General features: G+C 41.1%; 1 protein-coding gene across 1 annotated transcript; it reads right to left on the reverse strand.

The window, feature by feature from the left end:
- Positions 1-17,331: 17,331 nt before the first annotated feature.
- On the reverse strand, positions 17,332-49,280 carry LOC117346221 (vomeronasal type-2 receptor 26-like). The gene is made up of 8 exons (XM_033915624.1): positions 49,202-49,280; positions 40,179-40,348; positions 39,509-39,724; positions 34,571-34,704; positions 32,108-32,399; positions 20,394-20,621; positions 19,612-19,738; positions 17,332-18,242 (listed from the first exon to the last, which is right to left on the reverse strand). Exons 1-8 carry the CDS (start codon positions 49,278-49,280, stop codon positions 17,332-17,334), a joined length of 2,157 nt encoding a protein of 718 aa, XP_033771515.1.
- Between the last annotated feature and the right edge of the window lie 22,809 nt (positions 49,281-72,089).

Genomic DNA, 72,089 nt, shown 5'->3' on the forward strand with positions numbered 1-72,089 from the left:
CTGACCTTTTCAATGAGTCTCTAGAGTTGGGAATGGTACCAGAAGACGAGAAGTGTGGCTCTGGTCCCTCTCTACAAACGTAGAAGTAAGGAAGAAGTAGGTAATTACAGGCTGGTAAGTCGTACCAAACCTCAACCTTGGCTCACTCCCAATGTCCGTTACTTATGTTCCTGTACCCACTGTGCTGAGCACCTATGGCTCAAATCTCACACACATGCTGACTTTCTTCACTTTAAATTTATGCTGACCTCCTTTAATTCTGCACTTACATGGGTCAAGCAAGACTACTACATCCAACTAACTCCCTTTCTTCCAACCTCTATTGTCTCTTTATTTTTTAATTTATATACCATTTTATTCCAAAAGCGGTTTACAAATGGTTACATATATAAAATATTAAACAATTCAAAACCAAGTTAAAACAAGGCAAACAGATTTGTTCCTTACATAGGATCAATTTCTCAGAAAAATGTGTCTACATATAAATGTGTTTTCAGCATTTTCCTAAACGAGCTCCTACCTCTACATTTTCAGATTTGACCAAACAGGCAATTCTACAACATAACCCCTGCGCATATAAAAGCCATGGCCTCTGTCTCTACATACTTTGGATTAGCCTTCGTTTTCAGCAATGATGAACTTTCAGAGTGCAAAGATCTAGACGGCTGGTACTCTGACATTAAGTCCTTAAAAAATGCAGGAATCGTTTCATATAAAAATTGGTGGCATATAATTGTTTAACTCCCTCCTCAAAGAACCCCCACTTCTGAGCCCTCCTTTTCTCTCTCCCCAGACTATGGCTGATTACTTCCATGACAAGGTCCGCAAGATTGCCCTTGAATTCACTACAAAATCACATCCTTCTCCCCTCCCACCATCCACTCTCCTAACATAGTAACATAGTAGATGACAGCAGATAAAGACCCATATGGTCCATCTAGTCTGCCCAACCTAATTCAATCTAAAAATTTGTTGTTGGTTTTTTCTTCTTCTTTTTAGCTATTTCAGGGAAAGAATCCAACAATCTGCCTGGTTCTGTTCTTAGGTTCCAACTACTGAAGTCTCCATCAAAACTCAGCTACAGTCCATCTACACCCTTCCAGCCATTGAAGCCATCCCCAGCCCATCCTCCATCAAATGCCCATATACAGACCCAGACCATGCAAGTTTATCCAGTACTGGCCTTAGTTCTTCAATATTCTTTTCTGATTCTAGATCCTCTCTATTTATCCCACAATTTTTTTTAGCTCTGTCACCATTTTCATCTCCACCACCTCTCTCGGGAGCGCATTCCATCCACTACCTCTCTTGGGAGCACATTCAAGGCATCCACCACCCTCTCCATAGAGAATAATTTCCTTACATTGCTCTTGCGTCTACCACCTCACAACCTCAAATTATGTCCTCTGGTTTTACCATTTTCCTTTCTGTTGCAAATCTTGGTGTCAAAACCTTTCCTTCTAACCCTTTAGCAATGTCACTCACAAACATATTGAACAGAATCAGCCCCAGCACTGAACCCTAAGGGAATCCACTACTCATCTTTCCTTCCTCCGAGCGACTTTCATTAACTACCACCCTCTGGCATCTGTCCATCAACCAGTTTCTAATACAGTTCTCCACTTTGGGTCCTAACTTCAGCCCTTCAAGTTTGTTCAAGAGCCTCCTATAAGGAACCATTTCAAAAGTTTTGCTGAAATCTAAGTAAATTACATCTAGCATATGTCCTCAATCCAGCTCTCTGGTCACCCAATCAAAAAATTTAATCAGGTTCGTTTGGCTCGATTTACCTTTGGTAAAGCCATGTTGCCTCAGATCATGTAACCCATTAGATTCTAGGAAGTTCACTATCCTTTCAGCAACACTTCCATTATTTTTCCAACTGAAGTGAGACTTACAGGCCTGTAGTTTCCCACTTCATCCCTGTGACCACTTTTGTGAATAGGGACCACATCCGCTTTCCTCCAATCCCCAGGAACCACTCCTGTCTTCAAAGATTTGTTGATAAAGTCTTTAATAGGACCCACCAGAACCTCTCTGAGCTCCCTCAGTATCCTGGGATTGATCCCGTCCTGTCCCATCACGTTGTCCACCTTCAGTTTTTCAAGTTGTTCATAAACACTTTCCTCCGTAAACGGCACAAAATCTACTTCATTTTCTGTGTAACTTTGCCAATCTCAGACCTTTTCCAGGATTTTCTTTCGGGAACACAGAACAGAAGTATTTGTTTAGAATGTGTGCTTTTCCCTCATTACTCTCCACATATTGGTTCCTAGCATATTTTAGTTTAGCAATTCCATTTTCATCTTTCTCCTTTCACTGATATATCTGGAAAAAAAATTTGTCTCCTTTTTTTTACATTTTTAGCCATTGGCTCTTCTGCCTGTGCTTTTGCCAGACGTAGCTTCCTCTTGGCTTCTTTCAGTTTCTGCATCAGGTTACTATTACAGGGGAAAAAGCCTAATTGGAGGAAAAGATCTCAGATACACCTTTTATGGGGATCATATAGAGTTCACCCCAAAGTGTGAAGGTAGTGTAGTAAATATCCATCATAGATTTAAAAAAAACCCAACCTAACCAATTTTAATTAACTTAATTGTAATTTACTTTTCGTTTTGTATTTTTTTATAATTTTTAAGATATTTTAAAATTCATCTCAACGTGCAGGTTGGATGAATCAAATAACTTAAGCAATCCAGTGCAATCAACTATGTAAGCTGAATTATTCAGCAAGAACTTTCATACAAATCTTAGCAGAATCAAGTGCAGGAAAAAACGAACACTTATCTCAAATCAGTAGTCCGTCATGGTGTTCTACTGCACAGAAGATGTAGACAATGCTTCCTAATATCAAGCTGAAATCACTGCTTGATACGGTTAAGCTCGATAGTACTAGATGGGTCCCATTTTGACCTAGTAACCGGGCTTTGTCAAAGAACGAGTTATTTGATGTGGTAGATCAATCGAAATCATGATCTACCACATCAGATTATTAAAGTCCATATGTTTGAAATATAGGACTTTTAGTATCATGTGGCCGCCCTCAACTTTAGCTGTTATATCAAACCAAACCATTTGATGATCGCTACTTCCCAGGTGAGCACCCACTCATACATTAGATATACTCTCTCCATTTGTGAGGACCAGATCCAATATCGCTTTTTCCCTCATGATTTCCATAACCATTTGTCTGAGTAGAGCTTCTTGAAAGGCATCTACAATCTCCCTACTTCTTTCTGATTTTGCAGACAGAACTTTCCAGTCCGCATCCAGCAGGTTGAAATCTCCCAACAGCAGCACCTCCTCTTTCTTTCCAAACTTTTGGATATCCCTAATCAGATCTTTATCAATTTACTATGATTGAGTTGGAGGTCTGTAGACTACACCCACATAGATAGAAGTTCCTTCTCTTTTCAGAGCGATCTATATTGCTTCTTCCTCTCCCCAGGTCCCTTGCATTTCAGTCACTTGAATATCGATCTTTACATAGAGAGCTACTTCTCCACCTTTTTGACCATCTCTGTCCTTTATAAAATGATTACAACCCGATATGTTTGCATCCCATCCATGGGAACCATGGGAACCATGTCTCTGTGATAGCAACAATATCCAGGTCTCCCTCTAACATCAGGGCTTGCAGATCATGAACTTTGTTAGAATTGAAGGGCCACCAGTTCTACTATATTGCAACAGGTGGGAACTGGAAGTTTTGTTCCTCACATTTCTCCCCCAGGTAAGTTTCACTCCTACAATGTTTGCTCGAGAATGCTTTGTCCCTCTATATATCTCCCCCAGGGTATTTTGCCCCTTCACATTTTGGTTCTGGGTACTTTTCATTGCCCTCACACCTTTCATCCCTCCACATTTTGCCCCTGGATGCTTTAATTTTTCCCCCTCCAAATTTTACCCCTGTGTATTTTTGTCCTGTCCACCAGAATTTTCTCCACAATACATTTTGAACTTTCAGTCCCTCATTCTTAACTTTTTGAAAAACTGAGATAGATGGAAGAAGCCACCTGTCTTCTCGACGTTGGGGAATTTCTTATCAAATACCTGAATTGTGGCTTGTTCAGAACCCATTATTAGGTTTTGTGGCTGGAGTCCAGGCTACATGTTCTTCAGCTCTTGTAACATCCTCTTTTATGTTGCATGGGCCTTTTTCAGCAACAAAGCATACACCACAGGAACAAGACCGCAACATATATTACCCATGGATGAAATACGTAGGGATGAAACGTTCTGGTAGCAAAACATACTGGAGCAAAAATTATAGGGGCAATATGTTGGGGGGAGGGCAAAAAAAATCTATACTATAACTGCTATAGGGAGGAGTAGCTTAGTGGTTAGAGCTACACCTTCAGTACCCTGAGATTGTGGGTTGAAGCACAGCATTGTTCTTAGTGACTCTGGGCAAGTCACTTAATCTTCCATTGCCCCAGGCATGTACAGTAGATTGTGAGCCCACCAGGACAGTGAAGGAAAATGCTTGAGCACCTGTATAAAATATAACTCTACCTATTTGGGTAGCATGGCAATTAGAGTGTTCTGTCTTTGCTGAGTGGTGACATTATTATTTCAGTGCACTTTAGTGAACATATCCCATGGTATTTGTGAAATAATCAGATGGTAATTTTCTTTCTCATATATGGACACCTATAAAATATTCCCAGAGAATCAATGATCCAATCAGAAAAGAGATGCTTGTATCCCAAAAGTGAAAATATTCTTGTCTTATGAAGAACCTCTAGGGATAGTTTTGAATTCAAATCAGCCTTTTTTTTCTTTCTGGTCACTCCTGTCATCCTGGAAATCATTTATTACCAAGACACTCCTATAGAGATAACCAACAACTGAGGCCTCAATTACATTTTCCTCATTTCCCTCATGCTCTGCTTCCTCTGCTCATTGTTATTCATTGGACATCCTGAGGATATTACCTGTATTCTCAGGTAGATTATAATTTGGGATTACTTTTCCCATCATTCTGTCCTCCATATTAGCAAACATCGCTGTGGTCATGGTTTTTTATGCCACCATGCTTGGAAACAAGCTCCGGAAATGGATGGGTTCCAATGTTCTTAACTCTATAATCCTTTCCTGTTCCTTTGCTCAAACAGTTTTTTTGTCTTTTCTGGTTGTTCACTGCTCCTCCATTTGCATATCTTAACATATGATCAGAAATTGGAACAATACTAATTGAATGTAATGAAGGGTCAGTAACTGCATTTTACTGTGTTCTGGATTATCTGGGATTTCTGGCTGGTGTCAGCTTCATCATAGCTTTCCTAGTAAGAAATCTACCTTACAGTTTCAATGAGGCCAAGTACATTACCTTTAGCATGCTGGTCTTCTGTAGCATCTGGATCTCCTACATCCCAACATACATGGTGGCAGTGGAGATATTTGCTATTTTACCCTCCAGCACTGGACTTTTGGGTTGTATCTTTTTCTCTAAATACTATATTAGTCTACTGAAGCCTGAAAGGAACAAAGAGAATTACCTAATAAAAAAAGATAATGAATTAAAGGCCAAAAAATTATAGTAGTAACATTTTCTTTTGAAGGAAGAACAATAAATCTTATAATAAAGAAAATAATTGGAAAATTGTATTACTTTTATATGTGTTTGCATACAAAACAGAAATATGTTTGAACATGTATGTATGTAAAAATTCATATGATTCAATGATTACTTTTCATTAATTAAAGGAAGAGGTGGAATATAAGAACAATTTGGCATTTTTTTTCTGCCTAACAGACCTATGAAGCTTTGATACATAAACACAGAAACAGAGAAAATGATGGTAGATCAAGACCATTTTGCCTATCCAGTATTCCCAAGTTGATGAAATTAAGGGGTAAGAGCCCCCACACTGACTGTCCTAAGTGACAGTGCACCTTAAGTAAGCTATTTGTCGAGCATAGACCACACCCAGTCTCCTCCCATAAGTCACCCTGTTCCAATCTCCTAACTTACTTGCTTTACTTGGCTTTAATTTGCAAGGTAAATTATCCCGTCATTTAAAAATTATTTTTAAAAAAAGTAGGCACTGAGAGGAGTCTACAGTGCAGATGCCAGTAATGCATCTACAGCAGAACTTAGGTAATTTAGGTCAGGCATCTTAAGTATTGTATATTCTTAGAAGTTGTCTATTTATTTATTTATTTAAATGGTCCACATGTCATTTTCTAATCCCATGCATTCCAAGAAGCCCAAAATGGCATACATGGTAAAATACATAACAGTTAGCAACAAGACATATAACAATTAACAACAAGGCACAGAAGATTAAGGCAATATGGGTACAGTGAGATGCATCTAATTCAATTATTCTGGACTAACAAACACTTAAAGCCTCAATCATCCATAGGGAGATGCATGAAGCCTGAAGCATGCACAGGGAAAGAGTCAGCTGAACATCTATTAAGAGTACAATGGTTTGGGAGTATCAGTCTGAATGCTGCTTATCCTGAGGAGTCAGGTAAAAAGGTAGGTTTTTATTATTTTTCAAAAGCTCAAAGTCCATCAAGGGATTTCATGATAGGAAGAATTTGATTCTACTAGTTTGGTAAAAAGTGAGAGTGTGACCTTCATCTGGCTCCAACCAGGGGGTAATTGAAGACATGTTTCTTCCTCAGAAGTCTGTTAATGATGCCTAATGGTTTGATATAACGGCTAAAGTGGAGAGCGGCCGCACGATACTTAAAGTCCTAGATTTCAAATGTACGGACTTTAATGCTATGGGAGAGTACCTGAAGAAAGAGCTGTTAGGATGGGAGGACATAAGAGAAGTGGAAAGACAGTGGTCTAAGCTGAAAGGAGCGATAAAAATGGCTACGGACCTTTATGTGTAGAAAATCAATAAAAACAAGAGAAAAAGGAAGCCGATATGGTTCGCCAACCTAGTGGCTGAGAAAATAAAGGTGAAAGAGTTGGCGTTCGTGAAATATTAAAAAAAACAAGAAGAGGAGAGCAGAAAGGACTACAGGGTGAAACTGAAAGAAGCCAAGAGAAAGATACATCTGGCGAAAACACAGGCGGAAGAACAAATGGCTAAAAATGTAAAAAAGGGAGACAAAAATTTTTTCAGATATATTAGTGAAAGGAGGAAGATGAAAAATGGAATTGCTAGGCTAAAAGATGCTGGGACCAATTTGTGGAAAGTGATGAGGAGAAAGCGAATGTGCTAAACAAATACTTCTGTTCTGTGTTCACAGAAGAAAATCCTGGAGAAGGACTGAGATTGTCTAGCAAAGTTACATGAGAAAATGGAGATTCTGCGCAGTTCACGGAGGAGGGTGTTTATGAGCAACTTGAAAAAATGAAGGTAGACAAAGCGATGGGACCAGACGGGATCCATCCCAGGATACTAAGGGAGCTCAGAGAGGTTCTGGCGAGTCCTATTAAAGACTTGTTCAACAAATCTCTGGAGACGGGAGTGATTCCTGGGGATTGGAGGAGAGCGGATATGATCCCTATTCATAAAAGTGGTCACAGGGATGAAGCAGGAAACTACAGGCCGGTGAGCCTCACTTCAGTTGTTGGAAAAATAATGGAAGTGTTGCTGAAAGAAAGGATAGTGTATTTCCTTGAATCTAATGGGTTACAGGATCCGAGGCAACATGGCTTTACAAAAGGTAAATCGTGCCAAACGAACCTGATTGAATTTTTTGATTGGGTGACCAGAGAGCTGGATCGAGGACATATGCTAGATGTAATTTACTTGGATTTCAGCAAAGCCTTTGATACAGTTCCTCATAGGAGGCTGTTGAACAAACTTGAAGGGCTGAAGTTAGGACCCAAAGTGGTGAACTGGGTCATAAACTGGCTGTCGGACAGACGCCAGAGGGTGGTGGTTAATGGAAGTTGCTCGAAGGAAGGAAAGGTGACTAGTGGAGTCCCTCAGGGTTCAGTGCTGGGGCCAATCCTGTTCAATATGTATGTAAGTGACATTGCTGAAGGGTTAGAAGGAAAAGTGTGCCTTTTTGCAGATGATACCAAGATTTGTAACAGAGTAGACACCGAAGAGGGAGTGGAGAATATGAAAAAGGATCTGCAAAAGTTAGAGGAATGGTCTAATGCCTGGCAACTAAAATTCAATGCAAAGAAATGCAGAGTAATGCATTTGGGGATTAATAATAGGAAGGAACCGTATATGCTGGGAGGAGAGAAGCTGATATGCACGGACGGGGAGAGGGACCTTGGGGTGATAGTGTCCGAAGATCTAAAGGCGAAAAAACAGTGTGACAAGGCAGTGGCTGCTGCCAGAAGGATTCTGGGCTGTATAAAGAGAGGCGTAGTCAGTAGAAGGAAGAAGGTGTTGATGCCCCTGTACAGGTCATTGGTGAGGCCCCACTTGGAGTATTGTGTTCAGTTTTGGAGACCGTATCTGGCGAAAGACGTAAGAAGACTTGAAGCGGTCCAGAGGAGGGCGACAAAATTGATAGGAGGCTTGCGCCAGAAGACGTATGAGGAGAGACTGGAAGCCCTGAATATGTATACCCTAGAGGAAAGGAGAGACAGGGGAGATATGATTCAGACGTTCAAATATTTAAGGGTATTAACGTAGAACAAAATCTTTTCCAGAGAAAGGAAAATGGTAAAACCAGAGGACATAATTTGAGGTTGAGGGGTGGTAGATTAAGGCTCAATGTTAGGAAATTCTACTTTACGGAGAGGGTGGTGGATGCCTGGAATGCGCTCCCGAGAGAGGTGGTGGAGAGTAAAACTGTGATTGAGTTCAAAGAATCTTGGGATGAACACAGAAGATTTAGAATCAGAAAATAATATTAAAGATTGAACTAGGCCAGTTACTGGGCAGACTTGTACGGTCTGCGTCTATGTATGGCCGTTTGGAGGAGGATGGGCAGGGGAGGGCTTCAATGGCTGGGAGGGTGTAGATGGGCTGGAGTAAGTCTTAACAGAGATTTCGGCAGTTGGAACCCAAGCACAGTACCGGGGAAAGCTTTAGATTCTCGTCCAGAAATAGCTAAGAAGAAAAAAAAAAAAAAAAAATTTAAATTGAATCAGGTTGGGCAGACTGGATGGACCATTCGGGTCTTTATCTGCCGTCATCTACTATGTTACTATGTTACTATGTTTCTGGCAAACTGAGATAGGTGGAAGAAGCAACCTGTTTTCTCGATGGGGAATTTCTTACCAAATGCCTGAATTATGGCTTGTTTAAAACACAATATCAGGCTTTGTGGCTGGAGGTCAGGTTGCATATTCTTCAGCTCTAGTAATATCCTTTGCTATGTTGCATGGGTTTTTTTCAACAACACCACTGCCACACCTTTCATCCCTCAACATTTTACCCCTGGATGCATTTGTTTTGCCCCTCCAAATTTCACCCCTTGGTATTTTTGCCCCACCCCCAGAATTTTCTCCCAAATAAATTTTGCACTTTCAGTCACTCATTCTTAAATTTCTGGCAAACTGAGATAGGTGGAAGAAGCAACCTTTTTTCTTGATGTTGGGGAATTTCTTACCAAATGCCTGAATTATGGCTTGTTTAAAACACAGTATCAGGCTTTGTGGCTGGAGGTCAGGCTGCATATTCTTCAGCTCTAGGAACATCCTTTGCTATGTTGCATGGGTTTTTTCAATACACCGCTGGAACAACAAAGCCACAACAAAAAGTACCTATTATAAAATGTGGAGGGGTGAAACATTCTAGTGGCAAAAAATCTTTGGAGCAATAATTATGGGGGCAAAATGTGTATGTATGGGGGGGTGTCAAAACCTCTACAGTATAACTGCTATAGGGAGGAGTAGTTTAGGGTTTAGCGCTAAAGCCTCAGCACCCTGAAGATGTAGGTTCAATCCCAGCATTGATCTTTGTGACCCTGGCCAAGTCATTTAATTCTGCAATGCCTCAGGCATGTAAGATAGATTGTGAACCTACCAGGACAGAGAAGGAAAATGCTTGACTACCTGAATAAAAAAAACAATACCTATTCTGGTAGCATGAAAATTACAGTGTTCTGTCTTGTCTGAGTGGTGACAGTTACAGGGCTTATGTATTTCAGTGCACTTTATTAAACAGATCACATGGCATTTGTGAGATAATCAGACAACAATCTTCTTTCTCAGATACGGAAACCTGTACAATATGCCCAGAGGATCAATGGCCCAATCAGAAGAGAGATGCTTGTATCCTAAAAGTGAAAACATTCCTATCTTATGAAGAGCCTCTAGGGATAACTTTGACTTCATCCAGCCTTTTCTTCTTTCTGGTCACTGCTGTCATCCTTGGAATATTTATTTATTACCGAGACACTCCAATAGTTAGAGCCAACAACCAAGATCTCAGTTATATTTTCCTCATCTCCCTCAAGCTCTGCTTCCTCTGCTCATTGTTATTCATTGGGCATCCTGAGGATGTTACCTGCATTCTCAGACAGAGTACCTTTGGGATTACTTTCTCTATCACTCTGTCCTCCATACTAGCAAATACGATCACTGTGGTCATGGCCTTTCATGCCACCAAGCCTGGAAGCAAGCTCCGGAAATGGATGGGTTCCAGGGTCTCTAACTCTATTGTCCTTTCCTGTTCCCTTATTCAAACAGTTCTATGTCTTGCATGGTTGTTCACTGCTCCCCCATTTGCATATCTTAATATGAGATCTGAAATTGGAACAATACTAATTGAATGTAATGAAGGGTCAGTAATTGCATTTTACTGTGTTCTGGGTTATCTGGGATTTATGGCTGGCATCAGCTTTATTGTAGCTTTCCTAGCAAGAAATCTACCTGACAGATACAATGAGGCCAAGTACATCACCTTCAGCATGCTGGTCTTCTGCAGTGTCTGGATCTCCTTCATCCCAACATACTTGAGCACCAAGGGCAAGTACATGGTGGCAGTGGAGATATTTGCTATTCTGGCTTCCAGCACTGGACTGTTGGGTTGTATCTTTTTCCCTAAATGCTATTTTATTCTGCTGAGGTCTGAAAGGAACAGCAAGAAGTACCTAACAAAAAAAAAACATAATGACAAAAAGACCTAATGATAGTAGTAACATTTTATTTAAAGGAACACATTAAATCATATAATAAAGGGGAAAAAATAGGAGAATTGTGTTACTGTTATATGTGATTACATACAAAATAGAAATATGTTTGAACATTTATATATGTGAAAATTCACGATTAAATGATTATGTCTCATGAATCAAGGGTTGGAATATATGAACAATTTGGCATTTTTTTCTGTCTAATAGACCTATGAAGTTTTGAAACAGAAACAGAGAAAATGATGGCAGATAAAGGCCATATTGCCTATCCAGTTTGCCCAAGTTGATGAAATTAAGGGGTTACATGCCCCCATGTTAACTTTAGAGCACAAATCATATCCATTCTACTCCATCCGGTTCTAACCTCACAAGCATAGTATCATAGTCTATAAATGGCACCAAAGTTAGATAGCAGTAAACACCCTAACATTGCCTAACTTAATTATTTTAATTGGCTTTAATTAGGGTGGTAACTGACCGCGCTGTTAAAAAAAAACAAAAGTGTGCTTAAAAAGTATGCATCATAATTGCGTCTACACGAAGAAGCCTAATGGTACCTAAGTTCAACGTAGGTATAGTTAGGGGCAAAAATGACCTTATGCCTCATTAGACGTGAATTTCAGAAGAACTTAGGCATCTGCAATGTAGGCAAGTAAAACCCTATGCAGATGCCTAAGTTTTGCAGTAGGTGCCATCAGCCGTGTTTCTTTAAACAGTGCATGATTGACGCATGGTCTGTGCAATTTTTGAAGGGAACTGCCAATTTAGGCATTGTGGAATAATCAATTATAGTTCCTGGAGATTTGCTTCCCTATCCAAATTCACAGATCAGGGTCATAATGAATGGCATGTATCTATGTTCAGCCCTCGTGTTTCAAGATAGCACTCACCGTTTTTGTCGGAGACTCTCCCTCTTCACACAGAATACAGTCATAGCAACAGACAGGCTCCTCTTCCCTTATTAATTATGATGAAGACAGAATCAGTGGAGAGGCTGATTGTAGATAATATGATATGGTTGGGCAGAATGGATGGACCATTCAGGCCTTTATCTGCTGTCATTTACTATGTTACTATATGTTACTATGTTACATGCAGATTGTGAAAAAACGCAGGAAGAGCTTAGGAAATTGGAAGGCTGGGCATCCAAATGGCAGGTTAAATTTAATGTGGAGAAATGCAAAGTGATGCACATAAGGAAGAATAATCCAGAGCATAATTACCAGATGTTAGGGTTCACCAGCACCCAAGAGAAAAGATTATCCTAGACAATATGCTGAAACCTTCTGCCCGAGGTGTGGCAGTTGCCAAAATAGCAAACAGGATGCTAGGGATTATTAGGAAAGGGATGGAAAATAAGACTAAGGGCTCCTTTTATGAAGGTGCGCTAGCGTTTTTAGTGCACGCACCGGATTAGTGCGTGCTATAGCGCACGCTAGCCAAAAATCTACCGCCTGCTCAAAAGGAGGCAGTAGCGGCTAGTGCACATGGCAATTTAGCACATGCTATTCCGTGCGTTATGGCCCTAGCGCACCTTCGTTAAAGGAGTCCTAAGAATGTTATTATAGAATATTTTATATATATATATATGTGTGTGTGACTCAAAGATCTCATGTGTATGATCCAGAGAAATTTTTTTTAATCCTTTGTAATTTAATGAAGGACATTTATGATATAAAATGCAATCACACAATCAACTGGAGAAGAATAAGACATAACTGAATTATTAAAAATTACGTCACTAACCCCCCCCCCCCCCCTGTTTTTGCAAAACTGCAATAGCGGTTTTTATTGCTGGCTAGCATGCTGAATGCTCTGCACTGCCCCTGACACTCATAGGAACTCTATGAGCATAGGGAGCAGTATGGAGCTTTCAGCGCGCTAGCTGGCAATACAAACTGCTGTCATGGTTTTATGAAAAGTCCTCTAAAAAGAGCACATATCCGGGTTTTCATAGACATCTGGTAGTCCTAATAGTGCCAGCAAGACCCGTAAAACTACTACAATCATGATGCAAAGCCACGGAAGCCTAAGAGAACAATGCCTATATATGACCGCTCACTTTCTATTGTGCCGTGGCGATCTACCTGTCTGAGTCTGCCATGCCTGCTGATGTTTTGGAATCATCTCTGATACAGCTGCATCTTCCCTATGTGGCAGGTTTTGATTGCTGGATGCAAAAGCTGTATTAGATCTGTAGTCTGAGCCCTCACTGCTCTTTTAGGACATGCAATTTTTTTTTAAATGGCTGATTCTGTTATACGTAGAAATATAGAATGTTGATGGCAGGTAAAGGCCAAATAGCTCATCTAGTCTGCACATCCACAGTGACCATTATCTCTTTCTCTCTCTAAGAGATCCCACGCAAATATCCCGGGCTTTCTTGAAATCAGACAGTCTCTGTCTCTACCACTTCTACCACCCTTTCTGTAAAAAAGCATTTCCTTAGATTACTCCTGAGTCTATCACCTCTTAACTTCACCCTATGCCTTCTCATTCCAGAGCTTCATTTCAAATGAAAGAGACTTGACTCATTCACATCTACATCACATAGGTATTTAAACATCTCTCAAGAAAAAACAAAGAATAATAGAAAAAATCCCAAAATTTAACTACAAAATACTACTCACCAGCTGATACATTCCCTGAGGAACCCTTTGAGAAGCTAAACAAGGCACTTGTTGGAGGATTGGGCATGGATTCTGGATTGTACATCTGAATGCTGCCGTGGTGTTTTCATCTACACTCTGGCCAGACATTTTCTACCAGTACAGCATGGTGTTTCAGACCATGGTCCCAAGCTAAGTAAAACTTTTTTTGCTTTTCCTGTGCACAGTGATGGGTATATTACCCTTTTGATAATTACATTTCAGTGGTGGTGGAGATTTTTGTCTGTGATAGTACATAAGCAGCTTGGACTTTAAACAGTATTGAAGTTGTTTACTGCTGCACTGAAATTTTTGAGGCATTTTCTCCACTGGTTTGTGAAATGGTTATCGGGGTAGAGTAACCCATCTCTGGTGAGTAATATTTTGTAGTTAAATTTTGGGATTTAAACATCTCTATCATATCTCCCCTCTTCTGCCTTTCCTCCAAAGTATACAGATTGAGATCTTTAAGTCTGTCCCCATACACCTTAGGACAAAGACTACACACCATTTTAGTAGCCTTCCTCTGGACCAACTCCATCCTTTTTATATCTTTTTTAAGGTGCGTACTCCAGAATTGTATTGATAGTTATGCATCAAAATACCAGTAACATCATGTTTATATCAAATAAATATAAACAAGCTGATTTTAGAAAGCCAGAATTTGTATATGTAAATCTAAAATGGCAAGATGGCATGGTCTACCTGTATATCAAGATTTAAATAAACTTGAAAAGGCTGGGGCCCAAACACACCTGCATCCATTTTTCAATTGGGGAATTCATATCTGTGACCCCCAATATCAACATTAGGGTTTATACCTGTTCCCAGGGATGTCTAGGTTTCATATAATTGTGCTTGTTTTAGTCAAAGTTCTACAGGAAGAATTAGGGGAGGCCAACTCTTGAATCCCTCAGTGTTTTCCCCTTTAATTCAATAGTGTCAAATGATTGTGGGCCATGTAAAGAGTTGTGAAAACATAAATATGTACATTTCTAAAATGGATGAGTATCCATAGTTCCACATGTAGGTTCTGAAATATTGCAACTACTTCACCAGCTCCATTGCATTATTCACCGTGTCATTACTAGGAGTCACCTTCAGGTATGAGGGAAGAAACAGAGACAATAATTTTCCTTCTGCCAGGAAATTAGGCTTTGAGGACCTGTGAGAGCCTTCTATATCGTACAGTGACATTTAAGGATCCATGGATTCAAAACAGTGAGCACCTTTAGAAAGGTTCTTGAAGTTTTGGCTTAGACAAGAAGTGCTGAGAGGATAGATGGTATCTTAGAGATTTTGTCACTGTTCTCTTGTACTTATTATGAGTTAATTTATCTGGGCTGTGAAATCTGAAAGAGTAGGTCAGATGAATAATGATTTGCTGAGGAGTCTTGAAGATTGGCTTGACCAGAATTGGAAGAAGAGGTTTATGGGATTTTTGGCCTCTCTTATGTGTGAACAAGAGAGCAGAACTAAAACAGTTTTGTTATCTCAAGCTGACAGTATATATCATAGGTTTCCAACATGGGATACACAAGACATCAACAGAGGTTACATGATACTTATTTAGTACAATGGTATAACTATGTGTGGACCTGGGTGGATACAGTCCTACCAATCCTGATGGGTCTACCAAAAACAGTTCAGTAGCAACCATCTCACTCTCCTCTCTCCCACCCTCAGATCCAGCATACCTACCTATAGCCTGGCTCCTCCCCATCCTCTTTGATCTGACTCAGCATCTTCACTGGTATAACAGTGATACATCTCTATTACCTGTGTTGACCCTGCAAGCTTCCATAAGTTGCATCTTATCCTTGATTATGTCACTTTCTGTTTTCTGAATGCAGCAAAGGGCATCCACAGGCCACAGAGGTGCATCACTCTTTCTCTAGCAAAAATGCCAGTGTAGACTAGAGAGGTGATCTGGTAGCTGGGCTAATGCTGGATCTGAGGTCAGTGAAAAGAGAGAGAACTGCAGGAACAAGAGGGGGAGTTTTGGAAAGCTCACTCATCTTTTGGGCCTGCCTAAAATGGTAAGTCTGGCTATGCCACTGGGTTGGTGACCAACTATTGCCTTGCCCTCCCTGTCATCACTTGCTCACCAGTAGACCTACCTTCCTGTGTCCATGAAATAAAACCTGTGCCCTATCCCTTCCTGCAGTCTACCCATTTGCTCACCTGCTACCCCCAAACTCTGTGGCTGCATGCTGCGAAGCAAACCAAAACCAGGCACAGAGCCATAGCCTAGTGCCTTGACAAGCTTTCCCCTATGATCTCATTTTCAGTTTTAGAGGGACATTTGGACAATGTTGTTTAATAGAGATTCAAATTTTTTTAAAAAAGTTATAACATGGGGAGGATGTAATTTTGCCTGTTCACTTTTGTAAGAACAGACTTTTTAAAATTTAAGCTGGACACTATTCACCCACATATTTGCCACTTATACCCATATGAATTTTGTGATGCTTATGCCCATTTTATGTTTGTTTGAAAGGCACCTTACACAATGTTTTTACATACATGTGCATGAAAACATGTTTGTATTGTGTATGACATGAAATGAAGGTGCAACAGAATATATTATACATGTTTAGTTTATTATAAGGTTTCTTCCTGGATTAAAAATTTGCAACTATCATTTCTAGATGAACATAAAAATTGTCATACTGAATCATATTGAAGGTCCATCTAGCACAGTATCCTACTCCCAACAATAGCCATCCTAGAACAGAAGTACCTGGTGATATTCAAAGATATCACAAATGGAAAAATTTGGAATTAATAACTTCATGTAGAGGAAGGATTAGGCTTTCTATGTTTATGGCCAAAATGTATCCCCTGCAGAGAAATTATATAGAAGGTGTCGAGAATGCACAAGTGTGGCATCTGTCCTATAAAGAAAAATAGGCATCTTCTTTTTTTTGAAGGTAAAAAGCACACCTATATTTTAGGCCCAATCATTTTCACCAGCTGTAGAGCTGGAGTAAATGTTTGTGTCTGTATCAATCCAGAAAGGGTGTATTGTAAAATGGATGCATGCCAATGGATTCTCTACTCATACTCCATCCATGTAAAAGTCCACCTGCAAAGCATGCACCATCCAAAATCAGCATATACTTATAGAATAGCACGTAGCCAGAACATGGTCATGTGTCAACATGCATGCATCTATGACTTGAATACTGTCACATATATCTAAAAAGCCCTTATAGAAGTACCTCCAAAACAGTGGGATGTAGCTCATATTCAGAGAAAATTATCTATCTATGGACACATCTACCCAATTTGATATTGAGAACATCTACAATGAATGAGATAGACAAGACTGAATAAAGATTTGCATACAGCATAAACAAATGTTTTTACTACTGTAAATGCTGCTACTAGTAATTGTTACTAATGTAGTACTAGGTATATGCAAATTTATTATGGATATCCTGAAAACCTGATTGACGAGATGTGTCCCGAAGTCTGGCTTTAGAATTGATGATCAAAAATGACTTCACAAATGATAGCCAAGATCAAGAATGGAAGTTCTCTATTTAAGCTAAAGATTTCATATTCAATGATCCTACCTAAACAAATTTCCAATGAATATAAAAAAATACAATAAAGATAAACTGATAACATATCAATTTATATTTATGCAATATCATGTCTAAATATTTCCTTCAGTTGTTTTAGTTAGATATTTCCTGCTGTTCCTATCAGGTCTCAGCAGAATAATGTAGCACTTGGGGATAAAGATACAGCCCAGCAATCCAGCACTAGAGGCCAGAATAGCAAATATCTCTACTGCCACCATGTACTTGCCTTTGGTACTCAAGTATGCTGGGATGAAGGAGATCCAGACACTGCAGAAGACCAGCATGCTGAAGGTGATGTACTTGGCCTCATTGAAACTGTCAGGTAGATTTCTGGCTAAGAAAGCTACAATGAAACTGATAGCAGCTAAAAACCCCAGGTAACCCATAACACAGTAAAATATAATTACAGATCCATCATTACATTCAATTAATATTGTTCCAGGTTCTGAATGCATGTTAAGATAGGGGAATGGGGGAGCAATGAACAACCATGCAAGACAAAGATCACTTTGAATAAAGGAACAGGAAAGGACTATAGACAGTGAGACCCTGGAACCCATCCATTTCAGGAGCTTGCTTCCAGGTTTGGTGGCATGAAAGGCCATGACTACAGTGATTGTTTTTGAAAGGATGGAGGAGAGAGAGATGGCAAAAGTAATCCCAAAGATCATGTGTCTGAGAATGCAGGTCACTTTGTTTGGATGTCCAATGAATATTAATGAGCAGAGGAAGCAGATCATGAGAGAGATGAGGAGAATATAACTGAGATCCCGGTTGTTGGCTCTCACTAAGGCAGTGTCTCTGTAATTAATAAAGATTCCCAGGATGACAGCAGTGACCAGAAAGAAGAACGAGCTGATAGAAGTGAATGCTATCCCCAGAGGTTCTTCATAGGACAGAAAGGTTATCACTTTTGGGATGCAGCTGTCTCTTCTTTGATTGGGCCATTGGTCTTCTGGACACTTCCAACAGGTGTCACCATCTGGGAATGAAGAATACTGGCTATCTCATAAATAGCATTCGTTTCAGGACAGTGAAAATATCTATTATCAATAATTTCAAATTGCTAAAGAAAATTCTATCAGAATGAGTAGCACTTCTATATTTCAAGTCCTTTGAATAATGGGGAATGTCTCAGGAGAGGATGTTCAGAAACAAAGAACCAGGCAGTGGCACATTATATCCTCTCTGACAGGTATGGCACTGATATTTATAAAAAAAAAAACAGTGAGTGTTCCTTCTCATAGTACATGCATGTGTTATAGGTTGTGCATGGATTATGGTTTGCCCATGCATGCATGGTTGGGAAATAGTAAGTGCTCTTTGCACATACACCCTAATTTTAATTATGGTGCTCAAAATCACACATACAAATTTAGGTGCATACCCAATTTGTGCATGCAAACTGATAAATGAGGCAGTTGGTGGTGAAAATTGGGCACTAGTAATCAGAACTAATTGGCATTAATTAAAATTACCACACACTTTATGTTATGTTATGTCAGATTTCTAGACCACATGACCATAAATTCTATGCAGTTTATAAAAGATTACAGTATGTGAATATAACAGTCTAGTTTGACAGAAATTTTGAAAAAAAGGAAGGCTTTCAACAGTTTTCTAAAATGTATATAAGATGCCGGCAAATGAGTGCACAGAGATAAAATGGAAGAACAGCCTTGGGAGTGGCCTGGGTAGATTTAAAAATGTTTTTATTTTGCGATGCCTTCTCATTCACTTAGAGCCATCTTCTCTAATTACCAAAAATAACCGCTTTCTTTAAAGCGCCCCCCTCCATCATGTTTTATCCTCACCCTACTATCTCCAATTTCTTCTCAAATATGTAACTTCACCCTCCCTTCCCTTTTATCCTCACTATCTAGTTCGTCTTGTGATGTTATATGTATATACACAATGCCTCTTTTTTTTTAGTTTTGTATAATTTCTCTTTCTTTTAAACATATTGTTAACCAGCCAGATATTAACTTGATGGTTGGTATATCAAAAGTAATAAAACTTGAAACTTGAAACTAGATCAGGGATGTTCCTGGAATTTGCATGAATCTAATTTAGGCGTGAGAATTTATTCCAGGTTTCAGCTGATGTAAATTCACATACCCAAAACTGAGTGCAAATCCTGGTGCCAAACACCATCCTGTAAATAGTGGCCAATTATCACGTGATAAGTTTGGCAACTAAACCTTAGTGAGGCTTTTTAATTAATTAATTATTTATTAATTTTATGAGGGGGCTATAATAGATTTTTTTCACCTTCCTAATTTCATGGAGCAGGAAATATTAGGGAGAATCTATAGCCTTGTTTTGCACACATATTCCATGACATCACCCACCGGTTTGGTTGGAGACCTCTCCCTCTGCACATGGAATACAGTCATAGCAGCATACGGGCTGTTCTTCCCTGGTTATTTTCCTATTACCAGGAGTGCAACTGGAGCTACATCTGGACTGTGGAGGTATCTGAGGATTGAGAAAATAAGTTATATAATTTTATTTGACACTGGATATCATTTTCAGGTACAATGTTCTTTTACTGATCCCTAATTCAGATATTGTCTTAATGTTTAATAAAATATTAATAGTCCACTAATTGCTAAAACAGATCAAACTGGCTTACAATTAAATCATAAAAAAATAACATTAAAATTAAAACTGGAAAATAGTGCCAGATTATTGATGGGAAAGAAAAGACCAAATCACACAAAAATGAATACAAACACATGTAGTCTAAAATAGAATTAGGCCCTCAGCTAGGATGTTGGGACTTTGCATGATTCATCAAATGCATGCACAAATTTTGATGAATGCCTATCATTTTTATTTCAACAACAATGTTGTGAATAGTGCTCATTTGCCCAGTTGAATAGTGAATACACATCCCTACTAAACCATTCCTACATTTTGCCCAGACAACACGCTGGCCCAACAGCTTAAAAATGATGGAGAATTTCAGAAGCAACGATTTATGGGGTGATCTTGGGGAGTTAATTGTACAAATCCTTTGACCTCATAGTAGGTCTGCCAATCACTGAGCAGCAATTCGGACTATTTTATAACATGACTCAGCACGTTTCTCTGCATGTTTCAACATTTTCTATTGCTACTTGATTCTCACCTCAGTGGCATCACTATCCCACACAATCGCCTTCTCATCAATAGTGAAATCATGTCCCGGAGGAGCATAAGGGTTATAACTACCAACAATGTCATTCCTCTGCTTCCCATTGGGTAGATAGACTATGTTTATGATATCATATCCAATGTTGAGGCCTCCATTCTCATCAAAAGAAAGCTCTTCACCAAGACTATTCTTAAAGTGGACACTCTTCAGAAAACGATGAAGCTAAAGAATGAAGGGTACATTTTCTGTACTACCAGATTACACAATACAATTTCAAACATAAAAGCACAAATATACTCCTTTTATAAGTCATTCTGGAGAGTAATTTTCACATTGTCTGCATAATTGCAAAGAATGGGGGTTCTTTTTCCCTATGGATATTCACTTTGAAATTAACCAAGGCAAAATATTTCACACAGTTGTTTGAATCTGATTTTGGTAGTGTCAACTCTTTAACTAAAATAACACTTTAGAAAAAGATAAAAATGTATTTTATGTTCGTCAGAGCAGTGCCAGAGCGTTTAGCGCTCAGGGCCATGATAGAAACCTCTACCACAGCTTAATAAAAGGGGAATATATGATAAAAAATATATATATATCTGTCATTTCCACATTGAGTTCAAATCCATATTTAGAATAGTTCAAGAAACTAGAAAATGTAGAAAGAAGACAAAATGGAAAATAGGTGGTTGCATGCCCGGTATAGATCAAAGTTTAGAGTGAATTTCTCTGTCCAGCTCTGTGTGCTGAACTTCAGCCAGTTGAATTCTGATAAAAAAAATCTTGGTACACAAGTTGGGCGTGGATTCCCTATTTTCTATAACACTGCACCCAATTTTTGGGAATACCCTTGACCTGCCCCTCTCATGGTCTTGCACCCTTTTAGGTTGGACACTCAACATTACAAATAGCACACACCCAAAGGCATATGCAAATCCTCATTGTGCCAATTAATCTCATTAACTGGTTGTTAGTTCCAAGTTTCCAAGTTTATTAAGTATTTGATTAATTGCTTATTCTGCATTCTAAGTGATGTACAAAACATTAAAATATTAAATTACAATAATCAATGGGAAACAGACAATGTAAATATGACTAACAATACAAAACAAATGATACAAGAATAGGAAAAGAAATACAAGTTTAAAAATAGTAAAGAAGACATATAAGGGAAAAAAACAGTAGGGAGGGGGAGAATAATAAGCAACAGAGAATTTAAAGACCAGGGCTTAGTAGAGACACCTGATCTAATCCTATTTTCAGGATTACAAACCAAATCTAGTTTTATTAGCTGTCAAATGCATCTTTAAAAAGAAAGCATTTTAGCTTGCTCTTAAATCTATCCAAACGGAATTCTTCTCGTACATGAATTGGGAGTAAATTCCACATTTGGGGGGCTGTATTGGAAAAAAAAGAGTGCCGCCGTGTATTTATAGTTTTAAGAGAAGGAACTGTCAAGAGATGTTGGTCAATAGATCTAAGTGATCTAGAGGGAGTATAGGGAATCGATACACTATAAATGAAAGAAGGTGTTTTATAGAGAAGAGATTTGAAAGTTAGTAGGCTTAGTTTGTAAGTTATTCGGTGAGCAACTGAAAGCCAATGCGCTTCCTTGAGTAACGGAGTCACATGATCAAATTTCTTTGCATTCTTTATGAGTTTAATTGAGGCATTTTGTACAATCTGCAGACGAAGAATTTCTTTTAAGGCAATTCCTTTGAACAAAGCGTTACAATAATCAATTTTTGAGATCACCAGCGAATGAATTAGTATGTTTAGAGATTTAGGGTATAGAAATTTGGAAACAGAATGATGATTGATCATTAATGGCTCATTATCCAATCAAATTGTATATGCATCTTGGATCTATGTCCAGTTTGGGTGCCCTTATCTGGACTCCATCTATAGAATCCGTGGGTTCATGTGCAGATGAACACATATACTATACATCAATATTCTAATCATTCTCAGTCCAACCAAGAAGAGAATGATGTGCAGCTATGGAACTTACAAGTTTCAGTATTTCACACTTTTCTTGACACTTTTTATTTCAATGAGGCAAATGCATCTAGTAAATGGACAAAAGTATAGTGAATCCAAGCCATTGTGACATCACTAATGAAATGAAAAGTGTCAAGAAAAGTGTAGAATAACTTGCAACTATCAAGGCTCCACATCATTCTCTTCTTGGTTGGGTTGAGAACTTTTCAGCAGCCCTTCATATATTTGAACCCCAAATGTTTGCACCTATATTATAGGCTTGAATGGAGGAGTGACCGAGTGGTTAAAGTGGCTGCCTCAGCACCCTGAGGTTGTGAGTTCAATTTCTACTATAGCTCCTTGTGACTCTGAGCAAGTCACAAGGAGCTACAGGTACGAAATCTAGAATACATAAACCACTTTGATTATAACCACACTCAGAAAGAGTGGTATACAAGTCCCATCCCCTTTACCACTTATGCTCTAAACCTACCATGCCTTTAACAATTGACATTAAACCAGATCTAATTGGTTTTGCATCAAAGGATTTCAGCTACCAATGCCCAAAATGGCTAATTGCAATCTTTTCCATGATTAGTAGTAGCCTCTAATAATCTATGTAAATGGATTACAATGAGCTCATCAATATTAAAATGAACACTTTGACCGATACCCAGTTGATGCACAAAATGAAACACCAGCCTTTAACTATCCAAAAATTGTGACAGGTCAGGAGGTTCTGATAGTACTGAAACTCATGTGTTAGATGTGTATACTAGCAGGTCTGAGCCACAGATTGCATGTGTAAGTTCAAAAAAATATTTTTTAATGGGATTGGGTACTATATAATATACATGTATATAAAGAGCATGTCTCATGAGTGTGTGTTAAAGGCACATTTCATGAGCGTATGATAAAGATATGTGTCATGTGAATCCATTAAATTCATATTCTGGCTGGTCTGAGGCTGCCGATTGCTTATGACCCACTGAAGCAGTGTAGAAAAAGGCATATACATTATACCATGCATTTTCACATTTGCATGGTTTGTTGTAAATTCTGTACCCCTCTCTTATGACATGCACCAATGATGCGCTACAAAAAGGCACACCTATCATTGATGTAGCTTTTCTGCATGTCAGTTGCATTCTTCTATGACTGATCAGATGGGATTTCGGTGGACCTCAGCAAAAATTATTTTGCAGAGTTGCTTGAACATCAATTGTCATTTTCAAATCGGTCAATTTATTGGCACCACAGCAGTTTTAGAGCATCAAAGCATCAAAGCCTTGTCTTCACAACACCCTGCTTTCTATTTCTCCTTCTCTCAAGAGGTTTTCTCTTCCAAATTAAGCTGGTATAGATTGATCAATTATCTGACCCAAGGATCTTACCTTCCAGGGCAAATAATCCAAAAATCTCTTTCCTCCACTCCATACAGTATCATTTCCAAAACCAGATGTGACCATGTCATGCAGTGCATGTGCCAAAGTATACACAGCATTGTACACACTATAGCTATTTCCCAAGTATTTGGTGTTACAGAGTGGAATAAATGGCAATTCCTCATTAGTGATGCAAGATCTTCTAATGCTCTTTTGGCACTGGTTGTCACACAGACTCATCCACCATAGCCATGTATCAGAATCACTTGGAAGTAGGGTAGAATTCATCTCACGGACAAATTTTGAAAAACTTGGAATAGTTTTCTTTGCGATTGTGAATGCCAAAGTATTGTTCTTCACAGTCCAACCCGATGAATACATGAATAAAAAGTCTCGCTCATATGTGGTGATTAAAACCTTTTTAGTTAGAACTCCACGACTTATATTCTCAACTAGATACCAGACATAATCCCTACTACAATAGAGAATGATCACAGTAGTTGATGACCCATGGATTCTTTCATCAAGTTTGGATAAATCAGTTGGCATTACATTGTCACGACTGAAGATTTCTATGAATTCAAGGCAGCCTCCATTCTGCTCAATTCCTTCCTTTAGGATCTGAACAGCCCTAAGGCTCTTGTCTTCATAACATGCAAGGATACCAACCCAACTCCAACTAAAATGTTTCAGTAACTTGACTATTCCAGTGCAGAGGTGCAGCTCACTGGGGACAGTCCGGTAAAAATAAGGAAACTTAATAGTGTCACTCATGAAAAGATTCTGAGAGGTGAAACTGATCTGTTGAGAAAAGGTTATTTAGGAATCATCATCATTGTCATTGTTCCAGAGCATTTGAAATGTGATATAACATTTTAAAAACTATTTTACTGGTCTTTATTCCATAAATAAAAATGTTAGTTGAAAAATATGAACATATAAAATATGAATTAAAAATGGGGTTTTATGGATCTATGAATGATAATTGAACTTTGGTGCTAGTAGATGAAACGTTGTTTTTGTTATCTATAGCTTGGTTCTCTGAGGTTATTTCTTCCCCTACAAAAAAATATTTTCAGTTGTTGGGTCTAACCTGAGCATTTTCACTGTTTTTGGAGTATGATTATATATTTTTTTAGAAAAGTACTTCTCCTACCAATGATTACTCATTGGAAAGCTATCTCAAAGTCTTGGAAGATCTTTTACTGCTACAAGAACACCTTATATTTGCCTTCATCCACCTCATCCTATAAAGGGAAGCAGTGTGAATCCAGGTTTGCCACAACTTGATTCATAAATAAAAAAGAAAAAATTCTCAATGAAATAGAACACTGCCAAGAAATGATGAATGAAGAACCCATTGTAGAGTAAATGTACGATCTTTACTATAGATCTTTATTAACATAGAGCAAGAAGACCCATAAGCAGCTGAATTTCCATTTCACACCTGTATCAGTATTCAAATTCTTATATCACCAGTTGGGTACCCAATTTTAGGCACCAACTTGATCAAATATAAGAACAGCAACATAAAACCATGGAAGTTGATCCACTGCCTGTTCTGTGCTACATAATCATGTAGGGGCCTCAGGATCAAGATGAAGAAAAAGATTTCTATATTAGTTTGGGGATTCCACAGATCACCAGATTGATAGTTGAGCAGGCTTTAATCATCTGTGGAGAGAAGAACGCGGTTTGAACCAAATCAATGAGCACATTACTTCTCTTTTACTAAGGCACTAGCTGATTTAACACGCGCTAGCTGACTTAGCACATGCTAATGATATTCTATGGACATGTTAGCATTTAGCGCACTCTATTCATTAGCATGCACTAAATCTTTTAGCGCACCTTAGTAAAAGAGGGGTAATGTGCTCATTGCTTTGGTTTCAAAAGCATTCTTCTCTCCACATATTCATCATCATAGAACTTTTAGGGACCCCTGAAGAAGACATCTTGTCGAAACATGGACTGTGTTGGGTCCTGCGCTACCAGTGGACTAGTTCCTTTTGATGTTTGCATGTGGATTTTTAATGTGGATTATTTTATTTTCATATGGATTGTTTTATTGTATATTTGGAACTTTGATTCTTTCATTAAAGTCCATTTCAGGATCATCGTCACTCCACAGTGTTTTTTTGGTTTCTCATTACATACCATATATTTACATGTTTTTCCTTAATTACACTGTAGGGCATGTGTGCACAACTCCATCCCTCGAGGTCCAAATCCAGTCGGGTTTTCAGGATTTCCCCAGTGAATTTGCATGAGATATATTTGCCGGCAGTGCTAGCATTGTATGCAAATTGATCTCATACATATTCATGTGGGAAATTCTGAAAACCTGGCCTGGCAAAGGCTGAAGTTGTGCACCCCTGCTGTAGGGTATGTTTACAAAAGAGCATTAAATAGTTAACTTGCAAAATCAACAAGTTAAAAGGTGATAAATTACCTGGTCCAGATGGTATACATCCTAAGGTATTTAAAGAACTCAAACATAAAATCGCTGACCTGCTGTTAGTGATCTGTAATCTTAATCTATAATTATCTGTAGTACCTGAAGATTGGAGGGTGGCCAATGTTACACCAATTTTTAAAAAGGGGCCCAGGGAAGATCTGGGAAATTACAAACTGGTAAGCCATACTTTAGTGCTGGCCAAAATAGTGAAAACAATTATATAAAATAAAATCATGGAACACATAGACAAACATGCTTCATGTTGAGCTTATGCAGAGAGAGGTCCTGGTTTGGAGTTTTCACAATGGTGTGTAGCCTATATGTAATGTACAATGAATGAGAAGAACATATGATAAAACTGAAGCTGAGAACAATCTAAAGCCACTGACGATGCCATAGGGCGAAATACAGACCTGTGTTGGGTGTAATTGCTCAGTTTATTTGAGAAGAGTGGTGCATGATACATGAAGAAGAGCTAAATCTGGAAGAACAAGATCAACAAAGTGAAAGTTAATACAGTATTGAAGATTTTTTAGTAATTTATATGGACCGTGTTGCACTTAGGGCTCCTTTTACAAAGGTGCGCTAGGGCATTAATGTGTGGAATAGCATGCGCTAAATTGCCGCATGTGCTAGCCGCTGCCACCTCCTTTTGTGCAGGCAGTAGATTTTCAGCTAGCATGCGCTAATCCGGTACGTGCAATAAAACCGCTAGCGCACCTTCGTAAAAGGAGCCCTTAGTGAAAGAACTTTTAGTGGGATTCCTTGGGTAGATTGGGAAGGTTTCAGATATATTTAAGTAGTATGATATATGTATGCATTGTCTTAATATATTTTAAAAGTATGATAGAATAAATTTGTGAGTATATTATTTGTATAAGTAGTGAATATTTATAGTATTATTCACAATAATATAGCTCTTTCTGTTTATGGAGTTATGTTTTAATTTATGAGAGCTATTGAACAGATATTATAAATCCCGTTGTTGATTATATATTACTAGTGTTTAAGCCCGTTACATTAACGGGTGCTAGAGTAGATGTCTGTCTGTCTGGTTTTTTTTCTTTATTTGTCTGTCTCTCCTTGGACACCGCCTGTCTGTCTGTCTTATTTTCCTGTCTGTGTCTCTCCTTATATCATTAGTGCCCTCAGTGCCTCCTTCCTATGTCCTTAGTACCCCTTTCTATATCCTTAGTGCCCTCAGTGCCTGCTATGTCCTTAGTGCCCTCAGTGCCCCTTTCTATGTCCTTAGTGCCCCTAGTGCCTCCTTCCCATGTCCTTAGTACCCATTTCTACGTCCTTAGTGCCCCCAGTAACTACTTCCTATGTCCTTAGTGCCCCCAGTGCCTCCTTCCCATGTCCTTAGTGACCCCAGTGCCTCTGTACTGTTTCCTTAGTACCCCAGTGCCTCTGTACTGTGTCCTTAGTGCCCCCAGTACCTCCTTCCCGTGTCCTTAGTGCCCCCAGTGCCTCTGTCCTACTTAGTGTCCCCAGTGTCTCCTTCCTATGTTCCCATCACTATCTTCCAGACTTTGTCCCACCCCACCCCCCAATTCCAGTCTACCTACCTTCATCACATCCCCCTGAGCAGCATGTTTCCATTTACCCCCCCGCGCCGACCCTACCCGGCACACCCGAAACCCCCATTGACCCTTGCAGCCGACCCTCCCACCACTAGACGGCCAACAAACCTCCCGGCTTGTCCTTCTACTGCCCTAATTTCCTCTGCCGTTTCTCTGTTGATGTCATCAGGGATGCGGCAGAGGAAATCAGTCCAGTAGAAGGACACAATGCAGGGGGTTTACTATGCCTCAGACGCTGCTGGAGCTGGGAGGTTTGTGTTCATCTTGCGGTGGGAGGTTCGGCTGAGAGGGTCAACAGGGGTTTTGGGTGTGCCGGGTAGGGTTGGCACTGGGGGGGGGGGGGAGTCACAGCATGTTACCTGCTGCCGGTCATTAAAATAGAACCCTAAGCGCGCATGCGTACTCTTATCTGCCACGGACATACAGATCAGGGATCAGGGAACACGCAGGTAAGAGTGCTCATGCAGACTATACATTTGCATGGATATCTCAAATAGAAGGTCTCTCCCATGAAAGTGACTCCTGGTTTCAAAATCAAAAACTGACACCTTCGCTTTTGTGTATCCAGAGAAACATATGGGAATATCAGGATCTTAAAACCCAAAAATTCTCTGTCTGTTTTTAAAGAATATTTTCAAAATCCAAAATGTATCCAGCAAAAATGCCACCAATACCACTAATGCTGAAGATTTGGCTGTGTCTTTATCAGAGGTCTCCAAAATCATTGAAATATCTAACTGCTGTTCATATTGATTTAAAATGTGTTGTTGTTGATCTTACAAATTGGTAGATAAACTTAGGAGATGGGAGGAATTCATTCTTCTGGAACTAAAAGTACTTCCAAAGAGTATCTTTTCAACATCTTTCTAGGAGTCAATGAGAACACCTGAGGGAAGTTTAGGAAATGTAAATTGTTATTCCAGGAACTATTTTCCAATATTTCTATCTTTCTCCTCAAGCTCATATTATCTTTAACTATAACATCCTGTATATGATGCAACTCACTTAAATCATTATCATATTTATCAAGACAAGATTTTAAAGAAATCATTTCAATTTTTAACTTTTTCAGTTCTTCTCCTTGCTTTTTAGTTCTTCCCTCTGTAACACCTCCCTCTTTGACTTCCAATTCCCACTCTCTTAACCTTTAGTCTTAGGTTACCTAATAAGATAAAGTAAGAATTATAACAAAAAGAGGGAAAAGTTAACTAAAATATAAAATTACCCTAAATAAAAAATACAAGGAATAAGAGTTTTTGTTGGTTTATTACAACTCTAACAAAACGTTTCCAGTTCGTGTTGTAATTGTCTGTGTCCCGTTAGTCCTTATCTATTTTAAAATTTCTTTTATATTGTAATTTTAATTACGTGTAAATCGCTTTGAATAATGACAAAGCGATTAATCAAATACATATTAAACTTGATATTAAACTTGATATTAAACTTGATATATATCTAAATAACTTTAGAATAAGATTCCTAATAAAGTTATCCTCAAAGAATTTAGTCCTTTCAAATAATTTTATCCTCACAGAGTTCAGATGTAAATTTTTCTCACAGGGTTCCGTTGTTTTATTTACACAGCCGTTGGGTACCAGCACTTCCTCTTTCCTCTATGGAGATTCAGCTCTAATCAATAGCGTACCTACTTTCTAACTAAAAAAAAATCAAAGGAAGCAAAGCACTATCATCCTGAAAATTACATTTATTTTTGACTAACTACCCAAAGAAAAGAATGGATAATTGAAATTCCCTAAACTTTTTCCACCCACGATGTATCTTAAACTATTCTCAAGCAATCCCAAACCAACCTGTCTTCCAGACTGATCACTACCCAACTGCCCTCTCTGGCAGTTTTAGAATCCTGACCAGCACTGCTCACTTCTACATGAGCTCATCAGACCTAATGCAGACATCAGCATTCTAGAATTCTTACTCTCAGTCAGGCAAATTCAGCATTAATTTGCTGGCTAACAACAAAAAAACTTTTCACTTTAAAATATTAGAGGGAAAAAACTTCTGTCAGGTCTTCTGCCCTGGGTAAACTATAACATATTTCAAATTTATTTTGTAACCCATGGTTAAACCTCCAGACTTTGAATTTGAAGGCACAAAGATTTTCCCAGATTAGCCACTAGGTCCCATAAAGAATCAAGAGGTCTAATCAAGGAAAACTTTTGAAATTTTATAGTTGTAGTCTGCTCACCAATCTGTAATTCCTCTTGATTGCCTCCATTAAAATCCAACTCTTTCTCAAGATTTTATAGTCTCACAGAGTTCTTAGATGGTCCATCCTCAGGTCAGGAAGACTCCAGACCCACGGCTGTTTTCAACCATGCCTCTGGGTCAGGAACTACCACCAACATTGGTGTGTCCCAAACCTACCTCGGGGAACAGGCACTCTGTGGCTGAGGAGTAAGAGCTCTACAGTTGCGGCTCAGCATGGTGTCCAGCCCAGGGAGCTCTGCTGTGATTTTATTCTATTACGTTGTCTTCAGTCTGTATTCTGCTCAAGACGTTTTCAAGTGAACTCGAGGCCACAGGCTTGGGGCACCTTGAGGCACTGGTGGCACTCCTGCCATGTCACTTTGACATAAACAAAGTTTCCCTGACACCCCAGGGAAACAACAAAAAGAAGAAAAATCAAGAGGAGAACTTCCACATGTCAGGTGAGAGCAGCCATCTTCGACAAACAGAGAATATTTAAGCTCTGGAACATATTGCCAGAGGTTGGTGTAAGAGCAGATAGTGTAGCTGGTTTTAAGAAAGGTTTGGACAATTTGCTGGATGAAAAGTCCATAGTCTTATTGAGAAAGACATGGGGGAAGCCATGGAATGTTGCTACTCTGGTTTTTTGCCAGGTACTAGTAACCTGGATTGGCCACTGTGAAGATGGTCTTCTGGGCTAGATGGACCATTGTTCTGACCCAGTAAGACTATTCTTATGTTCTAACTTGAGTTTCACCACCATGCTAACTTTTAATGCACATTAAAAAAAAATCAAATGCAGCAAATATTCTCACTAGCTGCTTAATGCTGCTTAGTGGGTGTGACAGTGCAGAGCAGAGACATAGATGTCCATGACACCTTGCAAGCAAGTCAATTTCATGTGCTATCTCCCATGACTGCACTACAACTGCCTCAAGAGGAGGTGGTAAGTACGGTGTCACCCCTAGTCATGAGCCTTTCTTCAAAATCTACCATCTCCATCCCTACCATCTGATTCCCCCTGACATCCAAATCTCAATTTGATACTCCCCTGATCCCCTCCCCTCAAACTCTTTTTGAAATTTGCAGAATGTCATATAAGCTGAACCTTAAACTCTCAGTTCAGTGCAATGCATATAAAGAGGGGACACTATCATTTTTATTAGCAGACCATACCAATCTTGATGTATTTTATAAGGTTTGTAATCTTTTCCACAAATAACTGGAACATCCCACACAAATAATATTGCAATAATCCAATTGTGATTAAAATCAATGACTGTATCACAATGTTGAAAAGCTCAAAATCAAGGCAACCTCTAATTCTGAGATGCTTGAAAACAAAAAAGTCTTCTTAATTACTGAATATACTGATACATTGAAAGATAAAGTGGTATCTGATATAACATCCTATATTTTCACACGTTTAAGGTGGAAAAACCATCTTCCTAGGAGTCAAACTGAACTACTGTATAGAAGGATCAAATTTGCAATATTACATAAGAAATTTCATTGTTTTTTCCTTATTAAACTTTAAAGAATGGGTCATAACCAGACTCTCAACTGTATCAAAACATATTCCTGTCTTTAGCAAGATTTTATTAAAAATTAGAGAAAGGGACCAACTCAATACATGTTTATAGGAGTATACTCGTATTCAGACCACAGTTGTAAGTGTTTTGTGCTGGTTTTTTGTGTTTTTTTTTTGGGGGGGTAGGAATATACTGATAACTGTGTGAAGAATTAACCCCAGATATTCAAAGCTGGGTTATATCCAGGTATTGCCACTGAATATTTTGGGCTGATTTAAGCAGGATATGTTGAAGGGGGCTAGGGCCAAAGTTAAAGAATAACCCTAATCTAGGAGAGATTTAGTTTTAATCTATTTGATCCCAACCAATAGCTGATGGTATCCAGTTAAGATGAAATATTTGGCATTGTGGCAGGAACATTCTGATCTAAGGGAAACATGAATAGGATGTTGTATAAATAAATGTTAAATGCTATAACTAAAATTTGAAAGATCAAGCAAGTTGGGTCAAAAAGATATTAAACAAAATTGGCAATGCAAAATAAAAATGGCATTTCCATTACCTGTGGGTAGTGGTAGATTCTGAACATGCTAGACATCAAAATTGATTCCTCAGCTGGAAGACCTTCAATGATTGCTACTAGTGCGCCAAATGTTTTACACCTGTAATTAGGGAGTGTATACTGTTTTCCTGAAAATATTTTCATGGCAGCATGAAGTGTTAATCTAGGGTTGGTGTAAGACTCGTGTAGATGGAACCCCAGAGTGAGGTTAGGTAAGAGCTCGGAGCTGTTGTTGATCTCTTCCACTGCATGAATAAAGGCCAAGTAATTGTAGTAATTCTGTGGCAAAAAACTGGAATGACATTAAAATTTCAGATGATAGAAAACATCTAATAATACAGGTATAGGTTATTGAGTTATTTTTCATGTCTTAAACATTTTCCTCATTAGTCAACCCACAGTGATTATTTTTTCAAAGCGCTGACCTCTAACTTCCGAAATATTCAATGTTGGCCTTATATGAATGTGCAACAACTCTTGGAAGTTAACAAAGTCCTGTCAATATTTAATGAGATATCCAGATAATTAACCGTAAATAAACAGGACTGTTAATGCATTTCATATACCTGGTTTAAGACATAGATATTGGAACTGAGTATCAGCAGTGCCCTGATAACTGCTGGGTCTTCCTCATCTCTGACCCAAAATTCTGCCCTCAGACCATGCCAGATGTAACTGGAAAGATCCACAGAAGTCTGGCTGGATTTTCTGTGGCACCATCTGGCTAAATGCACTTGAAAATCCACAGTATGACCCAGTCAGCATGAGTTAACTAGAAGAAGCCTCTCCTTCCTGGTTACAGCATTTTAAATATCAGACCCATAATTAATTTTTTTAATTGCACATTTTTAAGTCTCTTCACTAGTTTCTGCACCTTGCATGAAGAAAAGCAAACACAGTCCAGATTTCAATGTAAATCTACTGCATACAATATGCATTCAATAGAAGCTAAAGTTTCAAGTTCAAGTTTGAAGAATGTTTATCAATATTTCTAAGTGATTTACAAATAAAATGGGGGATACAGTAATGTAATTAACTAAAAACACATACACAGAATGGAACAAAGATGACTGACCAAAAACAAAAGAGGGAGGAACTACAATTCTTAATAGGACAGAAAACATATAAGGTAATAGGATGTGGGAAAAGGATGTGGGTGAAGTTAAAATCATAAAATCCTTGCCAATCAACTAACTTATTAGTCTCTGAAAATTTCTCTAAAGAGGAAACTTTTCTGTGAACTTATAAATCTTTCTAATGAGGATTCCTCTTGTAAGAAGATAGGAAGTAGGTTTCAAATTTGAGGGGCTGTAACCAAAAATATGTCAGTGCATCATGTAATAATTACCTTCAAAGAGGGGATAGATAATAGGTGTTGTTCAATCGATCTCACAGAATTCAATGAGCTGTAAGGCTAGCAGATTTGAAGCTCTGGTTTTGAATACTGTTAGGGCTATTTTTTACGTTATTCTGTGTGTGATCGGGAGCCAATCGGCATTTTTCAAAAGGGGTGTAACGTGATCAATTTTTAAAAATTTGTTATGATTTTTATTGTTGTTTTTTAGATTATTTGTAACAGTTAAAATCAGTTAAAAACATATCATCTACTGACATTTTTAGAGCTTTGGCAGTCCAGAAAATATGGATTCATCAAGAAAATGAAAGAAATTGCAGAAAGTTACCTACCAATGAAATCAGGTTATACGGCTGCTAAGATTTTCCTATATGGTTTGTTAACAATGGACTCTGGGAACAACTCTATAATTGATTTAAATTTCTAAATATTATTTTATAATATTTCCAAAATTAAAATAAAAGTTATTTATGATAAAACATTAAAATAATAGATGCCCAAAGGATACTGGTAGGGAAATATAAATCATAGGAAAGTCTCCTGCATCTAAAGATTCCTCTAAAAGGCACATATTATATCTGCTGTTCCAGTCTTTGATGAGAGCTAAATGCAGATGGCACTCACAAAATATCACTAAACACAAGAAAATGAAGCAAACTATCTGCAAATGACTAATAAATATAATAGAATCAAAGCTAATACACATTACATAGTAATTCTATATGAAAGTGAAACATATGGCACAAACCCAAAACCTCCCATCCATTGTAGAAAGTGCATTAGTGGAATCTACACCGGTACACCGGTAAAAGTGCTTCAGTGTTGACCACTATTAACAGTCCTTCAATGAAAACTGATATCTTCTATATTTTCTTGTCAAGATTGTTGTTTTGCTCTACACAAGACAATATTTTGCAGAAAGTGTCAGGAGACAAGACTTAAGGGTTGAGAGCTTTGAAGTTTTGGTCCTTATATTAATGACATCCATCAGGAAAGAAAAACCAATTTTCAGCTAGTCAGCTAATCAAAAAGGAAGATAACTATGTTTAGTAATACATTGAAGCCTTTGGATATATTAAGTTCCTACATATGTATTTGTTTTCACTTACAAAATACCTCCATAGGTAGAGGAAGTTGTGAAAGACACCTGATCAGATGTATTAAAATGTCTCACTGTTATAATTGCTCCAATGATGATGTCTCCATCCTTGTAATATCCTGATGTATCCAGATCCTCAGCAGTCTTCAACAGCACATCATAAATCATCAATACAATTAGAACTAGGTGAGCTCCCATCTTCAATTTGGTTTTGGGCTTAGCTGGGGATTGATGTATGGGTCTTGGTTGTCCCACCTACTTGTATATTTGAATTAAAGAAAGAAAAGCATAATATATTGGCCTGTCCACAAAGCGCAGTGTGGAAAGACAGGAAAAGTCTAACACAGGCACTGATGTCAGCTCTATTTCTAGCTGATCCAAAGCCTATGGAGACTCCATGTGGTGGTTCTTTGACTCTATTGCTCAAAGGTTTAGCCTTGTGGGACATTTGTTGCTGATCTGTGCATATAATATTAAATTGAGGTCATTTCTTTTATTTAAAAATAAAACCTTGCAAAGACATCCCTTCATTAACAGAGGGACAAATATCATTTTCACTGGAATACTTAGTGGAATAAATAATGATACCCAAAAATAATTGCGTGCATCTAGCTAGTAGAAATAGAAAATAGGTAGGTGTGGAAGAGAGGCTTGTGGGATCAGAATCTACCAGGTATTTGATTTCCTGCTGGAGCCACTGTTTATACAAAAGTATATACAAGACTTATCAAGTTTGTCCTCACAATGCACAAATGCCAATTCACATTGTTATACCTGCTCAGAAGCTGTTGCTAATATTTGTATATACTCTCTCTGTATACTTAACACTTTTTATAAAATACATTTGTATGTTGTAATTCTGTCCTGCACAAACTATGCCCCTGGGAACACATTCAAGTGTATCTTTGACCACTTCTTTGCAATTCTAACCCTAAGTACCTGTGGACTGAGATCTATTTGGCCTATTTTAAAGCAGGTTATAAGGCTTTTTATTTTGAGCAGATTTTGGGTGGACATGTGACTTTGCTGGATAGAGTGAATTGCTATGATTTGAAGTTTCCCAATCATAATGTATAAAGGTGTAGAATAAACCGATAAAGATTGTATTAGTTGAGTAGACATAAACACTATGGGGCTCATAATAAAAAAGTCTAAAAAGTTGCCTAAATGGGTACTTGGATGATCAAAAAGCCTGATCGTCCAAGTACCCATAACCAAAGCTGGTTTTAGACATATCTAAACCCAGCTAAGGCCTTTCCCTTGTCTCTAAACGCATAGAGAGAAAAGAGGCATTTTTAGAGGAGGGGAAAGGGTGGAAGGTAGGCGGGAGTTGGGCCAACCTAGACCTAGGCATCCAGCAGGTATAACCAAAACTTTAGGCAGGTTGCCTAGTCGGCACTTATGTATAAGAGCCAAAAAAGGGCCCGCTGAGTTGATGGTGGCTGGTGCGATCAGCTCAGCGACCTGGCAACCTACCCCCCCCACCACAGCAGGAGAGATGGCTCATCTCCCCTACCGTGATGTGATCACCCCTCTACCCAAACTGACACAACCTGTGGCAGGAGAGATACCCCATCTCTCCTGCTGTGGTTTGTGGCAGTTCGAGTAGAGGGGTGATCACATCATGGTAGGGGAGATGAGTCAGTCTCTCCTGCCATGATGTATCACCCCCCCACAATGATCCAGGCAGGAGGTAGCCCAAGCCCTCCTGCCCTGGTGAGCCGTGATCCCCGACAACATTGGGCAGAAGGGAGCCCAAGACATCCTGGCCTGGTGATCCATGACCCCCCGACAACATCGGAGCATGAGGGAGCCCAAGCCCTCCTGCCCCTTGAGCCATGAGCCCCCTACATCATCAGAGCAGGAGGGAGCCCTCTTGCCCATGTGACTCCCCTACCCCCCACCCCCACTAAGATCCAGGCAAAAGGGATCCCAGGCCCTCCTGCCCCAATGCAGCCCCCCATGACTGCCCCCCCAAACCCCCAATCAACCCACCAAACATATCCCCTACCCGCCGACCCCACGACACCCCCCATCCCGACACCCCCATACCTGTAAAAAAGGTGGCTGGATGGATAGGTCCCAAGCTCGTCCATCTGGCAAGCCTGCCATCCCCAGAATGGTGAGCCTTAGGGCCTGATTGGCCCAGGTGCCTCAAACCCCGCCCACAACATTTAGAGCCTTAGGCCAAAAGGGGACTTAGACATTTTTTTTGATTATGCCTTTCCAAGTAGACAGCCCCCTCAGTCAAAGTATTTTTATATGTATACATTCATTCCTTCTTTTACTAAGGTGTGCTATCATTTTTAGCGTGTGCTACACTGCCGCATGCACTAACCCCGTGCTATGTGCCAAAAACTAATGCCAGCTCATTGGTGGCATTAGCATCTAGAAACATAGAAACATAGAAAGATGACGGCAGAAAAGGGCTACAACCCATCAAGTCTGCCCACTCTTCTGTCCCACCCCATCAAGTCTGAGTGCTAATGACCCAGTTCCTTAGCTCGACCCCCGTAGGGATCCCACTGGATGTCTCATTTATTTTTAAAGTCGAGTACACTGGTGGCCTTGAACACTTGCACCGGAAGTTTGTTCCAGTGATCTACTACCCTTTCTGTAAAGAAATACTTCCTGGTGTCACCATTAAATTTCCCTCCTCTGAGTTTGAACAGGTGCCCCCTTGTGACCGAGGGTCCCCTGGGGAAGAATATATCGCTTTCCGCCTCGACATGACCTGTGATGTACTTAAACGTCTCAATCATGTCTCCCCTTTCTCTACGCTCCTCAAGAGTGTAGAGATGCAGTTTGTCCAGTCTTTCCTCGTATGGGAGACTCTTGAGTCCGGAGACCATTCTAGTGGCCATTCGTTGGACTGACTCAGCTCTAAGCACGTCTTTTTGGTAGTGTGGTCTCCAAAATTGCACACAGTATTCAAGGTGAGGTCTCACCAAGGTTCTGTAGAGCGGCATTATGACTTCAGGTTGACGGCTGATGAAGCCTCTATTGATACATCCCAACATTTGCCTTGCCTTGGATGAGGCATGCTAAAACTGATAGCGCAGCTTAGCATAAGGAGCCCTTAATTTTATGACTACTACTACTATTAATTATTTCTAGAGCACTGCCAGATGTACACAGCACTGTAAAGAGTCATGAAGGAGATAGTCATACGATCATAAGTCCTTGCTCGAATGAGCTTACAATCTAATCAATTAAGACAGGGAAGTTAAGAGATGATAGGCTCAGGAGTAATCTGAGGAAATACTTTTTTGCAGAAAGGGTAGTAGATGTGTGGAACAGTCTCCCGGTAGAGGTGGTGGAGACAGAGACTGTGTCTGATTTCAAGAAAGCCCGGGATAGGCACTTGGGATCTCTTAGAGAGAAGAAGAGATAATGGTTACTGTGGATGGGCAGACTGGATGGGTCATTTGCCTTTATCTGCCATCATGTTTCTATAACTATAAAGTTCTATGACATCACAATGCAGGTGTAAAGAGCCTTAGCCAATAGGAAGAGGAGATGCAAATGTTAAGAGCTTTAGCCAATAGGGAGAGGAGGAGTTAGTGGATACTGCGGATGGGCATATTGGATGGGTCATTTGGCCTTTATCTGCCATCATCTTTCTATGTAGACAAACAGGATGCTAGGGTAGTGGTTACAGCTAGTGGTACCAGAAGTGCAGGGCTAGATGCCCCAGTATTACCATGGCTGAAGTCTGGATTACTATATGTGTTTCCTCCATGGCCTCTGATAGGCTGGGTAGTCTGTTGCACAGCATCTCACCCAGTGACTCTCATGGCCATGGATTGGCCCGAGTGTCCTTGGTATGCGCATCTAGTATGCCTACAAGTGGACAAATGTCTCAAGCTCCAGGTGTATTGTGCCGCCAGTTGTTTGCGCACACATCTGGATAGCTGGATGGACACGTAGTTACTCATTCCCATGAGCTTCCGAATAATAGTCAGAATGGCCCAAGGCTTAAATTCAGCAATTTCTTTATTTCTCTTGCCACACAAAAAAAATAAACAGAACTTGACTACAAACAGTGCTGTGGGGAGTGCCCACAATCATTTGCAATTCAAAATAATCATCTTCAGCTTCAAACAGGACAAAATAACCACTTTGAAACTGAAACAGTTTGTGATTGGAAAAAAAAAAACCCTTGTCTCTAAGGCAAACTGGAACAGCTTAGCAGAGGTCTTTGTCTTCTATCTCTGCTGAAAGCAGGGCTTTACCAATCACTCTCACAGGTCACTTTCCAGGACAGGCCTTTGTGCTTATCATTCAAAACAAACAAAACCTTCACTGCCTAACTCCTTCTTAGTCCTTGTGCACATCACTAGTCCTTAATGGCTTTATCAGATAAGGATTCAGGTTAGAGGAGAGATACCAGTGTTTCTATCATATCCCTCACTATAGGTAACAGACACAATAAGTCTTCACAGTACCCAAACAGGAGCCAGTTCACTTTTAAAGTTGAAAGAAAAGCATTTACAGTTTCTGTAGTTCCCAACATTTTTGCTGGGCCAGCAACACCTCCATGGCTACTTCCTTTCCAACCCCATTCTGGGGATTACTTGCCTACTCGGGAGTAACTTCCATGGGCTGGAGCTGTTCTAATGAGGACTCCTCATTACTCTCAACAGCATCCAACATTTCTATGTCTGTCTCCTCCTGAAGGCTAGAGCTTTCCTCCAAGTCCTCCCTTTGACAGGCCTGCTGCTTGGGTTCCTCTCTCCTGTCTCTCTCTATTCTCATATCCGTATAGCTAGGCACACTCTGATAATGCTTTTTTTCCTCACAGATGCTTCCTCTGTGTATTTAGTATGGTCATTAATCTCCAGGGACCCTGGTGTTGCTCTCTTTTCCTTCCTCTGGGAAACTGCAACCCATGGTCCGCTTTGACAGGTAACCTATATCCTGTTAATGTAAGAGTTTTTATTTTTACCCACATCCCTGTCATTCTCATGGGTTTGGGATGCCCTGGCACTTTTGGGAAATGAATATAGGTCACTTTCTGGGTCTGCTTAGGGCACACGGACGTTACAGATGGTGCAGTGCTGTCCTGCCTGTGACAGTATCTAGACTTGCTCATACAAGGGTCGATTGCTCTAAAAGATTCAGGTTCCTTCAGTCTTACTGCATGGCTCTTGAGTGCATGGCACTAGCCAAGAAAGGATATTTAGAAAAAGTCATTACTATCCTACTGAAGGCCAAGAAACCATCTGCTCTTTCAGGATATGCCAAGGCATGGAATATTTTTCAGTGGTGGTGTAATAAGGGGAACCTGGAGTCCAACAACGCCATGGTATTGTCAGAATTAACCTTCCTTCAAGAGGACCTGGAGATGGGATTAGAAGTGGTATCCCCCTTAAGGTATAGATGGAAGGTCTGGCTTGTTTTGGAAGCCAAGAGATGTGAGTATCCCTGGCTGCTCACCCAGACATTATTAGATTATCCAAAGGAGTCCTGAGGCTCAGGCTGCTGATCTAAGATCCCTTCCCTTCCTGGAAGCTCAATGTCATGTTAGAGGGTCTTCAGAGGTCCTCATTTTAGCCTCTGAAGGAAGCTTCCTGCATGGATCTTATGACCAAAGTGGTGGTCCTAGTTGCAATTACCTCGGCCAGAAGCATCTCAGAATTGCAAGCTTTGCCATATAGGGAACCATTTATAAGGATTATGGAAATGGAAGTGATCTTGTGTACAGCACCTTCCTTTATTCCAAAGGTTGTTTCAGCATGTAACATCAACCAGGAAGTCAGGCTATCAGCCTTTCTACCTACAAGGTCTAAGAAAAAGACAAGGCTTTAAAGTTACTGGATGTCCGCAAGAGTTCCCTTGCATTACCTGGAAGTGACTGAGCTTTGTCTATAGTCCATTTTTTTATACTAACCAAATACTTGACCCAAGACAGACCATTCACCACTAATCATTGGCATACAACTCAACTGCATGTAATCATAGTTATGATCTCAAGCAAGCCTTAGACAGGTCTTTCCCATGTGCTAAGTCCAGTTCAAATGTGGACATTAAAATTCTTCCTTTGCCTTTGGTTCATTCATAGCCTTGTGCTAACATTACCATTAGTGTACAATCTTTTGCTAAAATTAATGCAGGAGCCCAGTATTAACCCTGTTATCCAGTGAGGGCCAGACTCTATATATGGCATCCTAATTATGTGCCATAATTAAGGCCACCTAGCATCGCCTAACTAAAATCCTCACCTAACCTAAATTACTTCAATTAGCTTAACTGTCATTGATGTTAATTGAATAATTAATTGAATAATTAATTTAAAAGTTAGACATGGAATTCTACATGGTGCCTACTGACACCTTCTGATGCCTACCTTAAAAAGTAAAAAATAGAAAAAGAGGCTAATAACTCAACCTGATTTGAAGTATTGAGTGACTAAAGAGCATGTGTCAACAGTGAGAAAAAAGTCACTCTGTATGCCCTAACAGTAGGCATGTTTAAGGGTGCAGAATAGGCATGGTTGATGTAAACATTGCTAGGCATTTGAGATAGATGCTGGTGAATTAGGCCAAGTAAAACCAAGACTAATATACTGGCACCCATGTCTAAGATATCTAGCAATGTCTAAGCACACCAAGTGTCGCTAGGCAAAATTCTATAAATGGTGCTTAATGGTTGATTGATCACTAAGAGAACATTTACAGAATTCAGCCCTTAGTGTATGCCCATGCCCCACCCTCTCCCCAAAGTATTTTAAAAAATAAATGCTGCATACTTAGCACATGCAAATAGCAAAACTAACATAGGATGCTTTTGCACTTCTTACATTAGGTTGGTTTTCATTTACATTAGGTGTGCATTTACATTAGGTGTATTTACGTTAGGTGTGTGTTAGCATTTAATGCAGCTTAATAAGAAATCCTTTATCTCTCCATTGCTCCAGGTAAAAAAAATTGTACCTGTATAAATATATCAATCACTTTGATTGTACCACAAAAAGGTAGTATATCCCTTTCACCATTCCCTTTCCCTCTTAAAAAGTCCATAATTCAAAATATTTGGTTAGTGTGATCCAATCAGTTTCAATAAATTGATGGCATTGTCAATATCCTGGGAGTCAGCAGCATAGAGGTGCTATTGAAAACAATAGGAGGAGAGGGCCCAATACAGAGCCTTGAGGTACTCCAATAAACAGAGGGATGGCAGGGGAGAAAGTACAATGGAGTGATAGGAAGAAAACCAGGAGAGCAAAGAACCCTGGAATCCCAGTGAGAACAGTGTATTGAAGAGTAGGTGATGATCAACAGTATCAAAAGAAGCAGATAGATAAAGAAGTACAAGGATAGAGTAGAGGCCATTGATCTGGCCAGGAATAGGTCATTTGAGACTTTAGCAGACAGTTTCCTTAGAATGGAGAGGGCAAAAGGACAATTGAAGTGAGTCAATAATATCTTGAGAAGAAAGGAAGTCCAGACAATGACAGTGAACCACATATTCAAGTAGCTTGGATAGGAAGGGGAGGAGGGAGATGGGATGATAGTTGGAGGGGGATTCAGGGTCTAGGGAGGGGTTTTTGAGGAGAGGTATAACTATGGCATGTTTGAAGACATCAGGAACTGTTGCAGTGGAAAGTGATAGGTTGGGGATGTGACAGATGGGAGGGATGACACTGAGAGTGATAGCTCCGAATAGGTGAGTGGATAAGTGGGAGTTGGATCAGAGGAACAGGAAGTAGGTTTGAAGGAGAAGAGAGGTGAGCAGTTTCCTCATCTGTGACCAGAAATAGAAGAAAAGGTGGCAGGGGTTGTTGAAGTGAGGTTGGAGAGTGGACAGCTAGAATGGGTTGTGGGACAGCTGACTTGGTTGAGAATTCAAAGTGGATCTTCTACTGCACTGATAGCTCTAACTTAAAATATGAAAAGTTATCTATTCAAGCCAAGGACTGCATATTCAACAATTTCCATGGAATATTTGGATAATAGGACTGCATACTTAATTTGAAAGGTTTAGAAGTATGGGGGGAAAAAACAAACAACTCCATCGCATTTGAAGTTGCATTGGCTTCCAATAGAAGCATGTTTCACATTTCATTTATATTCTTTGACATTTGTTATTCTTCATTGTCAAGGTTTAGGGCCTGATTCTTGTAATGGCTTCCAGATTTTCTGGCACCTCTATAAATAGCACAAGCTGCACATCAATCACATGTAGGTGCCATTAAGAGAATTAAGATAATTGTAGCTTATGTCTAACATAGGCATCAGTAATATAGGCTAGTGCCTAGGTTTGATGAGAATCATATCTAGTGGCACCTAAGATAATTTCTGGTAAAAACCATGTCTATTTGACCTTAGGTGCTGTTAGGCATATCTGTAGATGTGATTATGTTGTCCTTTTTTTAGGCACATGTGGGTTCTTCCATTTTTTATAATGATTTTTGATTGGTTTTAAATTATGTGATCAATTACTGCGCTGATTAACACCAATTAAAACAATTAAGTTAGGTGCTGGTAGAGCCAAATAACTTACAGCACTATTACTGATTAATTTATCAGCTAGAAATTGTAATATTAAATCTAAACATGATTTCACCTTTCATTTTCACATTGTTAAAAATGTGGAGGGGCATAATCAAAATAAACATCTACTGTAAGTCCAAATTAGATGTAGGTGATAGTCATCCAAAGTCAGCAGCATAAAAATGTCCATTGTCGAAACGTATATCCAAAATATATATTTTTTAGATCGTCTACTTTTATGTCCAGTCGTTTGATTGTCCAGACTGCTATTACAGCTGTGTTTTATACCACATTCTTGTCCCAAAAATCAGCTAAGTCCCAAATACCTATAACAAGAACTTTTGGATGTGGGAGGGGCCAACAAAGTGATAGACTTACTGTCCAGACATGGCAACACAGCAATGAGGTACCTAACAGGGCACTGCTGTGAACGTTACAAAAAGGGTGCCACATAAACATCTCACTAGAACTCCCATATAAGTAATGTTTAGCCCCCCAAATACCCCCAAAACACAATATACCCACATGCCTATAACCCCAATAGCCCTTATGGCTGCAAGTGCCACCTGCATGGCAATATAGTAGGGTTTTGGGTGGACTTATATTTTCCACCATAAATGTAGTGATTAGATTAACTTATGGGCCAGTATATCTATGGTTCACTAGCCCACCCACCAGACTACTTAAGCTACCTCTGTGAAGCTCTACTAGGCTTTCTTATGCCAGTGAGAGGTATTAAAAAAACAGTGAACCAGAAAAAAGCATGGAGACATATTACATCTTTAGTGTTCTGAGCACATTAATTGGTAGTGTCCCTTGATGAAGTCCCCCTTTTAGTTCGGAACACAGTTTGGGACAAAATATGTAACTTTAGGTGTCCACAATAAGGATGTCCATTGACTTAGGCATCCATGTAAAGTGGATAATAAGCCCAAATAATGACTTTAATAAGCAGTAATTGAAAGTTAGACATCCAAAGGCTGGATGCGATTCACAAAATAGGTGTCCACAATTTTGTGGATGCCCATCGGAACAATCTGCACGTAATGGGATAGGCATGGACATGGCATAGGTGTGGCTTCAAAATAGATATCCATTTATAGAATTACATGTTGCTTAGCATCCTAACACATCTGCCTAATGCATTAAATGTAGGCATAGCAAAAGCAGGTCTACTTTTGAGCATGAGGTAGGAACTAGTTAGGTGGCTGCAACTTAGGCATCACTTAGGTATGCCAGAGGCATCCACAAATAGGCAAACAGGGCTTCTATTTTGGGGGGTATAGAGAACTGCTTTTTAATAATAATAGAGAAAAGATGTTTAAAAATGCATTACTCAAGCAAAGCACATTAAAAATATATAGCATACTAAATCTCATTCCCAAAAGATTAAGAAAATAAGAAGAGAATCCCTATTCACAAATAAATATATATATTTTCATGTGCTTTGATTGAAAACATACTGTAGACACCAAAAGAGGAACTGGACAAGTGTTGAAGATACATGTTTGATATTTATACTAGAGAAATGACTGTGAAACAAGAGGTTATAAGCTTGGCTTTAGAAAGATACGAATCACATGCTCAGAATTATAGCTGATATGGATGCCTTTGAATCTCATTGGATTTTGGTGACGTTGGACGTGACAGCGTTGTATACCATGATCCCCATGGACAGTGCCTTGGCCATAATAAACTGTATTTGTAGGGAGCAAACAATTAGACCCCATTTATCGTCAGAGATATTGATGGAAATGGCCCAGTTGGTGTTAACTAGAAGTTATTTCTGTTTCCACAATCAGTTTTATTTGCAGAAGCATGGCATTGCCATGGGAGCGTCTTTATCTCCCTCTTTAGCTGCTTTGTTCATGGCAGATTTAGAGGGACGTCTAATCTATCCTCTACCATCTTTCAGAAATGTAAAAATCTGGAAGAGATTTCTTGACGACATCCTGTGTGTGTGGACTTCAACAGATGAAGAGCTGTTGTCCTTTATTGATACTCTGAACACTTTAGATCATAACATCAAATTCACGGCCACTATAAATCACAGGGAGATCCCATTTTTGGACATTTTGATTATGAAGGGGGCTACACATCTACAGACCTCATTGTATAGAAAACAGACTGACCGTAATAGTCTCTTACGGTTTCATAGCTTCCATCCGGAGAGCCTCAAAAGAAGTTTGCCTATTAGTCAGTTCTTGAGGCTCAGAAGGATTTGTCACTCTCTAGATGAGTTCCGCAACCATGCCAAGCACATGAAAACAAGATTTTATCATCGTGGCTATCCGTATGCCACTGTTAAACAGGCGTACAAAAGAGCTAAACACGCCCATAGAGAGTGGTTGCTGCAAGATGTGGCTAGAGAGGAGCAGTCCCAGGAAGCGGTAGCCTTTGTACAGGAGTTTTCCACCCTTGCCCACCGGGTCGCAGACATTGTGAAAAAACATTGGCACATCCCTAAATTGGTTATCCCTACTCTTGAGGAATCCCCATTGTGTTCCTACCATAGAAGAAGGAATTTGGGGGAGTTGCTCAATCATTACAAGCTTCAGGATAGTGCCCCTAGGGTTAGGGGTAATCATCTCCCCTGTGGGTCATGCCAGTGGTGTGAGTTCACCATCTCGGGGGAGTATTGGACCCATCCCAGTACGGGGGTTAAGTACCAGACAAAGCATAACACTACCTGTATGTCAGAAAATGTAATATATGTGATACAATGTCCCTGTCCCATGCTGTATGTGGGCAGAACTACTCGCCCCATACGGGTCCGTTTAACAGAGCACAAATCGAGAGTAAATACTCACACAGAATCGTCTCCGTTGGTCCGTCATTGGATCAGGCATGGGCACACGTTAAAAGACCTTAAATGGAGGGTGTTGGACCGGATTACAGTGGGGTGGGAGGGAGGTAACACTGTCCGGAGGCTCAATCGCTGTGAACTCCGTTGGATGTTTGTGTTAGATTCAATGTCCCCTGAGGGGTTGAATGAAACGTCCGATTGGTTAGCTCAAGCTGATCTCTAGGCTGGCCTGTTTTTTAGGTAGTGTGTTGAGGTAGGGTCCCTTTAAGAAAGCTCTTGGGTTAGGAGGGTGTTCCCCGGATGAGCTGTCCAGGTGGGAGGTATTTAAATCCCAGAGCGAGTCTGCCCCGGCGTGCGTTTGCAGCCGGTTGGTGGTATACAGTGTATGTTCAAACTTAAATGTAAGTAATCTAAGGTTTTGATGAGGGGGGTATCTGAATTAGATATGTAGAGTTCCCATTTTTGTGAATATAATGGTTTGTTCTTTGATTTTCAGCTCCCCATGTCGCCTTGATAAAGGACATCGAAACGCGTTGGCGTTCAGGGGAATGATCTTTAAGCTGAAAGTTAAAGCTAAGTAATGTTTACTTGACGTACAATACAGCAATCTAAACAGCCATAATAAGCATCAAAGAAATGAACAATGCAGCCAAGCAAAACTTACTATAAGTTTGAAAAGAATATATAATATATAATTAGGTGGTGGAGGTTCCGTGGGGTACATGAGGAATCGCTCCCAGCACTCTATTCTTGTGTGCCGGGCTGTCTGATACCCTTCCGGTCCTCTTTATCACTTATTTTTTTCTTATATTTTTTTCTTTTTTTTGTTTCTTTCTCTGTGGATTTTGGTATCTGTTTTTCATTGGCTTTAGAAATGACATGTTGTTTAATATCTGAGCATGTGGTGCAATGGTTAGAGCTACAGCCTTAATACTCTGAGGTTGTTGTTTCAAACCCCCCCCCCCCTTACTCCTTGTGAGCCTAGGCAACCAGAACAGAAAAGAAATATGATAAAGGAGACAAATTTAAATACCACTTAGGATATAAGTAGTACATAAATAAAATATAATAGTGATACCAATATTGTACTGTATACAATTTTAATTTTTAAAGAAGCACAAAATCACCATTCTAACAATGTCATAACGCCAACACACAATAACATTATAGATATTATTAGGGCATCTATGCAACACCTAAAAAACAATTCTACAAAGGACATCTAACAAAATAGATGTGCTTAGGTTCGCTCAGCACTGCTGAGCGCATTCTCTATAGTGTGTCTACACATTACAGAACCGCATTCAGCATTCTGCTCCTGGACATCTAAACGACACCTAACATTTAGACATCCTTTACAGAATCTGTCCCTTTATGTTGAGTCATCTGATCTTTGTAATGCTTTTCTGTGGAACAAAAAGTGTTGATTCTCAACTTGATGGAATAAATTTTTTTATCTGAGAATATAGCACCCTCTGGTTTCCGTTCACTCTTGTTGACTTTGCTGTCTGAAATTCATACATTGCTCACTTCACTATGAGGTAGCAAAATAGCATCTGTCATTGGATCAGTTTTAGAACCCCTGCCTATTTTTACAGGTTTTAAAGACCCCCTAATTCCTTTATTTCCATCATACATAAGAGACCCCACATCACTATCCACATATACCGCCAAAGTCATGAATGTTCGAGGCGGTTTACAACAAGAAGTGCTGGACAATCAGCGAAGAGTTTACACTACATTATCAAATATAAGCCATGAAGATTCAAGGCAGTTTACAATGAAAGGAGCTGGACAAACAGCGAAGTGGTCACAATATAAAGTCATCGATTACAACAAGATGTGCTGGCCAATCAGCAAAGATTTTACACTATATTGTTATCAAATATAAGCCATGATGGTTTGAGGCAGTTTACAACGAAAGGAGCTGAACAAACAGTGAAGTGGTCACAATACAAAGACATCGCATACAAGCTTACAGAAAAGAAGAAAAGGAAAGTTTATAAAAATTCTTAGGTTACAATTCGATTAAACAGATTCGATTTTACAGATTTTCTAAAATTGAGGTAGGGTGAGGAATGTGTGATAATTTTACCCAGCCAATCATTCCATTTGCCTGCCTGGAAGGCGAACGTTCTGTCTAGGAATCTTTTGTAGTGGCAGGCCTTAATTGTCGGATAGGAGAACAAATGAATTCTATATGTGAGCCTAATAGAACTATACAGATTAAATTGGGAAACCAGGTACATGGGGGCCAGACCAAATATTGATTAGTAACAAAGACAGAAAAATTTAAACAGAACTCTTGCTTCCAGGGGCAACCAATGAAGTTTTTGATAATAGGGACTAATGTGTTCCAATTTCTTCAGCCCAAAAATCTATCGAACTGCTGAATTCTGAATAACTCTGAGTCTTAGAATGTTTTTTTTGAAGGATCCTAAGTAAATGATGTTGCAATAGTCGAGCATGCTCAAGATGGAAGATTGAACCAATAGGCGGAATGATGCTGCATCAAAGTATTTTCTGATGGTTCTGAGTTTCCATAGTATCAAGAAGCATTTTCTAACCAGTAAATTTGTGTGAGTGTTTAGAGTGAGGTGGCGGTCCAGAGTCACTTCCAGGTGGTGTAGACTTTCTTTTGGATACACTTCATATTGAATCACTTTATATCAATATCTCAGTGAAAGCAGCTAACTCAATCATTAGGACAGTTTTCACTTAGATACAGATCCATTTCAGAGCACTAAGGATTGTATTTGTTAACTCCCAAAGTCTGAATATCAGGTCCTATGTAAATATGTGCAGAGTTGTTATGCATTGGCTCTTTTAGCAGTGAATGAAGATAATGTGACAGTATCACCAGAGCTCAAGGGCAACCATTTTAAAGATGTAGCCACTAGGAGCAGGAGCTAATAGGGATTGTTTTTGTCTGGGTTACCTCATTAGACCACCAGGGAGCATAATGTAAGCCCTGGTGGAGGTAGGGGGTAGGATGTGGTTATAGGTAGGAGAGTGTGGTGCGGTGGTTGGAGCTATAGCCTCAACACCCTGGGGTTATGGGTTCAAACCCTATACTCATGCTTGTGACCCTGGGAAAGTCACTCAGTCCTCCATAGCCCCAGGTACATTAGGTAGATTGTGAGCCCACCAGGACAGATAAGGAAAATGCTTGAGTACCTGATTGTAAAATCTCTTAGATAACCTTGATATAAACCTTGATATAAACACCTAATAAACTTGAAACTTGAAGAAGAGTTCTCAGAGGTAGGTTGGTGTCAGAAGAAGAAACTCCACCTATGTACCTAAATATCTGTAAAATATTCACCCTTTATAGACTTACACTTAATGCTAATATTTTCCAGAGTCCATTTTTGGATGCCATTTACAGAATCCAAATTACTATTGCTACTATTACTCATCATTCCTAAAGCACTATCAGATGTACACAAATTAATTGTGGATGTCCAGAAAACTTGATGGGCTAGATGTTTTCTGAGGTCTGGCTAGAGAACCACTGATCAATAAGTCATAAGTTCAAATATATGTTATCCATCTAAGTTGAGGACTGCATATTCAGCAATGTAACTAAAAACAGATTTCCATTGAATATCAAAATTAAGACAATAGCATGTATTTAAATATTTAATCCAGTTGTTTTAGTTAGGTATTTCCTGCTATTCATATCAGGTCTCAGCAGAATTATGTAGCATTTAGGAAGAAAGATACAGCCCAGTATTCCAGTGCTGGAGGCCAGAATAGCAAATATCTCCACTGCCACCATGTACTTGCCCTTGGTACTGAGATATGTTGGGATAAAGGAGATCCAGACACTGCAGAAGACCAGTATGCTGAAGGTGATGTACTTGGCCTCATTGAAACTGTCGGGTAGATTTCTTGCTAGGAAAGCAACAATAAAGCTGGTCCCAGCCAGAAATCCCAGGTAACCCAAAACACAATAAAATGCAATTACAGATCCTTCATTACATTCAATTAATATTGTTCCAATTTCTGATCTTATATTAAGATATGGGAATGGGGGAGCAATGAGTAACCAGGTAAGACTCAGAACAGTTTGCAGAAGAGAACAGGAAAGTACTATAGAAACTGAGACCCTGGAACCCATCCATTTCCGGAGCTTGCTTCCTGGTTTGGTGGCATGAAAAGCCATGAACACAGTGATGGTTTTTGAAAGGATAGAGGAGAGAGAGATGGCAAAAGAGATCCCAAAGGCAGTTTGTCTGAGAATGCAGGTTACCTTGTTTGGATGTCCAATGAATATTAAGGAACAGAGAAAGCAGAGCATGAGGGAGATGAGGAGAATGTAACTGAGGTCTCGGTTGTTCGCTCTCACTATGGGAGTGTCTTGATAATTAATAAAGATTCCCAGGATGACAGCAGTGACCAGAAAGAAGAAAGTGGTGATGAAAGTCAATGCTATCCCTAAAGGTTCTTCATAGGACAGGAAGGTTATTACTTTTGGGATGCAGGCATTTCTTTTGTCAGTGGGCCATTGGTCTTCTGGGCACTTCCAACAGGTGTCACTATCTAGAAATGAAGAATATTGTCTAAGTATCTCATATATAATGTAGTTTTCAGGACAGTGAAAGTGGTTTACTTGGATTGTGGATAACTTTATATTGTAGCAACAGGAATCTATGCAATACAGGAATGTAGTTTAATAGTTTAAAACAATTTGATATTATACTCTTCATACCTTCAGCGTATGTTTAAGTGAATTCTCCTCCATCACCATCTCGCTGTCTATTGGCCTACCTCAAGGCTCTGTCCTGGGAACTCTCCTCTTTTCCATATATACCCGCTCTCTTGGTACACTGATCTCCTCTCATGGTTTTCAATAACACCTCTATGCTGACGACTCCCAGATCTACCTCTCCACACCATATATCTCTACAGGAGTGAATTACAATAAATGAATGTAGGTACAATGGGCTGGATTTTATAATTGGTACCTGAATTGTAAGATGCCTTGAAAAAATGGTGCCATCTGTGTGTCAGTCACACTTAGGTGCCGTTAACAGTATCGCAGCTAGCTAATAAAAAAATGTAAGCACCGGTAATGTAGGCCAGGGTTTTAAAGGCCTATATTACTGGCACATATATCTTTTTGAGAACTGGACCTAGTGGCACCTAAAGTAAGAGAAAATTTTATCATGTGTCTTTTGAGAAATCTTCACTGGCTCCCTGTCTATCTTAGAATACAGTTTAAATATACTTCCATGATTTTATAAATCATACATAGACTATTTATTTCTATGATTCCTCTATCTTTGAATAATCAGAGATCTTCTGATTTAAGAAACTCTCAAAAATTTAAACTGTCCTTTCCATCTTTGAAAGGAATAAAATATATTGGTCTTTCTCATATACTTTTACAGTGATTTGGAATGGGATTCTTTCTTGTGTTAGAACTCTTCTCTCCTTCCAGAATTTCCGTAATTCTATGAAAACACTGTTATTTCAATAGTTCTTAGAAAATTGCTCTAAGGAAGATTAGTTATCTTCTTTCTAAGATGTTCAGATGAGGGTCTTCATTAATAAGTTATTTTCTCTCAAATTTAACTATTTTCACTTCAATTATTGATTTTTATATGAATTGAGTGGAGCTTCTTTGGGGAGATGACAGTATATAAATCCAAGATTTAGATTAGATTAGATTAGATTTAGAACTCTGCCCCTAACAATGCCTACTTTGAATTTAGGTACCACTAGCCACCTTGCTGTAGACAGAATACTGGTGCCTACCCCAACAGGTGAATTTTTCAAGTACCTTTCTTATTTCTAATCTTAATGTATATTTTCTGTAAACCGCTTAGAACCTAACGGATGTAGCGGTATATAAGAAATAAATTACATTACATTACATTACTTTATTCTAACTTTCTAAACCAATAGGAGGATTTTTTTACTCAGAGAATAGCTAAGTTTTGGAGTACATTGCTAGAGGTTCTGGTAAGAGTGGTTGATGTAGCCCAGCTCTTCTTAATGTAGCCCATCCTCAACTTAGATGGATAACATAAATTTTAAGAAAGGTTTAGGCAAGTTCCTGGAGGAACAGTCAATAGTCTGCTATTGAGACAGTCCCAGGGGAAGTCATTGCTTGCCTTGGATAGGTAGAATGGAATCTTGCTAGTATTTGGGTTTCTATCAGGTACTTGCCACTTTCCACTTTTGGAAACAGGAAATTGGGCTGGATGGACCATTGGACTGACCCAATTTGGCTATTCTTATGTTTCTATTATTTTTTTAATTTGTTTTAAACAATGCAGTCAATTGTCATGCTGATTAAAGCCAATTAAAGTGATTAACCCCCTCTTTTACTAAACTGCAATAGCAGTTTTTAGCGCAGGGAGCTGCATTGAATGTCCTGTCCTGGTCCCGATACTTATAGGAACTCTATGAGCATTGGGCACAGTGTGGGGCATTCAGCACAGCTCCCTGCACTAAAAACTGCTATTGTGGTTTAGTAAAAGAGGGGGTAAGTTAGACACCAGTAAGTGCAGTCAAGGATCCTACCAGTTCCTAACTTACAGTGCCATTTACAGAACATACAGAATGTGCCTTAAAACAATGCAATTTATAGAAATGTTAAAAATAAATATGGGCCTTATTGTCCTTTATAGCACACTAGTCTAACCAGGTATATACAGGAAGAGCTTAGATGTTAGGTGCAATCCTTTATGAGAGTCACAGAGCTGGTGCAAATGCAGGACATACACACAAAAGCATATGCATAATAAGTGTGAACACTCAGGCTCTGCTCCATGCATGCCCACTGTGGAACTAGATGCTATGCAAGACCTGTGGATATTTACAGAGTAGCATGTGACTGCCCCTTTAGCCTACACATTAAATTGTACACACATAGACATATATGAGGTACTACCCAAAAGTTTGGGGAATTTAATTGTAAAATAAAATTGCTTACCAAAACTCCTAGTTTCCACCGTCTCCTTCAAAGTAGTCTCCTTGAGAACATATATAGCAATCCCAGCATTTTTGCCATGAGTCCATGCGTCTATGGAAGTCATTTTGGGTAAGTACATATCTGCCTGGATATCATCAATTGTGTTAAAATGGCACCCTTTCAGTAATAATTTCATTTCGGGGAATAGGAAAAAATCACAGGGGGCAAGGTCAGGTGAATATGGAGGGTGCGTAATCACTGTAATGTTTCTGGAAGTCAGGAATTGAGTTCTGAACAGACAGAAATGTGATGGGCCTTCTGGTCACATTTTCAGAAATGTGTCTCATGTTCAATTCATCCAACAAAATTCATTGAACTCTCCCATGACTGTCCTACTATATCACAAACACTGTGGATAGTCTGCCTACGATCTGCAAGGATAGTCTCACAAACTTTGCTATGGTTTCTGGTGTTGTGCTTGTTGACGGTCGTCCAGAATAGTCATCTCATGGACAGACGTTCGTCCATCCTTGAAGCGTTTGTACCAAAGAAAGTTTTTGCTTTGGCACATGGCATTAACTCCAAAGACTTCCTGGAGCATACGATGGGTTTCTGCAGCAGTTTTTTTAAGTTTGAAATAAAATTTGATGCAGATTCTTTGCTCTGTAAAATCTGTCATATCGAAATACATCGAGACACTAAAACACAACCTTACAAAATTGCACCTTTCAAAATTGTGACCACTCAGCTGCACGCCCGTTGGCACACTGATTCACAAAGCATATTGCTAGACTCCTCTAGTGGCAGAAGAGCATATTATATCCAGTTCATGTGCGCTATTCACTTTTCCTGAACTTTTCGGTAGCATGTCATAAGTGCTGGTATTCTAGACATTTTATTTTCTATCATTGGCACCTAAATATGGGTGTCCTGAGATCCATCATTAACAATTAACCACTAACAATGGACAGCTGGATGTTAATAATTATTTATCTTTATCTTTTTTTTTATTCAAAATTTTTTTTTAACATACAATTCTTTCAGAACAGTAAAGGATAAAGATATACAACATACACAGAAAGGAAATAATTAATTCTAACACAAATCTTTCTAGTCCACATTAATTTGGAGGAGCCACCATAATTACATCTCACAATACAGGAAATAACAAAATTAACTTGAAGAAATTCAAGTTAAATCTTCTTTAGTGCTTTCTCTATCTTTTTGACTCTAAATAAAGACCTGTTTTCAGATTATTTCTCTGCATCTTTTCCATTTTCACAAAAACTTAAAAATTGCTGAAGCTGTGTAGGATCCCATCAAATAAATTCTTTCTCCTGTATTTGATTATACACTTACATGGAAATTTTAGAAAAAATGTAGCTGCCAAAGTCAAAACTCTAGGTTTTAACAATAAAAATTCCTTCCTTCGCATCTGAGTTGCTCTGGCAACATCTGGAAATATCAGAACATTGTCCCCACATAATTTTGTTGTCTTATTAATAAAATATAGCCTCGTAATTAAATTCTTATCTAATTCACTTAGACAAGTCATTGATAGGGTATCCCTAGTTTGAATAACCTCTTGGGAATCCTCAAGAAAATGAGTTAAGTCAAACCCCGTAGAGACCAACTGGTCTATTCCTTGATCCAGCATTACCCGCTTTTTCTGTGGGATATAATAACAATTTTGTATTGGAAAAGTGAGTTTACTAAACCTAGTATCTCCTTTAAGTATTTTCTTAATAAAATTTCTGGGGATAGTAAATGTGTCATAGGGAAATTAACAAATCTAAGATTTTTGAACTTGATATATTCTCCAAGGATTGCATTTCTGAATGCATTACACAGGCTCTTTAACTGCAGAAGCCAAAACTTGCTGCAGTATACCGTATTTTCACGCAAATAACACGCACCCGTATAAAACGCGCACACGTGTATAGCGCGCAGAAATCACGATGATAAGCACAAAAACTTTGGTATAACGCGCTCACGATTATACCGCGCATGCTGCCCGACTCTCCGTTCACCCCCCTGACTTCCGTGCACTGCCCCGCCTCTCCGTGCGCTGTCCCGACTCTCCGTTCACCCCCCCTGACTTCCGTGCACTGCCCCGCCTCTCCGTGCGCTGTCCCGACTCTCCGTTCACCCCCCCTGACTTCCGTGCACTGCCCCGCCTCTCCGTGCGCTGTCCCGCCTCTCCGTTCACCCCCCCTGACTTCCGTGCACTGCCCCGTCTCTCCGTGCGCTGTCCCGACTCTCCGTTCACCCCCCCTGACTTCCGTGCACTGCCCCGTCTCTCCGTGCGCTGTCCCGACTCTCCGTTCCCCCCCCCTGACTTCCGTGCACTGCCCCGCCTCTCCGTGCGCTGTCCCGACTCTCCGTTCACCCCCCCCCCTGACTTCCGTGCACTGCCCCGCCTCTCCGTGCGCTGTCCCGACTCTCCGTTCACCCCCCCTGACTTCCGTGCACTGCCCCGCCTCTCCGTGCGCTGTCCCGACTCTCCGTTCACCCCCCCTGACTTCCGTGCACTGCCCCGCCTCTCCGTGCGCTGTCCCGACTCTCCGTTCACCCCCCCTGACTTCCGTGCACTGCCCCGCCTCTCCGTGCGCTGTCCCGACTCTCCGTTCACCCCCCCTGACTTCCGTGCACTGCCCCGCCTCTCCGTGCGCTGTCCCGACTCTCCGTTCACCCCCCCCCTGACTTCCGTACACTGCCCCGCCTCTCCGTGCGCTGTCCCGACTCTCCGTTCACCCCCCCCTGACTTCCATGCACTGCCCTGACTTTCCGTGCGCTGTCCCGACTCTCCGTTCACCCCCCCTGACTTCCGTGCACTGCCCTGACTTTCCATGCGCTGTCCCGACTCTCCGTTCACCCCCCTGACTTCTGTGCACTGCCCCGCCTCTCCGTGCCCTGTCCCGACTCTCCGTTCCCCCCCCCCCGACGTCCGATTCAACCCCCCCCCCCCCGGCAGGACCATTCGCACCCCCACCCCGAAGGACCGCCGACTCCCCGACAATATCGGGCCAGGAGGGAGCCCAAACCCTCCTGGCCACGGCGACCCCCTACCCCCACCCCGCACTACATTACGGGCAGGAGGGATCCCAGGCCCTCCTGCCCTCGACGCAACCCCCCCTCCCCCCCAACGACCGCCCCCCCCAAGAACCTCCGACCACCCCCCAGCCGACCCGCGACCCCCCTGGCGACCCCCACGACGCCCCCACCCCCCTTCCCCGTACCTTTGGTAGTTGGGCCAGAAGGGAGCCCAAACCCTCCTGGCCACGGTGACCCCCTAACCCCACCCCGCACTCCATTACGGGCAGGAGGGATCCCAGGCCCTCCTGCCCTCGACGCAAACCCCCCTCCCCCCCAACGACCGCCCCCCCCAAGAACCTCCGACCGCCCCCCCAGCCGACCCGTGACCCCCCTGGCGACCCCCACGACCCCCCCACCCCCCTTCCCCGTACCTTTGGTAGTTGGCCGGACAGACGGGAGCCAAACCCGCCTGTCCGGCAGGCAGCCAACGAAGGAATGAGGCCGGATTGGCCCATCCGTCCTAAAGCTCCTCCTACTGGTGGGGCCTAAGGCGCGTGGGCCAATCAGAATACGCCCTGGAGCCTTAGGTCCCACCTGGGGGCGCGGCCTGAGGCACATGGGCCCAACCCGACCATGTGCCTCAGGCCGCGCCCCCAGGTGGGACCTAAGGCTCCAGGGCCTATTCTGATTGGCCCACGCGCCTTAGGCCCCACCAGTAGGCGGAGCTTTAGGACGGATGGGCCAATCCGGCCTCATTCCTTCGTTGGCTGCCTGCCGGACAGGCGGGTTTGGCTCCCGTCTGTCCGGCCAACTTCCAAAGGTACGGGGAAGGGGGGTGGGGGGGTCGTGGGGGTCGGCCAGGGGGGTCGCGGGTCGGCTGGGGGGGCGGTCGGAGGTTCTTGGGGGGGGACGGTCGTTGGGGGGGAGGGGGGTTTGCGTCGAGGGCAGGAGGGCCTGGGATCCCTCCTGCCCGTAATGTAGTGCGGGGTGGGGTTAGGGGGTCGCCGTGGCCAGGAGGGTTTGGGCTCCCTTCTGGCCCGATATTGTCGGGAAGTCGGCGGTCCTTCGGGGTGGGGGTGCGAGTGGTCCTGCCGGGGGGGGGGATGTATCGGACGTCGGGGAGTCGGCCGGGCAAGAGGGCTTGGGCTCCCTCTTGCTCCGATCGTGGATGCGGGTGCGGGTGGGAGCGCGTGCGAGTGGTCGTTCGGGGTGGGGGTGCGAGTGGTCCTGCTGGGGGGGTGAATCGGGCGTCGGGCGGGGTGGGAACTATGTTTTAAAACTTTCGTATACCGCGCTCACGCATATAACGCGCGAGGGGTATGCGCGGTAGGTAAAAACGCGTATAACGCGCGCGTTATATGCGTGAAAATACGGTACTTCTCTGTGTATCAACTAACATTAATCTTTTATCCATTAATTCCAAATTGGAATCCACAGATTCTAACTTTTATACAACTTCAACAGAGAAATCAGTAGATTGTTTAACCACAGATCATAATAGTCCTTCCACTCTCTTATTTTGTTACCACAAATCCTTCAAGGTAATAATATCCTTTGGATCTTCAGAAAGTCCTCGATTATCATCATTAGCTCCCAATACTATTAATACTTTAGGTAATGGTATAAGTTGTAATTTGGAATTAATAGATGATTTTCGGGGTTCTTCAGAAGTATCAACTGGGGATATCATAGGCCCCATATCATCAGATAATGGTGGAAGGGGGGAGTCCTTTTAAGGGGACTAAGCGATGCACCTGAAATGGAAGCATGATCTTAATTAATTTGAGATACAGTCAATGGTATTAGATGACGGTCCATAGGGCCAGCTGCAGCCGGGGTAGAACTTTGGGGTTTAGCTTTTCTTTTGCCCATTAAAATATTAAGGATAAAAAAAGATTCTTACTTCCACTGTCTTTCTACTGATGTTATACTCCCTCAGCTCCTCTTGGCTCCTCCGGGTTCTAAGGGGCTCTCAAGGGGTAAGGCGTGCCCCTTAGGGCATGCTCCTTTGGCCGTGCCCTGCAGCTATGTACAGCAGCAGCAGCACTTTTCACAGAGAGTTAACTGACTTCAATGACATCACCGGCCATCTCCTCTGATGCCTGCTCAATTTGGCTCTGATCCTGATGGCAGGGGAAAGTAATTGAGGCAAACTTGTAAGTAAGAGCTGACGCTGTTAGTACAGGCAAAGTCTCTTCTCCTCCAAAGCACCCTCCGGTAGCTCCACAGTTCTCAATAGTGGCAACGCTTTTTCACAGAGTGGAGATGGACCCTGATGACATCACCGGCCGTCTCCTCTGATTTGGCACCAGTCTCGATGGCAGGGGAAAGTAATTGAGGCAAACTTATAAGTAAGAGCTGACGCTGTTAGTACAGGCAAAGTCTCTTCTCCTCCAAAGCACCCTACAGTAGCTCCCTTTTATCTTTATCTCTTATTAACACTTGATATACTGCTAGTTTACTACAAAGCATCTAAGCAGTTCACAATTATAAATATATATATATATAAAATCAAGCACAAATATCAAACAAGTTAAATACTACTTATTCGGTAATAAAATTGCATGTACAGTTTAAGAGTCATAAGTACTGTTGGGGAAAAGTGACCATCAGCTTAATTAGATCCAAAAAGTATCAGAAAAGGTGTATCTTAAGCTGCTTTTTCAAATCGTAAATGGTAGAAAGATTTCTGATGTGAAGTGGAAGCTCATTCTAATGTTTTGGCCCAATATAGCTAAATTCATGGAGTCATGAGGATAGGCTCCTGTTCAGATATATCTGGGGATCTGGATGCACATGATTCTAAAAAGATTCATACACAGATCATCTGCTGGACAAATAAAAATGGGGAGTGGTTTCGTAGGGAAATGGATGGGTCAGTGGCATTTGAAAGAATTGTGCATAATGTTATGGAATTTGAATGCTGTGGGCCAGATTCTATAAAGATCACAGATACCTAGCAATGCCTAAGTAAAATCCACAGACAACATAAATTATGTTAATTAGTTTAAATTTCATAGTAATTGACCTCACTGTTTAAGTTAATTGCAAAATTTTAAAAAATATAGAAATAAAACAAAACATAAAGGAAATAAAGTAATACCATTTTTATTGGACTAAATGTATTTTATGATGAGCAAATGTTGACAAATATCAGTATATTGTATATAAGGGAAACATGAAAGTATTCCAGTGATAGTTTCACAAGAAGAGGGATGAGTGGATGGGTAAGTAGGAGATAGAGAATGATGCTGGAAAAAAGTTGACTGTCCCTACACGTTCCCATCCCATCCCTGCAAATTCTGTCCTCATCTTCACCCTGTCCTCATGAGTTCCAACCCCATCACCGCCTCATGCCCACAAACTCTATCTCTATCATGATTTGTCCCCACAAATTCTGGCTGGTCCCATCTGCACAAGCCTCAAATAGTTATGATTTTATATTGAAATCATTTTATTAAAGTATAAAAAGAAACAATATTCTATAGAACTGTCATTTTATAAATCACAAATACAGAAAAAAAAAAGGATCAACAAAATTTGTTTCCCCTCACAATATCCCCTCCACTATCAGGAAAAATGAATGTTATATAGGAAATACATCCTAACAGAATGCCGTGGTCACACACACAGAACACAAATGATGCAACTTCCTGTCTTTGTGAAAATAGGAAGCTGCATCGTAAGGAGGTGCCCAGCAGAGGAACGGCCATGAGCACTGTCAAGCAGGCCTGTGTAGGGATTGGCTTGCTCTTCTACAAGGTATATGACAGAGAGGGGGACTGAAGCTTCCGGAGCCATGAGGAGAGGGATGATGGGAGTCCTGAGGGGGGTAGGGATGGTGGGGAGCTGTGATCAAGGGGGTGGTCCTATGGTCCCATGGTCTCTCTCTTTCTCTTAGTGGTTAGAGCTGTTGTGCCAGCACCCTGAAGTAGTGGGTTTGATCCTAGGCAAATCACTTACCCTCCCATTAGATTATGAACCCATGGGACAGATAGGGAAAAAGCTTAAAGTACCTGACTTTAAACTTGCTGTACACCTGCACAAAACAGCTGTGTCTAAGAATCAGCTCTTCTGTACAGGTGCCAGGAACAGTTCCTTCCCCCCTCATGGCATACTCAGCATAAATAATGTGCATATAATTTTCATGCTATTTATTCTGAGCATTGCCATAAAAATAGAACTCACTCTCAACACCGCTGTATTATTTGTAACTGCGGGAAGAATTACATGGTGCTTCATCATTGGCTGTCCATTTTCGTACCATTTTAAATATCTTTCTTTTTCCGTTTTTTTATCACTAGTTGTTTTAAATGTTATGAATACATATTATAAATGCAAGACATTAAAATAGACCAGTTAACTTCATTGCCATATTCAAATGAGTCTCATGCTTTTGCACTATAACCTCTATGTGGCCAAAGGGGTTTCCATTGATTATTTGCTTCCACACCCTGGATGACATTAACTCTTGACAAATTTTACTTCTCATGTCATCCTCCACCCCAAATGATAACCAAAGGAAATACTTAATGCCAATACAAAACAAGGCTGACAACTATCTTCTCCCAGCACTCCTGCATTACTCCTTCAGTGCTATAACAGCTCTGTCCAGGTGGACCAACTGCCTTTTCCTATTTCTGTTCATAGTCCAGTCTTAACAGACTTAATATCCCTCAGAGCTGTGTCACCTTCAAGGTCCCATTCAGTTAGCAGGGCACATGCTGTTCCTTTCCTCTGGCGATTCCATTCATTTCCCTTTCACTCCTAGTGTAACTGCTAGTGAAACAGCTTCACCTAGGAATCTCTCCTGGCTAACTCAGAATTCTTCTGAGGTTATTTGAAGACTCTTTCTCTTCCCCCATAATATTTCAGTCTGGAATTTTTCCTTACTTCCCCAGGCTCCCAAACAACTGGCCCATGGCCTGTCTTTCCTGGTCCTCCTCACCACAGCTGGTCCACAGCACCACAGCTACCCCTAGTGGTATCTGAATACTTATTTGGTCTTATTTTTTAAGGTACAGGTTTCAGGTTGTAAGTTGTATGCTGTATTTAGTGTGATTTGTTTAATTCTGTTCTAATTATATATTGTCACCCGCACTCTCAGGGCAATGGGTCCAGGACTGCAGGGACAAGGTTTGTACCCTTGTGAGCCGCGGGAGGCTTCACAAGGAATGAAAAAGACACCGGTTTAGAGCAAGGATTTTGCCAAAAAGCCAGGTAAGTTTTCTTGAAAATCAGGACTGGATTTTATTTTTTTCTGCATAGCATTAAACAAAAAATAAAACAAGCTTTTTGTCAGGATTTCAAACAAAATAATGCAGTCTTCAAAAGCAAACTCAATTCCAATATCATATGCTTTAAAGTTCAAAATTCACACAGCAAAAAGGAAGAAGGAGGGCTCTGTATTTATGAGCCTCAGCCTTAAAGTTCTTCCAAAAAAGAAAAACTAATCAAAACAAACAGTTTCTTTACTTTGATAGAAACTTGTACCAAGCTCAGTGACACAGCACTGCACTTCTTCAGCAAATGGAAATGCTGGCCAGGTGGTGTGCTCCACGTGTTGTAATTTTCGCTACACAATTGAGCCCTCTATCCCACCTCAAAACGTGGGGCTAAATCCCCCACCACACTGGCTGGAAAAAGGATTATTTTCTCCAGAACAGGAACAAGCTTAGCAAACAAATGCACTTAGGTTCTTTCAGTCCTAAGACCCTGTGCTTCCCTGCACCAACTTAATAGGGTGGAATAAAGCACAGCTTCACAAAAAAGAAAAACAAAACAGTTCAGCTAACTCCTTAGCATTGGAAATCTTCAATAGGTAGTTTCCTTACTTGGCATGGAGCAACATATTTCCATGGGTTGACTTTCTAGCGGTACCTCTGCACACGGTTCCAGCCCCAACTCCATGGCTTGTGGAATTTCAGAGATATCAGGAGTCAGGTCAGTATCAGCTTCAGTAATCTCCATACATTCTGGGCTTTGTAGGTCCTGCAGAGCTCTTAGTCCTGAGCTAGGCTGCCAGTACTGTTCCTGTGATCGTTCTCCTTCTCTCCAGTTCTCCCTCTGCCTTTCCAACTGCCCAGACCTGCGGTTAAGGAACTTACAGCCCCGCCCAACCTTCCCAGGTGCAAAGCATTTCCGGTCACAAGCCTTGGGAAGGCGAGGGGGAGGGGAAGTCTGTAGCTCAACCCCTAAGCTCCCTCTGCTGGTTTTAGTGGGAATATCAGGTAAGAAGGAAAATTGTTCTTTATCTTGGGCAGAATGGGAATCAACTGCTCTAGGCATGGGCCTTATACTAGGGCCAATCCTAGAAGGCCTACCTCGCATACCACATACCCCCCTCTTAAACGACTGCTAGGGGTGGGCCTATGCTTATCCGGGTCTCTTTCTCCCACCCGGGATAAAGCATCAGCATTAATGTGTAAATGGCCAGGCCTATGTATGGTTTTATATCTGAAAGTTTGCAAAGCCAGGTACCATCTGGTAAGTCGGGCATTATTGTTTCTCATAGAATTAAGCCAACTCAATGCCGCGTGGTCCGTGACCAACGTAAACTCTCGGCCTTCCAGGTAATGGTCTAGGCTCTGCATGGCCCACTTGGCCACTAAACATTCCAGCTCAACTGTGGCATAATGTTTTTCATTATCATGCAATTTTCGGCTAAGGTACAGAATAGGATGTTCTAAGCCTTCTACCTCTTGACTCAGAACTGCACCTAAACCAGTTTGTGAAGCATCCGTTTGTAGCACAAAGGGACGTTGGAAATTTACTGATGCCAACACTGGTTCAGAGCACAGACAAGTCTTGAGGTCGTCCAGAGCCTTTCTACTCTCCAGGTCCCACCGCAACTTGTCTGGCCTATTTTTTAAGCATTTCAGTTAAAGAGGCAGCGCGGGTAGCAAAATGAGGAATAAACCTACGATAGTACCTTACCAACCCCAAGAATCCCCGCAACTGTTTCTTGGACTCCAGTTCTGGGTACTCCCTAACACATTGGATTTTATCCACTAAGGGCTTTATCAAACCCCTCCCTACCAAGTATCCTAGATACTTGACTTCCTTTTTCCCCACACAACACTTTTTGGGGTTGATAGTAAGACCTGCCTCCCTTAAGGCTTGTAATACTGCTCGCACTTGCTCTATGTGCTGATCCCAGGTTTGAGAGTGGATGACAATATCATCCAAGTAGGCGGATGCATACTCCTGATGTCCCCTTAGGACTTGATCCATTAAGCATTGGCAAAAAGCAGCAGCTCCGTGCAAGCCAAATGGCATTCTAGTAAATTGGAACAAGCCTAAGGGGGACCCAAAGGCAGTCTTAGGTTTAGCAGTGGGTGTAAGAGGGATCTGCCAATAGCCTTTAGTGAGATCCAAGGTGGTAAGGTACTGTGCCTGTCCCAACTTATCTAACAATTCCTCCACTCTGGGCATAGGGAAGGCATCAAACTGGGAGATAGCATTCAACTGACGGAAGTCAATGCAGAACCTGGGAGACCCATCTGCCTTGGGCACGATTACAATAGGGCTTGCCCACGGACTCTGGGAAGGTTCAATAACTCCCAGTGCTAACATTTCTTCTATCAATTCCTGCACCAGCCCCTTCTTCTCTTCCAACATCCGGTATAGTTTAACCCTTACTACCTGTCCTGGCAGAGTCTGGATATCATGGCTTACTAGCGTTGTATTCCCCAGTATGGGAGAGAACACATCCCCAAATTCTCCTAATAAACCTTCCACTCCTTTCTTCTGTGAAAGAGTAAGTTCCTCCCCCATATTAATCTGCTCAGGTAAATTAAACTCCCTAACCTGCGGACTGAATTCATCTTCTTCACAGCGTTGAGCAATGAGGGCTAAGGTTTGACGCTCTCTCCAAGGTTTAAGGAGGTTCACATGATAAATTTGTTCCCTCCCTTTAGCATCCTTAACCTTATAATCTACCTCATTCACTTGCTGTATAATAGTAACTGGCCTCTTCCACTGAGCAAGGAACTTATGGGGGTCAGTGGGAATTAAGACCAGGACCTGTTCACCTACTTGCAACTGTCTGTCCTGGGTTTTTTGGTCATAATATGTTTTCTGTTTCCTTTGGCTTTTCTCCATCTGAGTTTTACCCTTTTCTACCAATTTCTGAAATCTTTGCTTGAGTCCACCCAGGTAAGATATTATATTAGTCCGACACTCAGGCGGGGGTCCCATTTATCTTTCAAAATATCTAATAAACCCCTGGGCTTCCTCCCAAATAACATCTCAAGGGGGCTAATACCTAACGATATTTGGACTTTCTCCCGACTAGCGTATAACGCCCACGGTATCATCAAGTCCCAATCAGTCAATTCCTGCCGTGCTACCTTCTTGAGCATCAGCTTAAGGGATTGACTGAATCTTTCCACTAATCCATTCCCTTGAGGGTGGTAGGCTGCTGTTTTTATATGCCTTATCCCAAACCTCTGCCAGAAGGCCTCCATTTCATGGGAAATAAAATTGCTCCCCTGATCTGTGAGCACCTCCCTTGGAAACCCTACTGAACAGAATAGACTGACCAACTCCTTGGTAATGTTCTGGGTTGAGGTTTTCCTCAACGGGAAGGCCCATGGAAACCTAGTAGCAACATCCATCACTACCAGTATATACTGGTAACCTCGTGGTGTTTTCTGTAATGGCCCGACAATATCCATGGCCCACCACCTACCTAAGGGTTCCTCCACCCACGGAATAGGAATCAATGGAGCTTTACAATGTTTTTGTATCGCTAGCTTCTGACAGGTAGGGCAAGAGGCACAGAACTGAATTAACTCCTGACGCAATCCAGGCCAAAAAAATCTCTGTAAGATCTGGGTCTCAGTAGCCTCTACCCCCTTATGCCCCGCCAAGGGATGGTCGTGTGCCATTTGAAGCACCAAGGATCTAAACCCTTGTGGCACTACCAATTGTTCCACCTGGTCATCTAACCCTCCTATGGTACTAACCCTGTATAATAGACCTCTTTTCACTTTCATATTAAAGGGCCCTTTATAAGTGATTCCCACCTGTTGCCATGCAGCCCGCAGAGATGGGTCAGCTTTCTGCTCTGCCTGAAAGGTGGGAAAAGTTTCTAGTACCCTTTCAGGAATCGAGGGGACTTCCCCATGCTGAGCCGCATGGCCAAGGGCCTGTCTCCTTTGCCATTTCTGGCGCTTCCCCTGCGCTTTAGAGGGGCGCGGCCCTTTCTCCTTTCCTCTTTGGAAAACTTCTCCTTGAAAGGGAAAGGTATCACCTAGGGTCTCCTCAGAGGTTTCCTTCATTTCACTCTGGGCTCGCGTATTAACCAGAGCCTGTTCCGGGTTCCACTCTATGGGCCAACTTTTCCAATCTTGGCCCAAAATCATATCATAAGGTGCCCCAGGAACCACAGCCACTAACAGCTTCTCCTCTTTGGCTCTATATTGGACTCTCACCCAGTGAGTCATATAGTCATGGATGTCCCCGTGAATACACCTAATAGACATTTTAGGGCCCTTTAGACTGGCCTGCTCTCCTTTATCATAGATAGCGTCCCAAACCTGTTCTTTTATCATAGATTGGGAGGCACCACTATCCAGGAAAGCCACAGTAGAGTGACCATTAATCTGTACCGGCACTTGATACACCTTTTTGCCATCATCCTCGGGGAATTGTGTCCCCAATAAATTCATGTTTTTCCCACTCTTAGTCTGTACATGTTCCTGAGTGTCTCCCTTCCCACCAGCTATATTCTTGTTACCGGTGGTTTTAGGACCTTGAGCTTGTCTCAACGACTGGGATGCCCTCTCAGGGAACCTATTCAGAGGTCTCGACTGACTTCCCTGTCCCCTACTTGACCACCTACTCCCTTGGGCCTCTCCCGCAGGTGTAGTGGTGTACAGGGAATCTAAATAGGCCTCTGCCAGATCGATTACTTGAGCTAAAGAACGACTACCCTGTCTCTGGATCCAGGTTTTTAAACTCTTTGGCACCGCTTCTAGAAATTGCTCATGCAATATTTCGGTGAGTAAAGCCTAGGCGCCCCAAGACAGGGTTGTAGCCACCTTTCAGCTAATTTCTTTAGACGATGTAAGAGGGCTTTGGGTCTGTCCTTATCCCCCATTTGGGCACCCCTGAATTCCTGCCGGTAGTGCTCCCTAGTGAAGCCTAGATAATCCAATATGTGGTTTTTTATGGCTCTGTAGTTACTGGCTAGCTCAGGACTAAGAGTCTGATAGGCCGTCAATGCTGCACCAGCAAGGCACAGTATCAGTCTTGTAGCCCATTGTTGCTCTGGCCAGCCTGCTGCCACAGCCATCCTTTCAAATGCAAGTAAAAAGTCGTTGGGAGCATCTGTGGGACCCATTTTACACACTTGAATGTTATTCAAAAATTGTAGTCCTACCGGAGCTCCCATGGTTGCCGGAGAACCAGCTATAGATCCACCGGTAGACCCTTGAAATAACTGGGCTAGTGTTCTTGTCTGGTCCGACATGGACTGAATCAATTCTTTGTGCCGCCGCCCGGTCTCTGTCTGACTCGCTCGCCAGAGGTCCTGGTTGGCTTGTAGCACGACTTTCAAATCCTCTGTCTGCTTCTGTCGCTCGGAAGCCAAGAGGGTAAACAATTGCTGGAGATCCATGGTGAGGCTGGAAAAGAAAACAAAGAAAAGAAACCCAAGTGCGGCCTTTTTTTTTTTTTTTCCTTGGCCCACTCCCGCAAGCTAACCCCAGCCTATGCCTCCCAGTCCCTTTATCACACCCGTATCCTCAATCAGCTGCCCAGGGTACTCTTACCTTACAGACTGAAGAGTCTGAGCCTTTGGGTAATGATAGCTGGACTTGGAACTCAGGAACACAGCTGGGCTCACTCCGGCTTGGTTTCTCCACTCTCTTCCACGACCTTCACCGTCACGGGCTCTCCCACAGGTCACTGTTGCTCGACTGCTGCAATGGTGCACTTGTCAATTTCAACAGATGAATCAAACAAACACTTTTAGTCCTAACTTCAGGCTTAGTCCTTTACAGTCTCTCATGGAGGTAGAAAAATCAAAATCCCATGAATGATACCAACTTTTGTCACCCGCACTCTCAGGGCAATGGGTCCAGGACTGCAGGGACAAGGTTTGTACCCTTGTGAGCCGCGGGAGGCTTCACAAGGAATGAAAAAGACACCGGTTTAGAGCAAGGATTTTGCCAAAAAGCCAGGTAAGTTTTCTTGAAAATCAGGACTGGATTTTATTTTTTTCTGCATAGCATTAAACAAAAAATAAAACAAGCTTTTTGTCAGGATTTCAAACAAAATAATGCAGTCTTCAAAAGCAAACTCAATTCCAATATCATATGCTTTAAAGTTCAAAATTCACACAGCAAAAAGGAAGAAGGAGGGCTCTGTATTTATGAGCCTCAGCCTTAAAGTTCTTCCAAAAAAGAAAAACTAATCAAAACAAACAGTTTCTTTACTTTAATAGAAACTTGTACCAAGCTCAGTGACACAGCACTGCACTTCTTCAGCAAATGGAAATGCTGGCCAGGTGGTGTGCTCCACATGTTGTAATTTTCGCTACACAATTGAGCCCTCTATCCCACCTCAAAACGTGGGGCTAAATCCCCCACCACACTGGCTGGAAAAAGGATTATTTTCTCCAGAACAGGAACAAGCTTAGCAAACAAATGCACTTAGGTTCTTTCAGTCCTAAGACCCTGTGCTTCCCTGCACCAACTTAATAGGGTGGAATAAAGCACAGCTTCACAAAAAAGAAAAACAAAACAGTTCAGCTAACTCCTTAGCATTGGAAATCTTCAATAGGTAGTTTCCTTACTTGGCATGGAGCAACATATTTCCATGGGTTGACTTTCTAGTGGTACCTCTGCACACGGTTCCAGCCCCAACTCCATGGCTTGTGGAATTTCAGAGATATCAGGAGTCAGGTCAGTATCAGCTTCAGTAATCTCCATACATTCTGGGCTTTGTAGGTCCTGAGCTAGGCTGCCAGTACTGTTCCTGTGACCGTTCTCCTTCTCTCCAGTTCTCCCTCTGCCTTTCCAACTGCCCAGACCTGCGGTTAAGGAACTTACAGCCCCACCCAACCTTCCCAGGTGCAAAGCATTTCCGGTCACAAGCCTTGGGAAGGCGAGGGGGAGGGGAAGTCTGTAGCTCAACCCCTAAGCTCCCTCTGCTGGTTTTAGTGGGAATATCAGGTAAGAAGGAAAATTGTTCTTTATCTTGGGCAGAATGGGAATCAACTGCTCTAGGCATGGGCCTTATACTAGGGCCAATCCTAGCAGGCCTACCTCGCATACCACAATATACAGTATACAGTGTGTGTATATATATATATATATATATATATATATATATATATATATATATATATATATATATATATATATATATTGTACCCTTAGCCCTTGACTTAAGCACTTAAGCATTAGTAGCCATTGTAATGTTGGGGGCCAGTATATTAGGGTTTTTGTGGCCTAAATTATAAGCGTCTAACATAGATGCCTACCAACACCTAAGTAATTTGATATCCAAACTCTACTCCTAACCATGCCCTGAACTGCTAAGTGGCAGGAGGTTGCTTCTGGGCTTCCCCTGCCCCTCAGCTGTTTGGGCTTCCCCTGCCAGCTCTATGCATGTATGAGAGTCGCTCTCACAGTGATTCATCGGTGGGATCAGATAGGGATTACAATGAAGCTCTGCTGAAATCATTTAGATGCAAACTTTTTTTGTGCATTAATAGATCTTTTGGAATCAGCCAAAATCAGATTGGAGCAGACCCATATGGTCTTACTGGGCCTGTTTAGTGCATCTAGCTCTTAATCCCCCCACTGTCACAGGTACCACAGTTAGATTGTGAGCCTGATGGGACAGATAGAGAAAATACATAAGAGTGTATGATTGCTATTCAGTATATTATAAACCACTTTGGATGGTCTCTTCATGAAAAAAGGTAATTAATAAATAAATATATAGGTGATATGGGAAATATTGAGTGCAGAGGATGTTATATATATATAATTTATATATATAATTTAATTTTACCTGTTTGAACTTTTACTTTGGCCATGCCAAATTTCCTCATTCGTCAAACTGGGAGCAGCGTGGAGGACTCCTCAGGCATTGGAGCGCACTCCACCCCCACCCCCCACACACCCCCGTCGTTACCACGCTGAGCCAGTTGAAAGGCTTAGTGGGAGAATCTTGAGTTTAATTTAACTTTTCCTGTCTTAATCTTTAATTTTGGTCCTGCCAACCTTTCTCAATCATCAGACCGGGAGGAGCTTGGAGGACTCCTCGGGCGTGGGAGCGCACTCCGCCCCTACCCAACATTACCATACTGAGCCAGTTGGAAGGCTCAGCGAGAGCATCTTGAATTTAATTTAATTTTACCTGTTTTAACTTTTACTTTGACCCTGCCAACTTTCCACAATGAAGCTAATCTCAAAAACACATACCCAGATCATCCTACTGATAATCCTTTTCTTAACCAGCTGGAAGGCAGTAGCAAATAACCTGTTCCCAACACCCACCAGTTCAATTACAAACAAAATCCACCACCCAACTAGGAGAATATCATTAAACAGAAGCTCAAACCACTAGACCGATATTCAACACTCTATCACTCCAACATGGGGAAGAAGACCAACAAACCCCAGGACCAAACCTCACCCTCACCCTAGATCTCTCATCTACCCAATAATGACCCACAACCCTCAAAAAGAGCTCACCACACTTACATGTGCCTACTTAAACATCAGAGCCATAGGCCCAAAAACAGAACATATCAAAAACTGGATAAAAAACTAAAACCTAGACTGCCTCTTCCTCACAGAAACCTGGTTAACATCAGACAGAGATTCCAGAATAGCTGAATTCTGCCCACAGGTATACAAAATAACAGTAGTCTGTAGAGAGAAAAAAAGAGGAGGAGGACTAGCTATCTTAATCAAAGAATCCCTAATCCTAAATATACTTGAAAAACATCCACCCTATACATGGACCTTCTACATTGCCAACTCTCATGCTCCACACTAAAAGGTTTACTAGACTGCATGCTCTGCTACATAATACCAGGAAACTGGACCACAGTAAGACCTGAACTTGAATACTTCATATACAGAAACTCACTAACAGCAACCTACAACCTAATCCTAGGAGATCTAAACCTACACCTTGAAAACCAATCATCCAAACAAGTAGATAACTTCCTTTTATTTCTCAATGCAGATCATTCCAGATTTTAGACCCACAAACCACTCATGAGAAAGGTCACCAACTTGACATTGCAGCCTTCATGACTCATCAACCATCTCTATCAGAAATTCATACATCTAATAGAATATGGTCCCGATCCCTCTGGTCAGACCACTACACATACTCCTTAAACATTAACTGGACCAAAAACAAAACCACATCAAAATCTAAAAACGTAACCTACACCTCATGCATACACATCGAGGCAATCAAATTCTGGAATAAAATAGACGATACAATACAAGAATGCAACCACAAAGACTTCATTTCACAATGGTGCAAACTGAGCAGTCACACCCTTGATGAACTAGCCCCATTACAAACCAAAACCAGAACCAGCAGACGATCAGACCAATGATTTGACAATGAACTACTCCTACTCAAAAGACAATGTAGATGACTAGAAAGAAAATGGAGAAAAACTAACCTAGAACATACAAAAACCACCTGGAAAAAACTATACAAACAATACAAACTACAACCAAAGGATAAGAGAAAAGCATACTATACCAACTTAATAGGCACAGAAACTCAAGATATCAAAAACTATTTTAAATACTAAAAGATCTAACTGACACCAAACCCTACCTGACCACTAACAATAACCCCCCTCAGCCACCCTCCTAGAAGAACACTTCAAGAACAAAATTACAAATGCCAGAGCTACCCTCAACAGTACCCCAACCCACCTAAAAGAAATCACAATACCCCCACAGAAAAAGAATCAACAGCTGCAGACAGAACCTTGTTCTACTTCCCCACTTTACAATGGTCCAACCTTAATAAATTCTACAGAAAGTACAGCCACGCATCATGTGACCTCAACCACTGCCCACCATATCTCTTAAAAACTTCCAGCATGAAATTTCATGTCCTACTCCTACAATGGATACAAACCATGTTCACAAATGACCTCTTCCCAACTGACCTCAGTGAAATTGTCATCACACCGATCCTAAAAGACTCTAAAGGAGCATCGGATCAACTATCCAATTACAGACCCATTGCCTCAATACCTCTGTATGTCAAACTAACAGAAGGGCTAGTAGCCAAACTCCTCACCACAACATACTCCACCCCATGCAATCTGGCTTCAGAACCAACTTCAGCACAGAAACACTATTAGGCTCCCTTGTTGACACAGCTAAACAACACATCAGCACAGGAAAAAAATGCTGCTCATACAACTGGATCTAACCACAGCATTGACCTAGTAGACCATAACATTCTACTGTAAATTTTGGACACAATAGGTATCACTGATAAGGTATAATCATGGTTTCAATGATTCCTCAAATTCAGAACCTACAGAGTAAAGTCAGACAAAGAAAAATCAGAACCTTGGTCCAACCTCTGCGGCGTACCCCAAGAATCCCCACTATCCCCCACTCTCTTCAATCTCCATATTGCTTCCCTCAGCACCTGCCTAGACAAACTAGGCCTGACCTCATATAGCTATGCAGATGACATCACCATTCTCATAACTTTTGATTAACCGAAGCCTTCTATGACATACACACAAAGAAACATAGAAGATGACGGCAGATAAGGGCCATAGCCCATCAGGTCTGCCCACTCTACTGACCCACCCCCAAGTCTACTATCCTAGGGATCCCACTCCTGGTGACAGGTTCCCTTGGCTTAACCCTCTAAGGGATCCCACATGGGCATCCCATTTGCTCTTAAATTCTTGCACGCTGTTTGCCTAAATCACCTGCACCGGGAGCTCGTTCCAAGGATCAACCACTCTCTCGGTGAAGAAATATTTCCTGGTGTCGCCATGAAATTTCCCGCCCCTGAGTTTGAGCGGATGCCCTCTTGTGGCTGAGGGTCCATTGAGAAAGAGAATCTCTTCTTCCATCTCGATACGGCCGGTAATATACTTAAACATCTCGATCATGTCTCCTCTCTCCCTAAGTTCCTCAAGTGAGTACAGCCGCAAATTTTTCAGCCTTTCCTCGTACGATAGATCCTTGAGCCCCAATACCATCCTGGTGGCCATCTGTTGCACCGACTCAACTCTGAG

Source organism: Geotrypetes seraphini, chromosome 12 (assembly GCF_902459505.1).
Source record: "Geotrypetes seraphini chromosome 12, aGeoSer1.1, whole genome shotgun sequence".
In the NCBI taxonomy this organism is placed as follows: Eukaryota; Metazoa; Chordata; class Amphibia; order Gymnophiona; family Dermophiidae; genus Geotrypetes; species Geotrypetes seraphini.

Bases quoted from the DNA above. Each gene is read 5' to 3' on its own strand.
- LOC117346221 (XM_033915624.1), bottom strand. From the start codon at position 49,280: ATGAGTAATAGTAGCAATAGTAATTTGGATTCTGTAAATGGCATCCAA. The intron at 32,400-34,570 runs GTAAGTGAAAAC...ATGTCATTCCAG, and splicing joins TCTACCTATGGAGGTATTTT to TTTTTTGCCACAGAATTACT. The intron at 20,622-32,107 runs GTAATGGAAATG...TTCATTCTTTAG, and splicing joins GAATCTACCACTACCCACAG to CTTCATCGTTTTCTGAAGAG.